Source organism: Chaetodon auriga, chromosome 17 (genome assembly GCF_051107435.1).
Source record: "Chaetodon auriga isolate fChaAug3 chromosome 17, fChaAug3.hap1, whole genome shotgun sequence".
Classification (NCBI taxonomy): domain Eukaryota; kingdom Metazoa; phylum Chordata; class Actinopteri; order Chaetodontiformes; family Chaetodontidae; genus Chaetodon; species Chaetodon auriga.
The window spans coordinates 19,453,255-19,520,102 of NC_135090.1; the positions used below are offsets into that span (position 1 = coordinate 19,453,255).

Below are 66,848 nucleotides of genomic sequence, written 5' to 3' on the forward strand. Positions count from 1 at the left end.
TCCCATGCTGGAGTATTACACAGCCCCAGGTTTTCTGTTTATCAATTGGTCACTTGAATAAACACATTATCTATACACACCCATCATGTATGCACTGTAGTGAAATATGACACAGGGCCACAAGAAAACATAACTCAGGGCTCAGCTGATCCTTTACATCACAGTCATTTGGCAGCTTTTTCCCCCCAAAGGGACTAAAATTCATTCAACCTGAAGCAGAAGTGTGCATTCAGTGCTCCTGTAGACTCTGATGCTACCAATTACTAAACAAATACACAATTAAATTACCTGGAGCTTGGTACTCCAGCATAAAGAGGACAAAAACGTTGGTCACAGTCCTTTAAAACTGTCTTCCAAATTGTGTCACATCCTCTTTAAATCATCTGACAATGTGATAAAATACCGAAACAGTGAATAAAAAGAGACACCAGTCGGCGTAAATTCAAGTTCAATTTATTGAATTTTATAACCCCTGCATGTATTTCCACATTACAACAGTAGAGGACAGTAGAGTGATTGACACAAGTTGTTCAGATACTTTGTGCCTCTTCGTGTGTTTCATAAGGAAAAAAAAAAAAAAAGCAACAAAGATGAACAATGAATGAAAAAAAACCATCCGAGCGTTACTGAACGTTTTCTAATGGCACGAAAAGGAAATCGTGGACAGCGAGGGAGGAAAATAAACAGACATCCCAAACAGGGAGTCTGCTCTGAGGTTAACACAAAATCATGTGACTCACTTGAACGTGGGGCTGAAGATTGTTTTGGGAGAGGCCGGACCACCGAGGTACCAAAGAAGAAGACTGAACAGCTCAAATAAAAAGTGACTGCAGGATGAACTGAAGTTTAAAGTACGAGGGATCGACTGAACCAACATTTGCGTGAGAATCACTGTATTAACACTCCTTCCTGTCCGCCATGTAGAGAAAACGCTGTCGCGGTTTTGACCTCCAGCTGCTTTGAAACCAATGAAAAAATGAATTCAGAGGCTCAACGCCACTGTTTTCCATCCATGTTGCAGAGGAAATACTGCTGTAACTTCACCCTCAGCTGACTACGACAAATTCTGCTGAGGTCATCATTAAGTTTGGCTGAAATCACCTGAAGCGTGGGTGAGTCTACGTTAGTGCAGCAAATTAAGAGATCCAATTCAGTTTAGCTATGCACGTAGAGATATTAGGGGCAGTGCAGCCATTAATACTAGTTTTAAGTCAAGGTGATGACATTTTTTTTTCCACTAATTTAGAATTTGCAGAATCCCCAAACTGTCGTTTTGTACCCAAATCCTCACCTATTCCAATTATTTATTTATTTATTTTTTAAGTCCCCACCCCCACCCCCCCATCAGCACTCCTGACTCCACGGGTCAGAGCGCACACACAGACGAAGACGCCTCGACAGCAACAGAAGACACAAATCAGTCGAATCGCTCAACATTCATCACGACATTCATCACGAGCTCCTTTGTGAACACTGATAGTGAGCATCCAGTCATTAGACAATTGCTGCTGGCACATTGTGATTTTAATTAAATTTTGACTGTTCAAAGTTCTTTTGTATATAAAACTATTCCTGCAAAAGTGCTGAGCTCTCAAAACACCAATTTACAGCCATTTCCAGCGACCGTTCTGAGACCTGCACAATTAATTTAGTGAGTAAAAGCGTTTTGGGAGCCAAAAATCTGGGACGACAACATTTAGTTAATTCGGCTCTGAATGTTTGCGTGATCACAAAGGACGTCGTGGAATGACCGTCAGGGAAGTGATCACAGACATGAAACAAAAAAGAACAGAAGAGTGGAAGTTTGTCATTAGAAATGAGATTAATGTCCACGAACTTGAACTTGTGGAAAAAGCAGGAGATGGAGAGAGAAAACAAAGATCACGTCCCCGACAGCTGTTAACATCCACACTGACACTCAGGACGCCGTACAACGAAAACACAAGACGAGTCTGCACGTGAAAAAAAAAAAACAAAGACGTACAATTACGCTTACATGCAGCTTCAAACTGAACGGGAGTTTTATTCTTACTCCAGATGATCCGTCGTCCACACGCAGGAACGAGTGGTGACACGAAAGACGAGCTGTTAATCCAGACGGCGTTTAGCCGAAGCTGCATGTAAACTTAAGAAAACGCAGCCTTTCACAGCTTCAAGCATACGTGTCATGCCCTTTCACACTCAAACACACACACACACACACACACACACACACACACACCTTGTTCAAACAGCCGCCTGTACGTCTCTCACACACACACACGCACGCACGCGCGCACACACATGCACACGACATTCTCCTTTTTTGGTTTTGCTTCAACGTAAATCCTGAAAAATCGATTTCAAGGAAAAACTAAATTTCGACCTCCTCTTCCTCCCATGAAGCAAAGTATTTTCTTTTTTTTTGTATAATTGTAAACGACTAGTGTAAACAATGAATCATTTACAATTTCGTTTCCTCAAAATGATTCACAACACCTCGTATTGAAGATTGCCCTCGTGGAAACTGGATGGAGTTGCTGAAAACGGGTCGCAGCACTCTGACCGAGCGTCGCGCCAACGCGGATCACTTCCAGGATCACAGTGCTTCGACGCTTCCCAGAAACTCTCTCCTGTGGAACTTAACGCTCTCTCTGGCACTTAAAACAGGAAGCAGGCAAGGTGTTCTGTGGACTTTTGAAGGGGGGAAAGAAAAAAAAACCTTTAAATCAAAGCTTTTGTCTTTGCTTTAAGTACCAGAGAGAAGGAACGATTGGAGATGCCTGCAGAGCATCTGAAAAAACACTTGGCTTCTGCAAACCCACTCAAAAGAAACCTCCAGAAGTTACCCAGTGCTAAAGCCTCACAGTCCCCCCCCCCCCTTCAGACTGCTTTAAGCAACATCAAAAATAAATCTTAAAAACAAAAATACTCTTTTTTTATGTCTTTTTTTTTTTTTTTTGCATTACTGACGCTCTGTAGGGGAGGACAAAAACAAAGAAGTCACAGCTGCCTGTTCAAAGATGCTACAATTTTGCTTTCATACACAGAGCCCGCCCCTCACAGCCCTCCCTGCTGCTGCGGAAAGAAAACGCTTCCTAATTGTAGTTCGATCAATGTGGTCCTTTAAAGACTGAGCAGGTTTCATCGCCCTGTGGTCCGTGAAACCGCTTCGGAAAAGCAAAGCCTGGAGTTTCTAACGCAGCAGCAGCAGCAGAAATAGAACCGACAACTGTCAAGTATGCTTAAGAGCTTGGCATTCAACCACTGGGCTATGGAGAGTACACATTGGCAACGAATACATTCACCAACTTCAACTTTGTCATCACGGGGCTTAAAAAGAGGGTTTTGCTTTAGGACTTGCAAAAAAAAAAAAATGCTCCTGTAATTTCTTCCACTGTGTCCTTCCACAATAAACTGAATCTGAAGCGTTGAGGGGAAACAGGAAATGACAGAAAACTCAAACTTTTGTTTTGCACCAAACGTCATCTACTCCTCGGACCCATCGATACTCAATGAGTCAGCTTTGCAAACGCGGCCGTCAGAGCTGCTCTGAACCCGTCTCTGATGCATCGGTCCTGTGCCGTAGCTGCGCGCAGGACAGGAAACCAGTTTTTCATCTGCCAGCTACAGCGGCTGATGGTTTACAGTATTCACCAGCCGATGTGGTTTTATTTACGTAAAATAACCTCCAGACAGCAGCTGTGCGCGGGAAAAGTCACCAGCGACAGCCGTAATGTAACAGCACGAGGCTGCTGTCGGTTTCCCACGCCGTTTGAGCGGCCGCAGGCTAACATCCATGAATCAGTACGGGGGCTTGTGTCTTTAGCCGTCCTCTGGTGTTAACTCTGCTCATGTATTATTCATCGTGAAAGGGAAAAAACAGTCACGCAGTTATTTAAATAAAGCTGCCCTTTTTTATTGCAACGTTCACATTAAAAATAAACGTTCACATTCAGGATGTTGTTGTTTTTTTTTTTAAGGAGTTTGAGCCGTGTTTCGACGCGCCTCTCAGCAGGAGAGGGTGTGTGTCTGTGTGTGTGTGTGTGTCGTCTTTTCCCCTTGCATAATGGATGTTTAAATAAAGTCGGGTTACCATTGGATTCATATTATTTGTGCTCGTACTCTGCTGCGCGACAGAAGACAGCAGGCTATGAATGGATGAGTGCACATGGGAGTAAGTAAGGCACTTAAGTGACAACAACAGTGTAAGTGGACAGAACGATGGCTGGTGTAAGTGCACCACTGTAACATTGAAAAGAGACCAACCTCGCTGCTGGCAGTGAAAACAGTCTCCAAGGACGACGGGTTCAGAACAGCTCTGATACTCACTTGTGCCGCTGTCTAACCGAGTTTAATTTCAGGAAAAATACACTGAGCTCATTCGCAGGATGCTCGGTCCATTCTGAGTTTGGCGCAAAACAACACAGCTGAACTTTCTCCACTAATCAAAATAAAAGAATGAGGCAGCTCTCTTTGAGGAAAAGCTAAGGAAATGCTTAAAAAAACAAAAAAAAACAAAACAGCCTTTACGTCCATTGGACAGGCTCTGAGTGAGAAATGGGAAACTGGGAATGGGAAAGAGTTGCCTGAAGCCTGTGTGCAAGCGCTGATGTCTGTGCAAAAGCCTGGTGTGTCCAACTGTCCTGGGGGGAAGATGAAGCTCAGATTAGAAGGACGGGTCTCACGTTTTAACGCAATAAAAGCCTAAATATGATTTAAAAGCGTCTCACCTGTTCTAGGTGCTGTCCTGTTGGTGTCCCGGCTTCTCCTCGACCTCCTCCACGTCACAGTCGGCGTTGGTCGAGTGGTACTCGGCCACATAGAGGCTCTTGTCGATGCTGCCGGGAATGGGCTTGATGTCGGTCACCAGCTGGTCTTCGATGGCCTTCAGGTTGAATCGGTCCTCTGATGTGATGAGGTTGATGGCCAAGCCCAGGTGACCGAACCTCCCTGAGAGCGAGAGAGTGTGTTTAATACACAGATTCACCGTGAGCCCACAGGAGGAACGAGTGTATTGGTGAATTAAAAGAAGCTGCTGGTTGCTTATGCGCTTGTCTGTTCAAATCAGTTTCAATATAGTCAATCAGTGCTCATTGATTAAGGAGGAAACACCGAACCTGATCTTCCAATACGATGGAGGTAAGTCTCAGCGTTCTTGGGGAAGTCGAAGTTGATGACGACATTGACGGCCTGGATGTCGATACCTCTGGTGAAGAGATCTATTGGAGGAAAACAGAGAATCTAATTAGAATCCGTCTTTCTGGCTAACATTAGGCGGCCAGTTCTGAAACGTGCGCGTACACGACGGAAACTCACCAGTGCAGACCAGGTTTCTGCACAGTCCGTTTCTGAAGTCATGGAAAACACGGTTTCTATACTCCTGGAAAACAAAAAAAAGACAAAGTGCTACAAAAAGACACAACCAAAACATCTGAAGCAACGAACGTTCTTCAGCCTCTAATGACAGGAAACAGGGATGTGCCTCGACTCACCTGCATCATCTTGGCGTGGATGTAGAAGCAGGAGTAGCCCAGCTGAGTGATCTTCTTGGCCAAGAGCTCCACCCTCTGAGTGGAGTTACAGAAGATAATAGACTGGTTGATCTGAAGCTGTGAGGCAGGGGGGGGGGGGGGAGAAAAGTCACGGTCATGCAAGGGTTAAAAATGTTTTACACCATTACATTATGGAAAGAAGTGCCTTTGTGTCCGCGAGGCTGGTAGTTTAAAATGCATGGGCGGTGAATGCAGAGTTAGTCAGTCACCCTGGAGAACAGTGTGTTGAGGCAGTGGACTTTCTGCCTCTCGGTGACGTAGGCGTAGTACTGAGTAATGCCCTTCAGAGTCAGCTCCTCCATCAGGTTTATCTCATAGGGTTTCTGAAGGTGCTTGGCCTGCAGCAAGGACACAGAATAAAGAGTTTAGAGTGAGCAAATAAAAACTCAGCAGGCAGGCGGACAAACACACAAGCTTGCAGGACGGCCCTTAATTAACTAATGAAGTGTTGTTTGGTCAGTTTTTGTTTTTTGACTCAATACTTCCTTTACTTAACTGAAATCAAAGGTGTTTACATGTGTGGTCTGCATGCTTCCATTCTAAAGGACACTGCAGAAAAGGTTTACAGACCATCTAAACCTTTCTAAAGCAGAACCGCGTTAGACGAACACAGGCCTGGAAGAGGATCCAACAGACGAACACAAACACAGATCTGGGTGCAGTGAGGGAACAGCTTGGTCTGCAGTGCGAGCCAACTGGTGCCAAGTGGCCTGGAGCCATCGGGCTGGCTGAGTGCTGCAGCAATTAGCCGACTGCTCACCATGAACTTCTGCACGCTGATGGGGAAGGTTGCAGAGTAGAGCAGAATCTGCCTGTTCTTGGCCAGGAAGCTGATGATATCCTCGATGAGCACCACAAAATCCTGAGACAGCAGCTTATCCGCCTGAGAGCAAACGGAGGCAGTTGAACATGAAGCGGGCAGCGTTCCAATCGGAAAAAATTTTAGCAGGTTTTTCACTGTTTTTATTGGGTTTGTTCGTGTTTACCTCATCCATCACCATCATCTGGACTCTATCCACCTTTGCCACTCCCTTCTTTATCAAGTCCAGGATCCTGCCAGGCGTGGCGATGACGACATGCACTGATGTGGAAAACAGGAGATAATTACAATTGCGCAGAATGTGAAGCACTGGAATAGGATCCTCACATTCATCTGCTCACTTGGGTTTGTGTGCAGTGGACAGCAGCCTTTTGTGGACAAAATGCCATGAAGTGGATCAGTGAGCTACACGGTGGATTCTTACCGGTCTCGTCCAGGCGCATGATGTCATCTCGCAGGTTGGTGCCCCCGGTGGTGGCCATGATTTTGACGCCTCCCAGGTGTTTGCTGATCTGGATGGAGATCTGGCTCACCTGCAGTGCCAGCTCACGGGTGGGCACCATGACAAGTGCTAGGGTGTAAAAACAACAGGTCACACATGGTGGACGGTAAATAGTGAAAGATGAGTCAAACTGAAGTGTAGAAATGACAAAACGACAGCTTACAGACAAGAGGAAAAAATATTAGAAGGGTAAGTAAGAGTACAGATGAGGTAGAGAAGGGATGAGGTGGTAAGAGAGGAAATGTGAGGGAAGACAAATGAGCCTGGCGACCAAAGGAAGAAGGGACAGAAGTGGATGTTAAAGGATGAGAGAGGACAGCTGTGTCAGCAGCATCTCACCCTGTATGTGGTCCTTTTTCAGGTCTATTCTCTCCAGCAGTGGGATGAGATAGGCTCCACTCTTTCCAGTTCCATTCTTGGCCCGAGCCAGAATATCCCGCCCAGACAGGGCGATGGGAATGCTCTCCTCCTGCAAGGACATAAAAAATATCATCTGTTGTCTCATTCTGTGACTATGCTGGAGTATCACCCATAATCACAGCGCTGCAACAATTCTCTCATCTACATCATGACTCTTGCTCCTCCACCACTGACACTACTTTGTATAATCTGACCTTATTCAACAGACAAAAGGTTTGTGTATTTAATGCTGACAAACAACTAAAAACACACTTATAATGAACCAAAAACATGTCTATCTGCTAGCCAAAACTCCTCAAGCCTGAAGCCACGGGGACATCCTGGTCACACAGTGGTTAAGGCACATAGCGGAAACTGTAACATTGATGGTTTGATTCAACAAAAAGGTTGTGATCTTTCAGTGACTCTGTAGGCAACGGACAAGACTTAGGGATCAAAAGTGCTTTGGTTTCATTACGTTTAAGGGGGCTTTGGTTGCACATGCACATAAACAGTTTGTAAAACAGGTGGAACACATAGAACAAAATGCAATTTCAGAGCCCATCGGCCATCCATATCATCTGACTACAAACACTGAAAGATCGGCCTTTGCCCCCGGAGGTTAAATCGTCATCAGACGATAGCCAATCGGTTCTGAGACTGTTTGGTGAGCAAATGAAATTTTCCAGAAATGAACCTTACCTGGATAGGGGATGGTTTCTCCCAACCCATCTCGAAGATGCCCATCAGGAGTTCTCTTTTGAGACAGTAATCTTCAAATTCATTCCCCTTAGTGGACGTCACATCCTGGAGAAGACGCAGAGAGGTTAGGATGACAGTAGAAAACTAGTTTTGAGCCAAAGAAAGAGAAGAGAAACTTATCAAGTCTGACTCACTGAGGTTTTGACCCTGTTGTCTTTGGGAGGGAGCTTTAGGCTCTTTTTCCAGTCATCTCCAAACTTGATGCCTCCTCCTCCGTCCTGAGAGGCGCCGCCTGCTATCTGCGGTGCACCCAAAGCCTTTCCTTGAGTTGCGGGTGCTGGCTGGACTGGAGCTGGTTTGGTCTGTCCTCTGAGCTGCCCATTCTGCTTGTTCAGTCCCATGACGACTGGGCCGACGTTTTCTGTTCTGGCGGTTGCCATTTTTCCTGTTTTCCTTGCTTTTGTTTTTTTTTCTTCAAAGTATTAGATTTTTGCCTCTTAGGTTTTTCTTTTTAAAAATTCTCTTCAAAAGTAAAAAAGTTTAATAAAGCATTAACAAACAATATTCTCTATTCTTTTTAAGTCCAAAGCTTTCACAACAGAAGTCAATTCGTCGTATTTACATATACACATGTACGTGCAGTTCGGTCCCCTTCAACAACAGAGTGACTGACGTACAAGAACATCAACAACAAAAGAAAAAAAAAAACAACAACACGGTTTTACACAAGAGCTCTTCAAAATGAAGAGAAATTTGCATTCATATGCATGAATATACTTGCCCACAATATAGAAAAATTATACGTGAACAAGTATCAAAGCGGTTCAAGTCCTGAAATAGAACAACTAAGGCAATCTGAACTTGGGGAACAGCTTCTTCAATATAATCTTAGTTCAACACTTAAACTTCTGTTTCTAAACTGAACAATGTTTCCCGTTTCCACTTTGAGTCCATAAGAGTTCCTCAATATCCCGGTACTTGAAAAACAAAGGATGTCCAACTTTGTACAAATCTTTCCCCAAAATCATATAGTCTATAATGCTCTCCGTTTAGTTCCACTGTGTGGATATATGTTACTCCACGAGTGAGAAAAACTGGATCCTGAAATCACAAATCATACAAGGGGTTTTCTAGTCCAAAGCCAAAAAGCTTTCCACCCCTTTCGAGTCCTCAGTGTGCGTTTCCTTACTCCTCCAGGTGTTCGACCCTCTCTCCCCGGACACCACAGGTCTTCCGGTTGGTGTGTGAAGTGTGTGAGCGTGGCTGTGATCAACCCGCTGCCTCCTCAAACTCAGCCAACAGCTCAAACTTGTCACCTAGGAAAAAAAAAAAAAAAAATCCAAACAAAAGGCTTTAAAATTAACTGAACAGTTGACTAATCATCAGGAAACTGACTCTAATTTTGGACATTGTTTAATTAATCCAAATAAAAAGTTCACTTTTCTGTTTCATATCATTAATTAAACTCTGAGATCTTGGAGTTGTTAAATCAGCCTTTAGAGGTGGAACTATGTTAATTATCAATTTATATCCCCTTTGGTCAATAAAATCACGGAAAATTGTGAAATTTACTACCTAAAAAATTTAGATTTATGCTTCAAACACAAAATCAACTCTATTTAGTTTCTAATGACAAAGAAAACAGCAAATCATAGAAGATGGGACTGGGAGAAAACCAACAATTGCCTGATTATCACAATAGTCACCAATTTCAACCTAAATATGTCAACTGCCTAATCATTTCAGCTCTATTCATGACCTTACTGTTAATTATCTCGAAAGCACCCTATTTAACCTCCCCGTTGGGGTCTTGACCACCAGGTTGGGAACCAGTAAAAAAAAAAAAACAGTTTCAATAAATCACTTTCATTTTTCTGCTAACCTGTGATGGTTGCGTGTTAAGCGATCATTATCAGACTTTACATCAAGCAACAATGAAAATACTGGTAAGTTGAAGCCTTGATAAACACTACCACGCTGGACTCCGCGGCAGTGAAAGGCTTTACCTGCTAACTAATTCGCTAAATGGTTTGGTTTAAGATTGCACAGGTGAACCTGGCAGGTGGCGATCTACTGAGGCAGATTAGCGAAGCCCAAACTGGCAAGATTTTAGAGACTGGCCCACAGAGAAGACTCTCGGTCTGACTGAATCAAAATTCATAATTACACTTTATATCGACTATTGAAGACGGATGCTCAGATAATGCGAACTTTTTACGTTGATTAATTTTTAGCTTTCTACAAACTACCGGCTTGTGCCTCGACCGTTCCATTGAGACGAACGTCAACATACTTTTTACCCCCGTTTCCCAAACATTTTCGGCAAAGCGGTTATCATGACTTAAAATAGCGGAATAATCCGTGTAGCTGTGGTAGGTTTTACTCATCTTCCTCTGTAAATCAGTAGCTTAACAATGTTGCCTTAATGCTGCGTGAGAAACAACATTAGCAGCGTCGGGCTACTGAATAAGCAGCTCAAAGCTAACTAACCGCTAAGCCGTTAAAACACTCGCGTTTCAGACTTCCAGTAAGCTTTTAATTACGATACACGATCGGATCTCTAAAGATGAGCGACGATAACATCACATATTAGCAACACTTATTTACGTTCTTCGTAATTTTATCGTTAACGCTACATGGTACAATTAGCAAGCTCGTTAGCCTCGAGGCTAATTTAGCACAAATAACTCCACTCGCTAGCGTTAGCTACGTGCTAGCGAGCTCACAACAACTCGGATGTTTTTAACGGAAGCTGGACGGTTCCGCGTCACCGCAAACTTACCTTAGTTTCTCTGTTATTTGACAGGGATACTCAGTGTGCGGTTGATCAACTATTTTCTTTAGTATTCGCTTTAATAACTGAATTTTGCTTGAAATAAATCGCCTCTATTGTGTTTCTTCTTCCTTTAAATCAACATGGTCGCCCTCTTCTTCGTCTTCTCTTCCTCGGTGTCTCTCTCCTCTTTATTACATGTGACACTGTGTGACCCCACTGCCACCTGCTGTCGAACCTGGTTACTGCTGTGGGAGAATCGTCGATTATTTTGCACTGCCTATGGTACATTTAAAAAAAATAAGTATATTCATGACAATACTCTCAATTAAGTGGTTGAAACAGTGCCTGAACATGCTACTCAAGTAAAAAGTGCAACAGTAGTAGTTTCCTATTATGGCACTAAAAAAAAGAAATCATTTTAGGCATATTAAAAGTTAAATATTCTATATAGTATCATAGAACAGAGGCGTGTGCAGTGTACCCACCTTGGCTTAAACCCCAGGATGATTTTCTTTAGCATAGCCCCATCACCAGGACACCACACCCAGAGAGCCACCAGAATCTTCTTAAACAGTCTTAAGCAACAGCAGTCATAAAATAATAACAGAAGAAAAAAGAAAGAGGATGTAAAAAGAAGAAATAGTCAAGTGTAATTTGACAACCCAAATAAAAAGCACATGAAAAACATTTATTGTGGAGATGTGAAGCACATTTAAAACAAAAGCAGATAAAAAAGGCCAATAAGAAGGCAAAATCCATCCGTAATATTGTATGAAAAGATGCATTTTGTCTCTTGAAAGTGAATTAACATGCTGAAATTTGTGAAGGCACACCATTAAAAAGGAAGATATCAATATGAGATGCTATCAGAGGAACACTGTATTATATTTTGGACATTTCTGCCCGGCTAGAGCCCCTTCCATCCTCATCCCAGACTTACAGGAGCTCTAGGTGGCTCCCCATCCAGAGGCCAGGCACTGGGTGCCTGCAGGGGCACAGCAGCTGGGGAGGGTGATGGGCCGGCTCTGAGAGTTTAATCAGCATGATGTCATTGATGATGGTGTAAAGGTTGGACTCTGGGTGGCGGATAATGACAGCAGGGGCGATGTAGCTGATGTGGTGCTGACTCAGACGCAGCTCATTATGTTCACCCCTGAGAGACAGTGGTGGAAACACAGAGAGAAATGGAAGAAAAGCACATGCCGATGGTGAAAACAAGAGTGCAGGAAGTCACCTTTGAGCAGACTTACCATTAGTACCCGCAGACACAAGAAAAGCAGCCTGGATGTCTCCAGACAGGAAGGGATCTCATTTAACTCTTCAAACTTAAAGCATGTTTTCTCAACCATATGAACATCACTGTCATCTGATTCTGAAGAAGGAACCGCAACAAGAGCAAATATTTGGTGCAGAGTTGTCATAAGGGATGGAAAATGTCAAGCTGTGTTAAATAATTCAAATTCAGACATTGTTTTTGCAGTCGGGTTGCGGGTTGTGCTGTGACTTGGTTATTCCACAGGAATAACCTGCAATAAAGCATGTGTACAGTAATAACAGCACTCATCTTCCTGTGAATGCAACATGATATTTTTCTTCTTTTTTTTTTTTTCAATGTTTCTACATAACACACGCTAAAATAACCACTATTTATGAACTGGCTGATTAAATAAATAAAAAGATTTCAAAGAGGTTTATCTTTTGGCTGCACAGAACAGATTAAGCACAAGCATTCCTTGCAGTTTTGATTTAATTCAGACTTTAAATAACAAATAATAATATTGAGAAATACTTAGAATTCATTTACAGTATTACAAGTTACTCTCATACGCACATACTGCTGGTTAATACACCGTGAAGGCCTCCTTATCAATGTGCTGTAAACATGTGACAAACTGGCAAAACCAGGTTACACATTTAATCCAGATGTAATAAGAACACAGTGCATCTGGAATGTGTTTCCTGTACAAGTAAACCTTTAATCCTGGTCCGTCTGGAAACGTAGGCAAAGCTTTTGTTCATACATGAAGCAAAGACAGCAGCACTTTAAATTCAAGGCACGACAGCTCCCATTACTGACGTGTGTCAGGTAAGAAATCGCTGTGAGAGCTGGTTACGGTGGTGTTTCTGTCAGTTATATTCTCGATGATGTGCATTTGATCTGGATCTAGAACATGTAAATCTTTGTAGAAAAATAATTCCTTCCTTTTTTGTCCTCATTCAGGGTCATTTTAGAGCTGGTTATAGAGAGTTTTTAGTGCCTCTATCAATCACTGCTGCCTACAGTAAAGGTTTGAAGTGCAGAGTCCCTAAGCTTCCTCCAGTCCACATAATTCTCGCTTGTTTCCTTTTGTTAAATTTATTGCATCCCTCTCACCACATCATGTCAGATCTGTTTTTCTCCCGAGAACAAAACAGTCCCAAGAATGGCAGCTAAATCAGCCCGACGGATCGGTGCTCTGGTTAGTCTCTGCCAGCTTTGGCCGTTTGCGAAGGGCAGGTGTCGGGTTTTCTTCCTGAAAAATCTTCCTCATTTGCTCCACACAGATTTCTGACGCGACCTCCGTCTCCTTGGCGAGCTGCGATAGGCTGAGGAAGCCATGAGGCAGGTCCTCCACCACCGTCAGACTCACAGGTTGGCCCATGTCTCGCAGCTTCTTGGCAAACATCACCGAGTCATCCAGCAAGGCGTCCAGAGCAGAGGCCTGTGAGGAGAAACAGGAAACAATTTCCACTCATATCCCAAATTTGTTCAGTGATTTAAAATCAGTTCATGAAGTAAAAGGAAATGTCTGATTATGAGGTTAAAAATCTTATTTATTGCCACTATAGTTTCATTTTTTAAGACCTGTGACTAGAGCTGCAGGAGGATGTTCTGCGGCTGTGCATCTGCTGAAGTTACACACCATGTTGAAAATGAACGAAGTTGAGTGGTTAAACTGAGTCTGGATGAGGATAAACTCCTCAGTTCCTCTTACCACTATGTGCACAGGTGGCAGGCCCTTCAGCAGGTTGTTAGGAGCCAGCAGAGGTGATACAAACGGGTTCCTGATAATGGGACAGGAAGTTGGGCGAATAAAAGCCAGGCACTCAGATCGCAGGGGCTCAAAGCCTTCTGGGTAATCCATGTGACCTCCGCAGTTTGGTGCGGCGGTCTGGGTGGGTGTCCTGCGAGGTTCGTTGCTCTGGGGCCTCTGAACTGATGACGGTGAGCGGGCTCCGCCTGAAGTCCGCATGGGGTCCAGAAAGGACTGGATCCAGTTGGAGGCCCCCTGGGTGAGATCGCTGAGCAGCACGGCGGTGTCTCTACCCAGAGAGCTCAGACCGCCGCTTTCCACTGCAGGCTGCACCGTCTGACAGTCTGCACCTGCCATGAACAAGGGATGAAATACATGAGAGGACAAAAAAAAGATACCTGAGAGACAGATGGACTGATGCAACATGAATGTGGCTCTTAAGGATCTCCTTCATTAAAACAGAGAAAAACGAACCGTTCATGTATTCATTTCGGCATTAGGATCAACTTATTTTTAAAATATTCATCATCGTGTACCGGCAAGTCGGTAATTGAATCACAATTAAGTGACAACGTGGCACAAACAAACTCATCCCTCTGAGATTCTGTTCTCTGTTCCAGTGGCGCCGGAAAGTGCTCTTGTGTTTAACGGCGCGTGAAGCAGCACACGCCCACTGCTGTGCTTTGTACACTCACATACCTGCATAGGCGTTGAGGCACTTTGCCAGAACGCCTAGAGGCAACAGCGGGTCGATGAGCGTGAGCAGGCGGGACGGCGAGGCGTCGGTGGTGAGCAAGGTGGCGGGGTAGGCGGCCATGATGCCGTCAGGGACTCGGATGCCGCTGGACATGGCCTTCATGGACACAGTGATGCAGAGGTTTCCTCCAGCGCTGTCACCTGCCAGACAAACCCGCTCTGCTGTGGAGCCTGACACACACACACACACACACACACACACACACACACACACACACACACACACCGATAAACAAACATGTCCCAACTGGTTTGCTCTCGTCCTGTGTTGTGTGGCGTCACACGCGTACCCAGCAGGTGACAGTTGTTCAGAGCCCAGCAGTAGGCGTAGAAACATTCCTCCAGAGCTCTGGGAAAAGGTGCTTCAGGTGACAGAGAGTAGTCCACGGAGAGGACGGGTACGTTCAGCTCCTTCGACCAAATCCGAAGATAATTCTGATTCATTAGGAGGTGGACAGAAACAGAATAACTGTGTATGATATACGCAAACCATTTACAGCTGCTTATTTTCCTTGAATTTATTACATAATGGTTGATTTCACAGACACTTTGCAGGACTGAAACATCTTGTGCTAAATATTATTATAACTATAATTGTAATGGGATCAAGAGTATCAGTGTTAACCAAACAATAACCTTTGTAGACATCTACTACAGATCCAGATACAGCTAACACCTGCAGTCTTACACCAGTCCTGCAGTCTGTGGTGTACCTCATGGGATTTGGAAGTCTGAGCCACGAAGCCCCCTCCATGGAAGTGGATGAGCAGCCAGGGGGAGCGGGGCTGCTTCTGTACCCAGGGGAGACGGGACACAGTGATGGGAGGGGGGTCTGTTCGAGAAAAAGACAGCAGCTCTTCACTGTCCTGTAAAGTAAGCCGAGAGGTAATTAATAATTAACAATAAAAGACACAAAGCAGCAAAACATGCTTTTACTTAACACAATTAAGTCTCAAAGAGAATGACATGAAAAACAACCTTTCCTATCAGAGTTAACACATTTTCATCACAGTGTACTTCATGTCCCTTGTACATTGTTTCTGCATCCTGTTTTGTACCTATTTTGTGCTGTGTTGTTGCACCTCATGTGCAGTGTGAATGTTTGCTTCAGTCCCTCTGAATGTGCACTATTCAAGCTTCCTGTTTTGTACCAGGGACCAGGAGAAACACAGCGTTGTTTCACCGTGCTGCATTCTATACAGTTGGATAACTCTTATCTTTATATTAAATTCCCCTTAGAAAGAACAAAATTTTAATTTCTTTGTATTTTGTATCAGAAATACAAGACTTTTTCTCTTTGGTCGTTGGCTGTTTAAGTAAGGAGACAGACCTGTCCTTCTCGAAGCTCACAAGAGATGAGACGCATGTGGACTGGCCCGGGGCCCCAGTGGGCTATTGGAGGTGACACGGTGGCTGTTAGACTGGGGTCTGAGGCCAGTGGGAGGCGGAGAGTGACAGGAGGCAAAGTCAGGGTGAAATTCACGTGCACTGGACTCGAGGCTATCCTGCTGAAGCCCTGCACAGAGGAGGAGATGGCGGGGGGTTGAGCAGTTCAAACATTAAACACGACTTCAGCTAATTTGAGAGTCAGCGGGACAATATGTGACCCTGCCTACTGTTATAAGGCCGGACTCTGTGAGGTTCCAGAAGGACTTCCAGAACTGCATGTCCAGGTTCTGGGTAATGCGTTCAAACTCAGCACCCCGCAACTCTGGATTGATGACGTACTTCCCTGATGTGAGGAGAGAGAGGGCTGCCATACCTGGAAGAGGATGGATGACTTAAAAACACACCTGAAAAGGCCACAACGCGGCCATCCAGCAACACCAAAGAGGAGACCAAAAAAAGACTCACCCAAGCCAGACTGCTGTTTGCCATATGTCTCTCCATATGAGACCATGCTTATGACAACCGTCTGGAGGAAGGGACGCAGCGTTGGCGAGAACTGTGAACAGAAACAATGGACAATCACACATGTTTTTATCATGAGGCCAACTGACTGTGAAGCTTCTCAAAAATCCTTCTTAAGAACACTAAACTGGTCATTTGTCTGTTTTGGTGGGCTGACCTGAAAGCCCAGACAGCGGCCGTAGAAACAGGCTTTGTGCATGGAGATGTACTCTTGCACGAACTTGCGGCTCAGCTCCCCGTCCTGCAGGGAGTACAGCTGGCCGTAGTCGTTGTCGTTGAGGAGCCGCTGGGCGAGGTGGAGCAGGGCGCGCAGCTGACACAGAGCGCTGCAGTACGCCTCCATCTCAGAGGCGTTGTGCTCCGCCCTGAAGAAGGCGCTGTTGTAATTTGAGGCAATGTAACGGCCCTTGTGAATGATGTGCAGAAGGCAGGATTGCAACACCTGAAAGAAAGAAATACAGGGCAGCTTTTGATGAGAGAGTCGAGAGCCTGCATCGATGAGATTTTTGACAATAAGAAGAATACAGAATAACACAAGATTGTTATCCTTTGATAGTTTCAAAATGTGCAGCATTTTCAGACATTAGTGTAAACAAACAAAGTCAGTAAGGCGGTTGCATTGACACATTTCACATTATGTGCTACCTACAGTACTTTAACATGCTGATGATTAATCTCATCTAATATCTTTAAAATTTTCTTGGATTTGGTTTGAGTTTTGGTCATTTTAAGACTTAATTTTTAAATTAATTACATTTCCTGTTTTTGATGTCTGGCTGCATGAAGACACAACAGAAACAAAAACAAACAATCTGGTGAGTCAACTTTCTGCCGTTACATAGACCAAATGATACGAATGAACAGTGAATACACTGGTTTTTGTTTTGTTCAGTCTTACAAAAGGAAAAATAACTCATTAGTACAAACACTGCTCAGCAGTGAGTGGAACAACACATCCAGTCAGCGGGGTCAGGCATACCTTGATCAGGGTGCGGTAGCCATTCCCAGGCGTTTGTGCGTCAAAGTCATAATGGTGGAAGATGGCGGTGAAGCCTCCGACCACGGGCTCCAGCGCTCGGCCGTGCTCCTGAATCTGTTTCAAACAAGTGACCAGTCGCTTGGCAACAGCGCCGTGCGGCAAATCAGAAGGCCCACTCATAATGGAAATGTTGTCCTCGCATACTGTCGCCAAGGCTGCAAACACAACTTTGTGATCCATATCTTTGGTTGGGGGAGAAATAGAGACAAGAGCAGGATCAGGGTTTTCTTCAACCTCCTTTATACACAGTATCTGCCTCTGGAGCAACCGACGCAGCAGACATGTGACGTGCACTGTACAGCTTGAAGAAGAGGGCAAACACGCAGATCTTAATGACCTCATCTCCTGCAAGAGATGAGGTATAATCACACTTCGGAGATTATACTCTTATCTGTTTGGTCAAGGGTTGATGTGACAGTGCAGCTCCAAATAAACACTATCATTCTTTTTCAGAGGCAACGTTTCGCTCTATAAGGTCTTCCTCTGGCAAGTCAATGAAAACACAAAGACAAAGATAAGATAAAATGACCGCTCGTCATACTCAAACACGCACATCCAATGTAAGGTTGATCGCAAATATTGAAAACTTGTACATCAAGAGTCTGCTCTCTTTCCAGATACCTGAGAAAGACTTTGCAAGATCGTACCAGCACGCACATTAACAACCAGACAGCTACAGGCTCTAATGTGAAGCCTACAAAACAGAAGATATGGAGGAAAGAAAAGTTGCCTGTTGGCTTTGTGACAGTTCAGCTGAAGGTGAGGCCTAGTGGACACAGTACCAGACTGCAGTGTGTCACAAAATGTCTATCTTTCAATAAATCAACTGGGGCAATACATCAACGGATATTAGATTATTCCAAACATGCCATGAGCAACAAGACACTTCAGCACAGAAAGCAAAGCAAAGCAACGACTATATGTTTGAAGTAATATAGAGAAAGTGTCACCATTGCATTATTTGTCCGCTGGGACAGTTAATCATTCAAATGTCAAAATGTCCCATTCACAAAAATGCCACAATATATATCAAAAACATCATGTAAAATAACACATAATGAGAGAGGATTTAATTCATATTGTCCCATAAGTGCTTTTTGGTGTAGATGCATGACTATACACAACAAATACCCAGGACACACACTGAGCATGCAGTGTGCAGTTCACTGACATTAAATGTTACCGAGCTCCATCAAAGTCACTACGTTAATGTACATGCAGAGATGCAGAGTGGCTTTAAATATTACAAACAGTGGAAAAGCTCTGTGTCAACAGCAGCTGTCAGTGTACACAGCCCGGAGCAGGAGGTGAAATCAGGACACTGTCACAACGTTCATAAACACTGGAGGCTTTATCACAGTTTTGACACATGCTTGATTTTCTATTTCTGCTCAGTAGTCAGTGTCTCAATGGGCAGCCCTTTAGGCTTATGACAACAACAATATGTCAGCCCTAGATGTTCTTTGAGCTATCTGCATCAGACATGTCATGCACCTTCATCCCACTAGGCCCCAGTGTGATCAACAACACCAGACACCAAAGATTCATCATATTTATTTCTTTGATTGTTCAGTTAGTCTTGTGTTGTCCTTACTGTCAACAAATCCCATGAAAATATTCAAACTAACAGTGCCCATGTTCACTGCAATGAGGGAATATTTCACCCAGTGCAACACTGCTGCTCTCTGATGTGTTTTATCATTTATGGACAACAATACTTGCAAGCAGGATTCATTTACTGATGGGTTTGTTGACAGTAAGAATCATATAGATTTCAAATTTTAATAGGCGTGTCAGCCTAAAAAAGTCAGTGTAATAGCTGTACACAATCAACTTTGAATTTAGAACATCTGACCTAATGTTAAATTCAATGAGGGCTTTAAAATAGCCTGGTACCATTTTAATTAATTCAGTCCACGAGGTACAATTTTGTTTTCAGCTTCTGTTTTGCATAACTCAGTACTTGAATCCTTTTGTTTCCCAGCTGAATGTCACCATTTACCAAAATAAAGAGCCTGGGCTGTCCTCCAGCAGCACTTTAAACCAAAACAGCTGATAAATGACGTAAAGCTGTCAACAGTCTCTCCTCTGTCACTGGCGAGCGATATCACTTTACCGCACAGATATCAGCTTCTTGTGCTTCTAAAACGCCTTCCAGAGGTTTTGGGCCGTTTTTCCAGGCGTCCTTCCGCTAGCTTATCCGCAAACCTTCACACATACTTCACTGTCAAATTGTTAGCAGAGCCGCTGTTGTAGCTATCGAGCTTTCGTTCGCTACTGGTGACAACTTCGCCCGCAACACCAACAAGTTGGAGGACTTGAACTGCCGCTCGCGCTGTCACTTTCTGTTTCGAGTCACGTAAAAACGCTGAAATACAACGACATCGCTTCTTATTCGTCACTGACATACCGCCCCGCGACAATACGCCACAAAATGTGCCGAATGTGTTTTTAGATGTGTTTTGAAATTGGTCTCACTTACCGACCCGCATCCTCTTCCTTCTTTTGTAGTTTTCTTGGCTGTTCTGCCGGTTTCGGTCCCGCAGCATTCTGGGTAACGTCATGTGAACAGAGCGCGCGGCGCCGCGCGTGCCCCTCAGCCTGTTAGCTTAATGAATCAACAGGTAGGCTAACATTACCAACAAACGCAACGGAGTTACTATGAATCAGGTGTAGATTTTGCTGATAAATTTAATGGTGAATTTTTGGAAAGAAGCCTCTTATTCCTTTGGATGAGTAGGATTAAAGTTGGAGTGATTATCTGAGATATAACTCCTGTTAAATTCAGTTATTTACTGTACATGCAAAGTTTGTCAGCCAGTCCGTTACAGGAGCTGATACAGCGTTAGCCTAACGTTATTTAAATATATTCCTTTACATCTTATATGTTGTCGGCCGGAAACCAAACATAAGGAAGCAACATTTTGGCCAGAAAATTAAATTAAATAATAAAAATTAAATAAAAATTAGGAATGGTAGAACTAATAATATTATGAGATAGTAGCCTATACCATTGTTTTTAACCTTTACAAGTCAAAATTATGGGATACAAACCAATGCTATGAGATAACTGATCAGATTTCAACATGTTAAAGCACCGTCACCTCATGGTTTAATGTATTGTTAAGCTATTTGCTTATAGAGGTAGCCTGTGAAATAGACCTTTTTTTATTGCAGACAAAGCACAGGTGTTACTAATAACATTAATTAAAGCTCTGTTCTATTCAGGTGTCCCAGTAACCATGACAGGGAGCCAGGACACACAACACCAGGACCCTGAAACTGAAGCAGCTAAATGAGGTTCAAACATCGTTCACTTTATTATTTACATCAGTGTTTTTTCCCATTGTGTCGTGTCAAATGTAGATTCACGGTTCAAATAATGTTGTCTGTGGAAAAAGGTCCACATATGTGTGTCCTGCTGCTCTGCCTGTCAGCTCACAGACATCTCTAGAAATTTCACCATAGGCATTCATATTGTGTGTGCTGTATGGTGACCTCTCTCCTCGCTGTTGTGCACAATAAAACAAACAGTAATGGCTAGAAGAAATGCCGTGCACGTTCATACTGTACTTCATCACTCTCATTTTCTTTTGTGTCTATATACAGTATGTGTGAGAGTGTGTGTGTGTGAGAGACAGAGAGGGAGAGAGAGATGAGGTTATGGGAGTCTCTAGTGGCCGTTTTCCTCTACTGCGTGCTGGGAGTTGGACCTGGACTTTCTTACTCTTAAAACCACCCAGCACATTTTTTAATAGCCTAAAAATAGTAATAATAAGTCTAATAATTCCAGACAACTATAACTGTTCCAAAGTGTTTTAAAAGGCTCATTTTTCAATAGAATAAATGCATCTAAGTAAGTGAAAAGCTGCGTGGGTACATCTTACAATGTTAAGCCTGTAAAATAAAGTTTAAAGGGTCACTTCAGGTGCATCGGTTTGCCTGATGTGAGGGTAACACTTTTTAAAATCTCCTTTATTTATCCTCCTCTCTCCTAGAACAGCATCACAGGGGAGAGCTGAGGTTTTCCTCACAGCCATCAGCAATATTAAAACAGAAGATGTCATGAATGAAGTGACGCTCAACATGCAGTTCAAACTCCGCAGGTAAGTGGCTAATCTTATAGTCTAATATATGAAAAGGGCGCCTTTGAAACATCCAGATGGAGTTGATGCAGTGTGTAACAGGTGTTAAATGATGTATTGGGTGTGGTGGTGATGCTGTGAGTGTACAGTATGGATGTCATTATGGTCCCTTTCTGTGTATGACGCAGCACTGATGTGTTGTTATGATGCTGTGTTTATGGTATTCTGGTTTTGTCGCTATTTATGTTGTGGACACTCACCTGTTCTTCAGTTCTAACTAACTGTGGGGGTTATATACGTTCAAGAATATCAGATTGGTGCACATTATCAAAGGTCACCTCAGTGATCTTTTGTTGGCTCAACATTTCTGTGTTACTTAATTGAACTGTAAACCTAAACACGTCCTTCATCTGACTGATGTCCATGCAGGTTTCACTGCTTTTATTTAACACCCTCTCCTCTGCAATTTGACACCATAAACAGACTGTGAGGCAGATGAACATGCAGTGACTTTTCCTAAACAGCTACATTCAGTAGTGGGAAAAATACAGTTGTATTTGTTGTGTCTTGCCCCGTTCTTCCACAGCTGTGCCATCTATCCTGAATTTGTCATTATTGTACCGTTTTTTTCAAGATAGAAACTCCTTTCCAGCCTCAAAAATGTGGCAGAGAACTAAGAACAACATTGATTTACTTGTGTGGAGTTTCTTAGCACAAATTTTTATGATAAAAGAAAAAAAAGCAGTCAATGGGCATTTCTTGACATTTATTAATAGATATTTGCCTAGCAAATCAAATGGGACAATCCAACAATAAACACTGAAAACTTGTAAATGATCATGATCACAAGAACGAGGAAGATTCCTGTCAGGTTTTATTTTCTTTGTGTCTGACTCTCACTGATGTTTCTTCCTCTCCGTGACTCAGCGTCCTCCTCAGCAAACTTTCCTATCACAGTTTGTTCTCACAATGATAAGTTTTCATCGTCTGTGTTTAAATCAATAGAGTGGCATACTATACATACTATATACAGTCTGGTGTCCAAGCTTTGTGTTGCACTGTGTGTTTCTACTGTGTACACAGTGTCCCATGTGTACATACAATCACTCAGCTGCAGGTATGGTCCTCAAACGCTATTGTTAAGACACGGCTATAACTGTTTTATGTATAAAATGTCAGGAAATAGTGAGACAGGTCCATGTCAAATAGCCTGTTTTGCCCAAACAGTCCAAAACTGATACACACTGTTTCAGCTCTAGTACATGAGGTCACTGAGCTGACCGTATGGCCCTTTGATTATATGTGGTTTTAGGCAAAATGTCACCTGACACCTGTCTGATGGATTTTTATGAAGTTTGGTGCAGATGTTCATGATTTTCATGAGGATCAATCCAAGTGAGTTTAGTCATGTCCTGACTTTTCAACCAGTGCCAGCAGCAGACCAGAAACATCTTCAAGGTGGACTGAAATACCTGCAAAACTAATGACATTCCCATCAGCCTCAGCTGAGTTTTGAGCTAATTAGCTAATGTTAGTACGCTAACATGCTACAGTAAGATGGTGAACATGGTCAGCGTTACGCCTGCTTAGCATCAGCGTGTTAACATTGTCATTGTGAGCCTGTTTGCATGCCCATTTAGCTCAAAGCTAACATGGCTGTAGACTCCTAGTCTTGCTGCTTGATAAATGATTTAAACAAACAATTGATTATGAGATATATTGATTTTGCGTCAGTTGTGTAATGAAATCACTGACAAATCACAGTCGCACTACGGTTAAACAAATTGTTGTTGGTTTATTGCGTGTTTGAATCAGGTTATTCTGTTGATAACACATAGATATCATTCTTTTATTTATACCGAAGGCCCCAGTGGTGGCCTGGTGTGAGTCTGATCTGATCTGGATCAAGTTTCCTGTTGATGCGTGACCTTAGTGGTGAAGTCACAACCGCAGACACGTCTTTGTCGACTGCTGCCCTCACAGAGACCCTCTGATTGCCGCTGACCTCAGATGCAGGTGTCAGATGTATCTTAAGCCAGGGTAGCATCCAATGCAGCCAGTTTACTCATAAACTGTCAACAGAGCTGCCGTGCAGACAGCTCCATGTCGGTCCATGCTGGCGTCCCGGAAGAGAACGCCTGCATGACACTGATGTGTATATTTCAGTGTGGTTTGATGTGTTAAGGCCAGTCTTTTCTGCTTTGTGCAGTTAGTAGTAACAGGGTGGGAGAAAGAGAGTTAGTGTTTCTGGTCTCTTTTGTTTGCTTTTTTTGTCCTTTTTACAGTTTGTAGAATGTGTGTCATGTTTCTTGGTTATTCATATATCTGAAAGACTTGTTTACAGACTTGAAATCTGGTGAAAACTTAGGCCATGGGATAAGGAGGACATGATATGATGTGGATGAACATTTCCTGATTTTCTTCCTCAGTTTTTTTAGAATGTCTTAACAATGCAAGATAATTTTGCTGTTTTCTTGTTATCTACTGCACGTACGAGGATATAAAAATCTACAAATTCACATCCAGATGTGTAGTTTTGATATGTTTTATTGATCCAGAAGATGTGCCAAACCAAGATTAAGAATTCCATTTCACTCTTACCCATTGAAAATACTTAAAAGGTCTAATTTCCTCATTTGATATCTCTTTGCCAATGATACAAATATCAGGAAACAAGCTACAAGGAAGACATTGATTTAAACACTCTCTTTTGTGTACATTTTTTCTTAATACTGGATTTCTGGAAAGGCCCTGATTGCACATTTCCTCAATGGCCCAAATCTGACCCCCTGTCGTATCCAGAGTGAGAATGAAACATCCCAAAGTTCCCCACAGTAAGAGCGGGAGCTGATACTGCTCTTTAATTTGTAACTAAAGGGACTGTGTCCAACAAGAGGCAAAGTCTTTGATCGGTGACTCATGGAAAAGAAACAGCACGTCCAAACTAAGGTTCATTTATAAGTGTCTGTCACCTAAACACACATGTATAGTGGCAATGAAGGCTCAACACAGTCACTGTTGTGCAGTGTGTCAAGAGGAGGGGATGTTGAGTGTGCAGGCACTCCTTTCCAATAAGGGAGACAAACGGGTCAAACTGCCTTCCTGTCCTCACATCATTGGATGCTTTGTGTACATGTTTATGTCAAACTCTGAGACACACATACACACACAGTGATAGTCACAAACAGACATGGATACAGTGAGGGATAGAAGTGTCTGTTGTACTGAAAGAAGGCACCTAGAGGAGCAAGCGGTTTATCTTATTCATTTTTTATTAAGCCAGGAAGGCGCCATGAAGGTAAAGTCTGTGTCAGAGGAGAACCAGGAAGTGACTAATGTACCTGTAGAGTGAACAGTTTGGATAATTACTTTAATATGAGCCTTTAATTTCACTTCCAGATAAGTGGCTTAGATCACCAGTTAACAATCTCTTTGGCTTTTGACCCCTTAAAATGAAGCTGTGTCTCCCTGCAGCCCCTCTGAAGAGGCTGTATATGTCCATACGTTCTGACTAGTTAACCCACAGAGTGGTGTTTCTGACTCAGATAGATTCAGTTAAGATGTCAAGAGGTAAAATTATCCAGTATCTTACAAAGAAAAAGGGAAAAATTAGGAAAAAGACTGAAAAAATATACATAATTTTGTGGCTATTGTGATTCCTTTTCCGTCTGTTATCTAACATTTGACCCATTTGGTCTTGGTCCACTGGTTTAGATAATATGGGTAAACTTGAAACATGAGTCCCAGGTCGACTCCATTACAAAGATGCGTAAAGCGGTCTTGTCATATACCCACATTTCTAACAATTCAGCCCTTACACACTCTCTGCCTGATATATCTTTCAAACTGTACAGCCCCAGTTTGTAACACAGGGTTGCCTTTAAAAATATCTAATATCCAAGCACAAGCTGAGATAACTCTCATCACCAGGGTTTGTTTTCCAACTTAAAAATAAGAGCCATGATTAACATGAAGGTTGCAGCAAACAGTTCGTCTCTGGTATTTTCTTGATTAACCGTTGAATCAATATCAAACACTTCCATCACAAATTCTTAAAGCCTTCTGTACAGTGTGGTGTTGAAATTACTTGTTTTGCAAAAAAAAACCCCAACAACTTAGATGTGAAATCTATTATCAAAATAGTTGCTCATTAATTTTCTGTCTATTAAGTAATCTGTTAATCAATTAATAGTTTAATTTCCTTAACTGTTTCTCTAATGGACACCGTGCCTCTTTTTTCGTGTATTACTACTAATGGCATGTAAACTGAGCTTGATGTGTAAAATTGGTGGATTACCCCTTAAACCTAACAACAACAATAAGTTGTGGCATGTAAAAAATATTATTTTCTTGAAATGGAGAACCAAGAACCTCAACCAAGCTCTTATTAAACTGTTATGTGACAGCAACAGAATTCCTTGAAATGTGTTTGTTAAAGTATCAAACTGGCTCTAAAATTTTGGGGTATTTAAAATTCTGTGCGAGAAATCAGTGAAAACTTGCTCACGAAGCATTCGCAGCCAATAAAGCAAAGGAAGAGAGCATCAAGTCCTCCATTGAGTAAAGTGGCCAAACTCGCTGGTCTGGGTACAAAGTGGGAGGAGACGGACAAGCATCATGATGGGCTGAGCCTCACCTGCTGTAAAACTCTGCATCCTCGGCGGAGAGGAGAGCAGAGAAAGGGCCACAATGCTCAGGTTAGATAAAGATGTGGACATACGTGAGAACAAAGTGAAACATACCTGAGGGGGGGGACACAGGACGGGAATGAGAGACTCGCACACGGTCTGAGGTTGACCTGAGCACTTGAGTCCACAGCCTCAAGAGACAGCTGCTGCAGAGTTTGTGGAGACATTTTCCCAAACATGGCAGCCACTTGGCGATTTGCACTTTTCCTCTGCGTGTTGCTGATGGTGTCCAGAGGGCCGAGCCTGGCCAGCGATGACACCGGACACGGCACTGTGGCGAGCAGTGACCACGGGACCACCACGAGCTCAGACTCAGACACCGGACATGGGACGGACACGGGCAATGACACGAGCGGGGACACGGGACACGAGGACACCGGCCATGAGGACAGTGGCCATGGGGACAGTGGCCATGGGGACAGTGGCCATGGAGGAGGGCCCATCACCACTCTACCTATTGTGAGCTGGAAGTGGCATCATGTCTCCACCCCGTACTTGGTGGCCCTCTGGATCCTGGTCAGCTGGATCTGCAAACTCAGTGAGTCCTAACAAGTCTCGTCCCCGGACGGCTGATCCAGATACACCTAATACAGCTCAGTACACAAAACAGTTCGTTTAATTAGAGGCAACGTTTGACTGTGATCGGGCCGTTTTGTTAGTGAGTGCTGAATGAACACTTCTAAGGTAAAGGTGGTTGATAGCACCTGTGGAAGAAGTACTCAAATACCACAGTGTACTCCATTACAAGTTAACATCCTGCATTTATAATCTCATTTAGTACAGATGTGTTATCAGTAATATCTACTTAAGAATCAAAGGTAAAAGTAATGGAAAGAATTTCCCCTTTCAGAGTGTTATATTATCCTATGTATCATAAATGAATCATACTTTAAAAGCTAATCACACAGCTAAAACTAATGCAGTGTAATACTGCAGTCCCAAAACAAAACCTGCATTCATGGAGGTCATAATGTTCAGTTTTTGAGGTGTTGATGAGTTTGTGATGCTGCTGATTTGAACTGCAGAGTTTTTGTCCATCTCACTGAAAAGTGGAGCAGAAGTTTGGAGTAAAATGGAAATACTTAAAGTACACAGTAACATACTTCAGGAAATGTCGTACTTTGCACCAGTGGTAATGTGTGTAAAATTTTCTTTTACAGCACTGTATGTGTAACTCTGTATGACCAATTCAATCAAGGGACGGTGACCGGAGGGGAGTGTCTGGTGAGGCACATTGAATTAGAGGTGAGGTGTGTCATTCTGGAGAAAGACTGTTGATATTTGCTGAAGAAGGAGAAATCCAGAATACTCACCCCACCTTTAAATGCAGCATTGCCATGATTTTTTGAGAAGAATCTCTCTAGTTTCATTGTATATCGTCATACTGCCCAGCCTCATTCCAAGGTTAAGGGTCGGGTTGTAACTACGTCTCTAAGATGTGGTTTAATTTGCAGTACTGTCAGGCTTCTGTGCTGATGAATTGGACCTAAACGGGGGCCTAAAGAGAGCTTGACCTCTGTTTGATATCTCACCAGATGAAGCCTCAGTGCTTATCCCTGGTGTGATCACGGAGCATGGTCGTTAGCACTTCATGTATACACAACAGATGTAAATGGGTTGCAGCACTGTGGACAATGTAAATGAATGAGCATGCATTCATGTATGTGTTTGTGTTCGTCTCCACTGACATAAATATGGGACTGTCGCTACATGATGCAGGAAATGACTGTGGATAGCCAAACAATGAAATCAGACACAACTGGCCAACTTTTTTTTTTTTTTTTTTTTTCCAGTCAATAAGTCATGTTTGGCAGTTAATCTGTGCTGCCCGTGGCTGGAAATGTTACAGCCCTGTTTGTACTGACAGTAACTTGTCTGAGAGGTTATCAATGATAACAAAGAAATATGTTATGAAAGGTTTTAGCAGATACTTCTGCAGCTTTTGAGAAAACTGCTTTGCGAGTATGTTTTTTAGACAGCATGTCTATCAAAACTGCCACACTTCCTTGACACAGTCTAGAGTTCACACTTGAAAAGATTTAAACAAAAGCATCAGAAAGAAAAAAGGCCGTGCAGCAGGCAAACATTTACACAAGGATTGGAGGACACCTCTTATACGTTATCGCTAACATTTCATACAGGGATTAAACTTGTGGATATAGAGACAAAAGGACTCAGTCAGGACCACACTGTGACAGATATGTTCCGCAGCAGGAAACCATTAACATGTACTTTAAACATGTTTAGAAACTGGGGATGCATGCGTCTCCCTAACAGATCTATGAACTCCAATAGGATTTAGGAACTGATGCTGGTTTCGCAAAGTCGTTGGCAAAGGAAGTGGAACAAATCGGCTGCATGAAGTGATCTCGCATAAATCAAAACAAAAGTAGATTCCTGAAGAGAAGACAATGGCAGAAGTTTTCTTCAGATCGAATTTCCTCTGGCAGATTTACAGTGCTTGCTTTCTTTCATCCTCCTCCTCCGCGCTGCGCTGATTGAAGGACAATGGACAAGAAATTCATGATACATTTTGTATCCTCAAGAAGGACTTCACATTTTCAGACGTTTGTGTTCATTTATTGTTGTCAGACACGGGAACATTATTCACTTTCACCGTCACTGTCAGTCTCTGACCTTTTCACACCCATCATCGGCCGTCATCGTGTTGATTTCTTAATTCAGGCTAATTTTACTCATTCTACTCTCAAAATGAAAAGCACGAGGTGAATACTTATAACACGGACACACAGTGAAATGGAATTTTATCTACATTTGCATCACAGTGGAGGTGGGTGAGGTCACTAATGACACATTTCATGGAGTGAAAATAGACTTTTCACATCAGCCTGACAAACAGTAACACAGTGATCCTGAACTGTGGCTCCTGGAGCTCCCAGTCTGAAAACAGCCTTTACGCGACCTCTGCTTTTCACCATGAAAGTGACCTCTCTTTGTGGCTGTTTAAAGTGTGCAAGGAGCTGTGGCCTTTTGCAATGATTGAAAGGTTTAAGGACCAGCCAGCGTTCAGTGAGATATATGAGGTCATTAGTTAATAAGGCTGAACAGGGGACTTCATGCTTGACTGTGCAGGAGCTGCAGTTCCCATAAGGAGGATTTACAGCATTTAGAAACCAATAAGTTGTCTTTCAGATATAAAGCTGATTTCAATACACTGACATACATTAATGCTAAATTATCTTATCTCCACTGCGATATGAATAATCACCAAATAATAGTTTGAGCAGTTTATTTCCGTATGAGCAGCCTCAGATATTTCGGTTGTTTACATAAAGCTCTTAGCAGAGACACACTGGTTCACACCTGTGCCTGTGTGAGAGCTTACGTATCAAATCATCAAACCAGTCCATCTTACCAATGAGGCCATTGTCCCTTGTCCTGCTCAAACAGGATGGGACTGTTGGCCAAAAGAAAAAAAAAACATTCAGTCATAACGGAACAATTCTGCTGAATCAGTGCTTATGGGAAACAGGACAGTATTTACAGGGGAGTCACAATGGAGGCTCATCTTCCTTCACTTTGGAGAGATTTTTTTGTTGTCGGCCATGAACAGACCAGAGTTTACTTCCTTTGAAAATGTGTAGTGGTCATTTAAAGGACAAGGCTGCTTTTATTTAAACTCATGAAATGACCAAAACCAGCAATGTGTTAGTCAATCTCTAAACACTTTCCACCTTCTCTAACCTGTCAGTGGCAGATCAAACCCATTGATTACTGCTGAAGACATAGACTTTTAATAAAAATGCATTTTGGAACTATTTTCCGCTGCGGATTGAGAGACACTTGGTGACCTACTGAGTATTTACGCAGCTGAAAAATTAAGCCAACCTGAAGTGGTAAAAAAAAACTGCAGTTCCTCGACTGGCCACTTGAGGCTGGCTCCAAAAGTGAGTGAATCCCCATAGACCTCCATACTAAAATGTTTAACTTTACAGCAGAAATAAACATGATTACAGCTTATGGTTCCAGTCTTTCCATTAGACGTGTTGACAATAACAACAGTTAACCTTTAAAATAACCTTATGAAGTGAATCATAGCTCCACTGTATCATAGTCGTAGTTTATTTAGGGACGGTTGGAGGACAGCTTTCTCATGTCTCCCATGTCAGGAGAACAGGAGTCTTTAACCAGGACTGAGTAACATCAGTGTCAATCATTAGTAAGCACGAATGTGGGAGACGCAGCCAGTTGAAATGTTCCTAAACGCACACATTTGTTCAACATGTATCAAATGACCTCTGCATATGCACATGCACACACACACACACACACACACACACACACTCACTCACTCACTCACAGAAAATGTGTCATGACAAACTTGAGTGGATTCGTTCAAGACCAGAAAGCACAAACAAAGCGATGACCGGTGAGTGTTTCAAATGTGACTGAATAACCTGAGACCCTTCTTGAACATCCGTTACTCCTCCTTTAATCCTCCACGCTAAACACACACACACATGCGCACACACACACAACCTTGGTCATAGAGGAGATACTGTACATATAAAAAGCTGAGTCCAGGGTTCTGCACACTTCTGAATTCACTGCTGACCACAGACTGTGGGCGGAATGAGGAGAGATGAGACTGGGAAAGAGGAAAAGATAGTGATAGCAAACGAGTGAGTAAGACTGAGGAAGCGCAAAATAAAGGAGGGATCAGAAGTGTGACACGTTCTTCGGCAGTCCGGTCTGGCCTTGGTACAGACAGTTCACCTCATTGACATCCAAGGTTGCACGAGCACGAGACGTTTTTTGGAGCGCGGCCTCTCTCTTCACTCTGTCTTTTAAACTGATCTGATCAAATGCAACGCTGCGGATGTGTACACCTGAGGTTGTTGGGGTCGGTGTTGCTGATCTGCCTCGTCTCAGGGGTCACAAAGGTGAACGGGGACGCGGCGCTAACACATCAAGAATCCCACCTGAAGCCGGCGGAGCCCAAATCGAACTTGAATCACACTGAACATGGCCATGGCGCCAGCATCACAGGAATACCCATCGTGACCTTCAAATGGCACCATGTGGAGACCCCGTATCTAATTGCATTATGGATATTGGTGGCTGGTTTGGCAAAATTGGGTATGTAGCAAACATTTTCGGAAATGAAGTGTGCTGGACTTTTAAATATGGACTATATGTTACCAGTTACTACCAGTTCATCATCTCATAGGACTACTGATCGTCGTAAATGAGAAGTTAAGAAAATCCCAAATAGCAAAGCATCAGCCTGTTAGAGTCACGCATGGTTCGGATGCTCCAGTCAGACATGCTCCTCTGTCAAAGGTGATGATGTTGAGGCAATTTTAAACCACCTAACATTGTCCTGTTGTCGCACACATTGGAAAACTCTTCCACATGGTAGCATACGCATGAGATTCTGTCGCGCACTGAAAACAACAAAATATGATCTTAAAATTTCTTGTTTTGTTTCAACTCAACAGTTCCTTCATGACGTTAAGTTTTCATAACTAAATAGGCAAAAAGTGTTGGAAGAAGCATTAATTTCTTCAGATTCTATCACTGAAAATTGAGCTGATCTGCTTCAGCAGGACGGTTCAGTTCAATCAGCTGTAAAAAAAAAAAAAAGACCATAAATACAGACGTTATTTAGGATCTCAGCGCTTGTAGGAAGAAGCTGATTGGTTTTAACCTCTAACCGTGCACCATTATGTGCCTCTAATACTGTAACAAATAGTGTCATTGGCTGCAGCAGTGAACAGTCTTATCAACACGACATGATGTTCCCGGGAGCAGAAGACTTCCTTTTGTTTTTCTGCATGTTTGCACTGTATTGATTATCATGTCATTGTTTCATATTTTATCTGATTGAACATTAAATGCCACAAGGCACAATTATGCGTCATATTTGTGCTTTACGCTGATCTTCCACTTGCTGTCTTTGCTTCTTTGGGTTCCACCTTCATGCACAAATATAAACACAGCGCTGAAATATAAGAGATCCGCACAAAGTTTTTAGCTCGCTGGTTTGGTTTGTTGGTCCACAAACATTTCTCTCACCCCTTGGCGGCCACAGTTTTGCCTTGAGGCTGAAATTTGCCACGGAGTTTGTGTTGTTGAGATGTGTGTGTGTGTGAATGCACAATTGTGTGGATGCATGCACGTACGTGAGTGCAGCTATTGCAGACTTGCACTGGTCTTAACTCTAATCCTCTATGTTTGAGTGGAACATATTAAGACAACAAAAGTCTACCCCCTGTGTGCTGGTCAGAGAAATCAACACTTTGAAATGGGTCTATTGCAGCGCTTCAGTAGATTTTATTATTAAATAAGCGACACTTTGTCAGGCCATTAAGTCAAGTGACCTGAAGCAAAAGTGTGTCTTTAGTTCTGCAGAGGTTTTCAAACCCTCGTACGCTCCACCATGCTGGTTAATCATACGCCCAGAACACAAAATGCCACTTTCTCAGTCGAGTGCAACAGTTGATCATTTGCAAATTTTGCAACAGTTTTAGTTTTACGGTTTAGTTATGATGCAATGTCTCTTAAACGTTATCAGACCCGGAACCCAAACTTTAACACAGGCAGTCGTGCCAAAAATCTTTAAGTCTTATTATTGGTTTTTATGAATCTGCACTTGCTGGTTCTTGCATGGGAATCCGCAAGAGAAAGTCAACTATCCTTCTCTTCTCTCAGTCATCGAGGCCAATCACCATGTGACCAATGTAATCCCAGAGAGCGCCCTCCTCATCTGCTTTGGCTTCATCCTGGGTGGGATTATCTGGGGTGCAGACAAGGTGCAGACCTTCACACTGACCCCGACGGTGTTCTTCTTCTACCTGTTGCCTCAAATCATCCTGGACGCGGGCTACTCCATGCCCAACAAGCTGTTCTTCAGCAACATGGGGGCCATCCTGGTCTATGCCGTCATCGGGACCTGCTGGAACGCCGCCAGCCTGGGCCTGTCGCTGTGGGGGTGTCACAAGGGAGGAGCCATGGGTAAGAGGGACTTACATCTGACTGAATCTGGATATTAGCGGCGGGGTGTAAAATAGGAGGAGATAATTCAGAGAGACAATGTAACCTAATTAGGAAAGGCGAAAGGAACAGGTGCATGCTGGTGTTTTACTTGTTTGGCCCCTAAAAGGCACTTTTTTACTCCAGAACCTGCCTGAGAATCATCACGTTTTCTACAGAGTTCCAGTGTTGCCTGTGCATCCATGGGTACATTACAGACAAGAGGGACTTTGGCTAATTAGCTATTAGCTAATAGCTAATTCGGCATACTTTTAGTGATGCCAGTTTGGCAAAATGTAAACAAATATGGACTGAGAACGCCCACAGTGTCAGTCTGTGACAAGCACTGCACTGGGGTGACAAATGCTTTTATCTGATGAGCTATTGGAGAGATCTGAGATCAAATTCTTTCACTTATTATGATGACTGTCTCGACCAAATGTCTCAACCCTGTGTGCTGTAGGTGACCTGGACATCGGCCTGCTGCAGTATCTTCTCTTCGGCAGTCTGATTGCTGCTGTGGACCCCGTAGCTGTCATCGCCGTGTTTGAGCAAGTCCATGTCAACGAGGTCCTCTTCATCATGGTGTTTGGAGAGTCGCTGCTCAACGACGGCGTCACAGTGGTTCGTACACTATGATGCAACTGCTGCGCTTAACCCCTCGTGTTAGCTGAGAAGCAGAACAGTTTGTGAGTTTACTGAGTCATCCATCATTGGAAAGTACACGTCCAAGACATGAAGTGTTCAGAATGCAAACATTCTGTTCTCAGACTGAGGACCTTTACCCTGACAGCCCTGTCATGTTGTCTTTCCTGAACTTAATCCCTCACTGGTCAATCAATGCGCTGTTTGAGGTGATTGAGCTCATAAAAACTATTGCCTGCATGCAGTATGAATCATGAAATTCCACTCTATTCATCGCTGAAAAGGAATAAAAAGGTATTATTTCTTAACTTTCCACGCCTTTCTAAGAACGGCATTTTAAGACTCTGACCTTTCTGAGGCTTATTGAAAAAAAGCACCACGCTGTGTTCAAGTGACAATAAGTAACAATAATCTGCACCAAAAAATGAAAAAGATATCTGCACCCTGCTGGTTCATGCCATCATGCATGCCAGCTGTTATATATAAATCAATTACACAATCTCAGATGGCATTTCAGGCTCAAAACTCAAGACAAACATTGTGACAGGCAACTCAAAGACAATACAGGAGCTGCAGATGTGCAGTAATTTGCATTGTTGCATGCTATATGTCATATCCATCTTAATTCCACCTCTCATTTTCTTCTTCTCTTAGGTGCTCTTCAATGTATTTGATGCGTTCGTGTCACTGGGAGGATCCAAAATTAATGCTGTGGAGATCATTAAAGGAATAAGTAAGGAGTGACCTTTATTTACCCGTTCAAAGAGAGCAATGGAAGAGTGCGTAGGGATATAAAGTGTTCATTAAACAGCACATGATCCAAGATGATGACATGAAAGTAACTGTGATGTTGTTTTCAGTTTCCTTCTTCGTGGTGGCGTTTGGGGGTTCCCTCGTGGGCTTTGTGTTTGGCCTGCTGATCTCTCTTCTGACCAGATGCACGAAAAACATCCAGATCATCGAGCCAGGCTTCGTCTTCGTCTTGGGATACCTCTCCTACCTGACGGCCGAGATGCTCTCCCTGTCGGCCATCCTTTCGTGAGTCCTTCACGTCTTGTCTTTCATAACAGGATTTTTGGAAGAAATTGTTAAAGCCATAATGATGTTTATTCGTGCGTGTCTTTGCCCTGTAGGATCGTCTTCTGCGGCATGTGCTGCCAGAAGTACATCAACGCAAACATGGACGAGAGGTCCGTCACCACAGTCCGATACGTCATGAAGGTGTTAGCCAACGGGTCAGAAACCATCGTCTTTGTGTTCCTCGGCATCTCGGCCATTGATAAGTCAATCTGGGTGTGGAACACGGGCTTCATCCTCCTCACGCTCCTCTTCATCATTGTGTACAGGGTAATCGGTGAGGCTTTGTCTTTTGCTGTCAGTTTTGAGTGCAAACAGTTCACTATCTGATGTCAGCGCTCACAAAACAGACTGGCTTTGCGTCCATGTATACTACAGGTGTCCTTTTCCTCACCTGGATCCTGAACAAGTTCAGACTGGTCCCCCTGGAGTTCATAGATCAGGTGATTATGAGCTACGGTGGCCTGCGAGGGGCTGTTGCATATGGCCTGGCTACGATGCTGGATGAGAACAAGATAAAGGAGAAGAATCTGATGGTCTGCACCACCCTCATCGTCGTGTACTTCACTGTCATTCTTCAGGTAAACACTTCTCTGTCTTATCAGGCTAAAATAGCGTATTGGCTTATTTGTTTTTTTCAGCTTTTGTACACAAAACACTCAACCTCTCCATCTTGCTTGAATCTCTTCCTGCTGCAGGGAATAACCATGAAACCTCTGGTCACCTGGCTTAAAGTAAAGAGAGCTGCAGTGACCGAGCTCACACTCATAGAAAAAGTGCAGAACAAGGTAAAGCTCAAGGTTAAACCGCAGGAAGAGCCATAAAGTACCAGGCTGCCGTCCAGCTCTCACAGAATCTCTGTTCTTGCTCTTTAGGTATTTGATCACATGCTGGTTGCCATAGAAGATATATCTGGACAAATAGGACATAACTACATGAGGGACAAGTATGTAAAGACATCTTAAATGATGTGACTGGTTAAATGTCTTCGCTGTGTGGGTGAAGCTACAGTTATCTCCTCTCTCGCTGCGAAGGTGGAATCATTTTGAGGAGAAGTGGATGTCGAGGATTTTGATGAAGCCGTCGGCGAGGAAGAACCGCGACTACGTCTTCAATGTCTTCCATCAGCTGAACCTCAAGGATGCTATGAGCTACGTGGCTGAGGTGAAAGTCATACGCTGTATAGGTCTCTTGTTGTTTTAATCAAATGGACGCACAGTGAACAGGCAGCGGCTGCTGGTGAAGAATGTCCTCCGGTCTCACTGTTGCAGGGTGAACGCAGAGGTTCCCTGGAGTTTGTCCGCAATGAAACCTCGTTCATCGACTTCAAGAAAAAGTTTGGTGAAGATTTCTCAGAAGTCATGCCTGACATCATGGCCGACACGTCAGACGATCAGGGCGCAATGTCCGCCATGAGGTGAGCAAAGGCTTTCACCTGATTTACACCACAGTCACAGGGGGTCTGAGAGGTAGTCTGAATACAGTGTACTCAGTCGGTGGAGATCAAGTTTACTTTAGCAGCTCTCCAGCTCCTTTCATTATTTTAATTTCTGCTATGAATTTGAAATTATTATATCTAAATATAAGACATCAACAGCTAATTTGGCATGTTCAAAACTAGGTTGATCTACTTTTTTCACTGAGCATCAGCTTGCATCAGAGCTTCTCAGACACTGCCCTCCGGTGGTTACAGACAGTTACAGCACTTGTTTTCACACTTGGAAGCAAACCAGAACAAGTAGAAATGTTCTTGCACTGGCTGTTCATTTCCTATCTGTTTTGTATGAGAAGCCTAAGTTAGCGCTGCGTCTGAGTGTGTTAAAAACATAAAGTAACTGTCATGATTTTTCGTGCGATGGAAGAGACCCTGTGCCGACGGTGAGCCTGGAAATGCACGAGCCGACCATAATTGGTATGAGGGAGACAGAGGACGTTAACTCTCACCACCTGCTGCAGCAGCATCTGTACAAGGGCAGGAAACAGGTGAGTGTTTTCAGCCACATCTCTTTAGACGCCACATGTATAACAATTAAAGGGAACTACAGCAGTTTAGTTTAGCATTTAGCATTGGGCTTCCATGAGGTCTTTGACAGTAGTTACTATCAGATAAGAACCGTCTCCAAACTCAAGGCACAAAATCGGCCCTCACATCTCCTCCACGCTTGGCTCTTGTTTCGTAGCACCGGCACAGGTACAGCCGGAGCCATTTCGACGTCAATAAGGATGAGAATGAGGTGCAGGAGATCTTCCAGAGGACCATGAGGAGTCGCTTGGAGTCCTTTAAGTCTGCAAAGATGGGCGTCGCTCCGCCAAAGCACATTACCAAGCACACAAAGAAAGACCAGCAGCAAAAGGTCTGAGCCTGACAATTCATTTTCATTTGACAGTCGACAGTATAAGTGTCTGATGTTGACATGTTGTAAACTTATTTTCTGATCATATAGAATCTGACTTGAATAATAATTTTGATAATTTTATACAAATGTAATTAGACAGCATTTGTGTGACTGGTTGTGTTTACACATCTTTTAACATTGTAGGACTTAAAGAAGGTTAAAAAAAATGGCAGTAGCACTAAAAATTCTGAATAATGCCCACATGTACTAATCTAAATATGTGCATTACAGCTTTGTTTTTCCCATTTTGTAACTTCAGATGTAATTTACTAATAAATTGACTTCTCTACTTACTGCAGATGGCAAATGGAAAATCAGCGGACAAAAGTAAAAGCTACCATTCAGGTGATGAAAGTTTGTTCCTCTCAGCCCTAAATTGTCCAAATACTTAATAAAAGCCCTTTTTTTGAAAAACATTTTGTCGTTTTTTGACAGATTTCGGGTACTCAGAGGGAGACAGGGCCTCTGGCTTTGAGGCCTCAGGCAATTCATTCCCCATGAGGGTCACCTACCGAGCAGGAGGTAAGAGAAGCGTTATAGATATAGAGAAGATGTGTTATAGTTAATGTACTTGAAAATTCTACTCGAGTGTCAGCACTGATTCACTTTCTGTCTTTCATCCAGCTGGAATTGAGAACCCAGTCTTCATGCCGGACCTGGACCCCATGGCGCAGGTGCAGATCCCTCCGTGGCTGGCGGACGACGAGCTCGACAGCAGCACGGTGGCTCCCTCGCAGCGGGCCCAGGTGCGGCTGCCGTGGACGCCCAGCAACCTGCGCCGCCTGGCTCCCCTCCGCCTCAGCGCTCGCTCCACCGACTCCTTCATGCTGGCCGACGCTCCTGCCGCGCAGCAGAGGGACGACCAGCAGCTGCCGCCTCCGCCTCCGCCTCCAAATCTGCCTCACAGAGACGACGGCCACATGTAGCGACGCCCCACCCCTCGTCCAGCTCCCGTTAACCCGGCTACCAAAGACACAGAACCTAACCTTGGACTTTGCACCCCCTGCTCTCAAAATATTGACCAGGGAATGTTTTCTTTTCTGTGCCATTATTTAATCTTAGTCCAGAGTTTCCAGACAAAACATTCGCAGTCCCACAACCTTTGCGCTCTTGACGCAGCTGCACTTGTTGCTCTGACTTCACCCTCCACTGAGCAGTGGGAAGCTGCATGCAGGGCGAGGGATCCTGCGTGCACAGCGGCGTGTTATTCACCAGCACATGCTGAACATTGTCCCGTCTTGTCCTCTGGTTCACAGCGAACCAGATCCGTCCCTGAGGAGAATCTCATCCCAGAGTGTGGTGCAGAAACCTTTTTCAAGAATGTAGATATTTCTGAATTGTGTTGTTTATGAAGATGAAATGTTTAATTAGAGTGATATGAAGATAATTCCAACCCTGTAATCTGAATAGAGCATTTCTGTGTCTTTTCTCATTTGAAGAGTTGAGAGAGAGGTTGAATTTAAACTTGAAGAATGTAAAAACATCACATGTGATACAGACGCACATTATATTTATTCACAAATGAAGTTTGGTATCACGTGGACGTTTCCAGCATCTCAAATCTGCACCAAGAACACTTTGACTTACCGGTTTTAAACTTCATGGATGAAGACATAAAAATGAAGAACAAAGTCTTTATGGGTTCAGGTACACGGGTGAGGTGCTGAGTCACGAATGCTAAATGTTGATTTTCTGAACATTAATCCACAACTACTTTGATAATTGATTAATCATTTATTAATTTGTTTATCAAGGAAAATGCCAAACACGGGCTGCTTTTCTCTTTTTCATGTTATTGCAAAATAAACATTGGCGAACACGTCTAACCGGACTGGAAATTAAAATTAGCCTTTTAGCTAAATCTGGCACATTTTCATCAAACTGATGTTACTTAATGAGAGATGTATCTAATACCTTACAGTGAGGTAAATAAAGTGGAATGTGGAATGATCCAAACAGGTGTTTTTGGAGCGTTCCACATCTTTCCCAGTCTTTGAAACATGTGGCTGCATCAGATTCAGAATAAGCACATATTTGCAAAAATCAATGAAGCTGATGAGGTCAAACATTAAACATGTCGCCTTTGTACTGTTTTTAATTGAGTATATGGAATCAGGGTTGTATTAATCAATTAAAAGTCATGAAAAGCCCCAGTATTGAAAGATATGAAGGCAGTTCCACTTGTTGCAGTGTGTTAAACTTCTTTGCATCACCATGAATTAGTAAAAAACACATTTAAGTCATTAGACACAGTCAGTGTTTGCACACACTTCATTACAAATAGTCCATTTCTGATGTTTCCAGTTGCTTTGTGACGTAGTCCAAAATAATTTTCTCATTTCCAGAATCCTTCAGGTAAAAGTGAGCCCCATCGAGCATCCTGACGGTGAACTCTCCCGATGTGAAGCTTTTCCAAGCTGTTGATAAAATACATGAATATTCTTCATTACATATTACAACTCACACGGAGTCATATCAACACAGATGTCGTCCATTGTCTCTTTTGGCATTTTGGAGCAACATTTGCTGTTTCCAGTGTTGTTTTCTCACTGCAGGCTCATACAGATGGAGTTTACGTGTCTTTTTGGGGGACTTTGTGATGTATTTGGCTAAAATAATTTTTCAGTTCCTATGAATGAATGAATTTGCAGAGACCAAATGTTCCATGATTTCTGATATTAAGCACCCAGAAGCCGACAAACTGAAGTAGAGCGAGTGATCAGAGGACTGACCTTCTAAGTCATGAGGGACGTCATCCTTTCCATCAAAACACGTGACTGGACAGCAGAGGATCGGACCCTCCGGCTTGTCACACCTGAGAGAAAGACGTCAGTCACTACAAACATTCACTCGGTCACAAATCCTTTGAAACGATCGGTTAAATCCAGATTACACTGAGTAACGAGGCTGGCAGCCCACCTGTAGTTCTCCACGACGTGCAGGTCGGCCTTCAGGGCAGGAAGGAAGAGCTTCAGGACGTCGGGGTTTGCCAGCAGCTCAGGTGGAGTTCCTCCAATCGAAATCATCCACTTGAGAAAATCCTCGTCAGATAACTCGCTTCTCTTCGGGGTGTTGATGCGCGTCTCTGACTGGACGACAAAAGGCGACATTAATAGCATCTTATCAACACCAAACCTTTGTCATCTGTTAAAGAATCTGAAGGTGTTGTTGTAGTTGCATATAGAGAAGGAGCAAGACCTCCATCAGGTAAGATAAGAATCTAAACCAGTTCCTTCTGAACGGACAACAGGGTGCAGGATTTCTACTTCCTGGTCTTTTTTTGTTTGGCTTTCAAGACTTTAGAAGATTTTCCTCCACATATCATCAAAGATATATGAACTGTGGCCCTGAGAACAGGGTAAGCTGTTGTGCAGCATGACACTGAAGGCATCACCACTGCACCGACTGACTCCCCACGACTACATGATTATGGCAGATACATTTACAGATTACAGATATTGATACTGAGTGAACAATCCTGGAGAAACGTGATGAACAAACTCACGTAAGGTGCCGAGGCTCCAGACAGGAAGATGTGAACAGGTTTGAGGTTGTGCCGTTTCTTCAGGGCGTCTGCCACGGCAAAGCTGGTGAAGGCACCAAAGCTGAAACAGATCAGGACAGAGCCCACGTCAACAGAAAGGAAGATGGAAGAGGTGGAATAAAAAGGAATCACTTGATAACTGGGCTGTGTCAGCGTGACAAAGACGATGTGACTTAAGGAACCCTGACTGTTGTCACACCTGTGGCCAAACAGAGCAAACGGCTTCTCTTTCAGCATCGGCAACAACACCTCAATAACCTCGTCCACAATCTGCTCCATGTTCTGGAAGAACGGCTCTCTGGCTCGACTCTCTCTGCCTGGCAGCTTGACGGCAAACACTGGAAGTGACAGTGAAAGTGTTAAAAGCATTTAGAGTAGAAATATAATCATACTGTGACATTTCAAGACTTAACTCTGAAGTTCACAACCCCTTTTATTACAGCAGATAAAAGACCACATTAGCTGTGATGACACACAGCAAATAAATTCTCGACACAGGGCAAACAGCTTGGATTAACAGCGTAAAGTGTGGCATTTATACACCATTTTACCTTCTATGGAGCTGTTGAGGATGTTCCCCCAGCGTGCATAGTGCATGGACCCTCCACCTGCCCAGGGGAAGCATATCAGCCGGGTCACAGCATCCGGCCTTCTCTTGAAACAGTTGATCACTTTTTCCATCTTAACTTTACGGACGGGCGAGGACTGATTCACATCTGTGGTTTATGGTCCTACTTCTGTTTAAGAAGAGCACAGGAGCAAAACTGGTGCTCCACCTCCGAGCAAAGGTGATTTAAAGCACTAATGGGGGATTATAGAAAAGTTAAGTCTCACCTGTTTGTTGCTGGCTGCTCCATCAACTTCCCCCTGGAAAGCAGGAATGATTTCTCATGCTGAGGTGTAATATTTCCTGGTTATTTTCTTCTGTGGTTTATGTAAATATGATGTCTGTGGATTCTGGAGACATCTACAGTATGGAGTGTGTATTCCAAGCACCCAGTTCACACCAGTCACACTCTGTGTCATTTCCCAGTTCGTGCCACAGCAGTGTAAAATGTTCTTGTGATACCTGGGTGGATGGACAGGACGGAAGCCTTTTCAGAACATGACGTAAATACTTCAGGAGACGTTTCTCGGAAGTGACGTTATTTTCTGCTGAAGGCATTTCCTGACGGGTTTCCCTCCGTGGTGGAGGAGGGAATAAGAGCTCAGTCAAGTTTTAATAAAATTAAACAGACGAGAACAGGAAACGGCACGAATTTCACGTCGGAAATATTCAAATCACAATTTAAGTCCAGCTGTCAGAACTGTATTTCAGTAACAGCAGGCCATCATAGGATGTATGTACTTTAAGTAAGCACTCATATTCAGAATTCAACAGTTTTTTTATTATGTATGTTATATTATTTTATTGCTGTGAGGCATTCCCTTGTAACTAACATTTTAATTGTGTATATTCAACGTGGAACCAATTTTCTCAACTTTTTATACTGATGGGTATTTCTATGCAGTTTAGCGGCTGAGAATACACAAAAATGTCACAACCTTAAACCTTACGCAGGTGAAATCTGTCTTCGTGGTGTAAATGTGGTGGGGTAAAAACTATGTACATAATATACAGACGATATATCAATATGGTGGAGTAGAAGTATGAAGTAGCCAAGCTTAAAACGGAAAAAACTCAAAATTGTACTAGAGTACAGTATTACTGTAAATGTAGTAATTATTGGTGTACAGAGCAATACTAATCTGAATAAAAGGCATAAATAATAGAAATGCAGCCCTGTAACTCTACCATAGGTGCTAAAACACGTGCCTTTCCTAAAGTTGTGCCTTATTTGTGCTTTTGTTTTGAAGGGGAATTCCGGAAGTCTGGCATTTCTATTCTCGCAGGTTTATATTAGTGAGGGAGAGGGCGGTGTAAGTGTAGGTCTCAGACCGGTTTCTAGCCGATACCGAGGTGGACGCAGGGGTAGTGAACCCCTCATATCTGTTTGATAAAGAAGAATACCGGATTGTCACGTTCACCCACCGGGACGACGAATTAAACCGCTGACCGGGTAAATATTCATAACAGTCTTGTGTGTCGAGTTGCCACTTAGTCGCTAGTTGTCGTCGGCTAAAGCTAACTGCCGCTGTTAGCTTACTCGCCGCCGCTAACGACTAACGACTATCAGTGAAATTTAACCAACTCCGCGTCTAAACTGTCACAAACATTTCCAACACGGAGAATAATGTCGTTCTTCTTTCAGATACACGAGAAAGAACTTCAAAGGACGGAGCAGGGGACATTTTGTTCAACTTTGAGCTGTCAGTTGCGGTAAGGGAGGTCGGGGGAGAAGATTTCCTGCCGAGGGGAACCCCAAGCGGCCCGGTTCCACAGCAGCGACCGAAGCCGGGGAGCGGGGAGCCGCGAAGCCGGGGAGCGGCGTGTCTGCCAGCGGATCTCTAGTCACGTATTAACCTGCGCAGGGAGAAGTAATCACTGGGTGCCGGGTCATCCGGACTGAGACCTCATGAATGGAAATCGGAACAACAGGTGGGATCCCCGACTAACGGCCATGCTCACGGTGCTAATTTGTCGTTCAGGTGCAGCACTTGAGTTATTTGCAGACAGTCTAGACACAAGTTTGAACCCCATGATTGAACATTTAGGGGCTGCAAGCGTGTAATCTAAGTCGTCGGCGCTGCGGTTTGAGTAAGTTGCCAGACTGGCATGGCCTCAAAACTCGGTTCAAATTCCCATCTCAAGCTCCAGCAAGCGTCATATACTGGGCCGATTGTTCAGCAGCGTTTTACCGGTCACTTGTGCGCCTCGGTATGCGTGTGTGTGTGTGTGTGTGTGTGTGTGTGTGTGTGTGTGTGTGTGTGTGTGTGTGTGTTTGCGTGTGTGTGTGTGCGTGCGTTTGTGTGTGTGTGTGTGCTTAAACTAGTCTCACGGGTTACTTGTTCAATCTACGTCATTCTTTGTCGGCTGTCAGAGGCAGGTGGTGATCACGTCAGGTGTGCCTGAAGTTAGAGAGGCTGGCTGGCTTTCAGAGAGGGGGTGTGTGTGTGTGTGTGTGTGTGTGTGTGTGTGTGCATGCGTGTGCGCGCGTGTCTGTTTGACAGGCAGCCTTTCACACCAGCTGCTGCCATAGTTACCCTAGCTATTGAATAATGTTCAGTTAACTGCTGCCTGTGATAATTACAAATCAATTGAGCATGGCAGGACATTAGTCAATTTACTTTGTTGCCAAGGGCCACAATTCGTGAGTCACAGCTTGTATATTATTGATGTTGTTGAGGGCAGTGGTGGACTGGGGGGGGGCAAACTGGTTCAGTAGAACCAACCCCACCCATTTTTCATCTTATGAGCTGGACAGTGCGAACATTATCAGAGAGTAACATCATTTTAGAGATTTTAAAACAGTGTCAGACTTTGATTAATGGGCTTGTGTGTATTTAAATTAAAACATAACTGACTTATCAGCAGTTGTCAGCACCGCTGTGGTACACGGCTGTTCTGGAAAGTACGACTGCAACTAACAATTATTTTCAGCATCAAGTTATTGGTCAGTTAAGTTTTCAGATTTCAGAGGTTAATAGTTCAGTATATAAAATGTCCAGCATAGAGCTGAAAACCCACGATAATACTATAAAGCTGCAAATCCTTTTGAGAAGCTGGAACCAGCCAATGTTTGCTTGGCATTTTTGGTTGATAAAAGACAAAAGATGAATCGTCACCTCCTCCTTATTTCCTCACTGATTCACCTCCTAATGTGGGCGTTTCTGACAGGCATATTGAGGGCAGCGTAATGTTTCCTGATTGGGATAACCCCAGCCAAACCTTATGTGTAACACAAAGGGTGTGAAGATGGACTACCGAACAACATGAGACTTGGTTAAATCATTTTTCTTGTTAGGGGATTTAGAAGTGATCCACCAGGAAAACTTTTTATGCTGCTTCCACGGGTCGATCTTCCCCTCGCTGGGGCTGAAATTATGGGACACTGTGTGAACATGATGATAATGAGGCGTTGGAGCAGTCTGTACTTGTTTATTGAAATGAAAAAAGGCTATGCCTCATGGAGTTGTTCCTGAAAAGTCTGCTGTCTGAACCGCACAGACCGGCCCCCGATTTGCCTTAAAATTCATCTTGCTGACATCATCCCCATGTTTCTGTGTTATTTCACCTTTTGCGAGTTATAATTTTACACATAACAGTTTCCTCGTGTAAAAAAGCCTCTTAATGTTCTGCGTGTTCCTGTTTAAGTTCCCTGTTCTTTCACAGCTTCACATGCTGTTCGTTCTGTATCTGGTTCAGGGCAGCAACACATTTCCATTATCAAGCTATCTGTCCATTAATCAACTAATCCCCACATGAATGTTGAATACCTGAAGCCTGCATGGTGAGAGGTTGAAACAGATTTTACACAGTTTTAGTCCTCTGCATTAGTGTAGTGATGTCAGGACTGTATATTACATCAGTGGAGTAGGCTGTGGGTTGAATGTCAGCTCTGTGTGGGCTGATACTGTATGGTGCATTTGTACGATGCAGCAGCCTGATAAGTGCTTATTAATCTCTCCATTGTTGCTCATTCTACAGTGAACGTTTGTGTTTTTGGGTCAGTCCTGGTTCAGGAGCTGCTGTCTGTTTTGTGGCTACTGTTTAGGGGGTTTTTTCCCATAATTCATCAAAGAAATCTACAGTTGGATGGTTGGTTTGTCGCTTTTTGATTTGAAAAAGTTAAAAAATAGAAAGAAAATGCTTAAAATACAGACCAGTTTTGACCTCACAGGGTCTTCATCACTGTAGACAGACCATAAACTAGAAATAATAATAATAATAATAAAAATAATGCATTGCATAATAAAGCTATTACAATGCCATTAAATTATTAACTAAAATAAAAAACAAATGCAGGATTCGTGCAAGGTCTTGAAAATGCATAATTTTAACTGTTAGGTTATGAATATGCTTGAATTTGAATGTACCCTTTAAAAGTTGCTCGTTTTTCATCATAATCTGGAGTTTCATCCACACAGTCACTCATGTCAACCAAAAATCTTTCAATATTTGAAATGAAACGATCCTGTCGTCATATTTATCTGTTGTCTCCTGGTGTTGAGATCAGCGAGCATGATCAAAACATGCAATCAAAGTCAATATGAGCGGCTGGTAAAATAAGGTGACAGTGTTCTTTGATTGCTGTCAGTTTGACTGAATTCTGGAAACTTTATTGTTCGCGGTTGCCTTTATAGTCACAGTTTAGATGTGATGATAAACGCTGAAAGGGTCTGAAAACTGCTTTGATTTCACTCTTAAAAAGCTGTTTGAACCCTGCAAATAAAGTAAAATGTAGTTTAAGACTTTATTTCAAAAAGTCCGTTTTAGTCACCGCGGCCTGAAGACGAATGAGGCCGAACCGTGTGCGCCTGTTTTTCCTCCTTCTGCGAGCATGCCCTTAGTTGCCATGGAGAAACTGGAGCAACTTGGGCGCCATCACCATGGGAACGGCACAGGGGAGGAAGCGACCTGGGGACGCATCAGCTGACAGCGCGGTCCCTCAGCGAGAGGTTGCTCCTCGCGGCGGGTTCAGGGTCAGCCCTTGACCCGGACAGGAGCCGCTGCTGCTGCAGGCTGGGACGGTTTAAAGGCCCTCCAGCTGCTGCGTTGACGGCCGCGTCCGTCATCGCTGCTTCTGTTCGGCAGCTCGTTTTCTCTCTCTGCACAACACGGCTCGCTATTGTAACAGCTTCAGATCTGTGCGTGTGTGCACACTTTATGTCATGCAGGCCATTGTGTGTATGCGTGTGGATCCTCTGACTCACATTTGTGGAAATTGTGTGGTTGTGTGATGTAAGTTGTTTTTTTTTTTTGTTTTTTTTTTTAACACAGAGTACTTTCCAGTTTGGCATTTCCGAAAATTGGTGTCAAACCGGTGTGGTGTGTCACCCGCCTACTCCTCTTCCCGTCTGGCAAAGGCCATGTCAGTCAGAAGAAATCTGAGCGCTGAGCTGGTCTTTATTTAAAATGTCATCAAACTCTGTAACCTTTTTTACGGGCATTATCAGATTGATGTGGGGAAAATGGCGTCAGCCCGTTTGTTTCAGCTTTGTCAGTTTGATGTGAGGCAATCTTTAACGTCCTTGACCATCTTCAGCCCCAGCACCCGTCAGCTGCTCTTTCCTCCCTATTAACCACTTCCTTCCTCCAGTTTGTCAGCCCCACAAAGCTCTCGGCTTCTTTGAAAGGGAATGTCTCATTCATTATTACCAGTTAGGGCTTTTGTTTTAGCTGTTGTGGGACTTTCAGTTTAAATAAATGTCGACGATAAATAAGTTTGTTTATAGATTGGATCTTGTAGGATTATGTGCCACCTTACCGACTGGGGGATTAGTAAGTGCACTAAAAGTGTTGCTCAGGGGAAAATACATCAAAATCCAGGGATTAACTGCAGTGAAAACATAAACTGCTGCTCTTCTCTTAAGATATAAAGACTGAAATATTGAGAGGAAGTTGTTTTATATTAAACTTACATTATTTGTTTAAATTTGGCTATAAAAAAACAAAACAGTGACTAAAAAATCCTGAAACACTCGACAGAGCAGATTCATTTTTGGCTTGTCTTCTCGTAGGAGCCGCTGGAGCCCAAGCCCTTTTTTCTTTGCCACGGCGGCCTGGCTATGGCACCATTGGGAAGCCCATCAAGCTTCTGGCCAACTGCTTCCAGGTGGAAATACCCAAGATTGATGTCTATCTGTACGAGGTGGACATCAAGCCTGACAAATGCCCTCGCCGGGTCAACAGGTAACAGGATGCCGGTTCGGGTCTTGACCTGGTCTGTACAAGCAGACGGTTCTCAGGAGACTGGACCAGTTTGCTCAGTGTAGACCAGTTGGACTGATACTGAATGTCACTTCATGCTTCTAATGTGTTCAGCTGTGAAAGCTTAAATTCAGGCTGTATGTTGATGTGGTGATGCATCTTTCAGGGAGGTGGTGGACTCCATGGTTCAGCACTTCAAGGTGACCATCTTTGGCGACTGTCTGCCAGTTTATGATGGAAAGAAAAGCCTCTACACTGCTAACCCACTTCCTGTCGCCACTGGTGGGGTAAGACTCTACACTTAAGTTGGGATGCTGGTGTTTTTGTGCAGCCCGGACCAACAGTAATCACAGTTTGGCTTTAGGAATGTCAAGGTTACAAGTGGCAGCTTTTTGATGTCGTCTTATCGAACGTTGGAAACAGGCTCGCACTCATGTTGAACCAAAGTTAAAGTCATCTTTGATAGAGGCTGGAGGAAACTGCTTTTCACCACTTATCAGTAGACCACAGTAACCCTTGTTTTCCTCTTCAGGTCGACCTGGATGTCACACTGCCAGGTGACGGCGGGAAGGACCGCCCATTTAAAGTCACCATTAAGTTTGTGTCGTTGGTCAGCTGGCACATGCTGCACGAAGTCTTGACGGGACGCGCTGTGTCCGAGCCGGTGGACCTGGAGAAGCCGATCAGCACCAACCCCGTTCACGCTGTGGACGTCGTCCTTCGCCACCTGCCCTCCATGAAGTGAGTATTCGTCCATGTGTGAGCACTTATTTTCCATGTGAACACATTTTTATCACAATGTTTTAATAGAAACTAAAAACCTTGAAATCCTATTGAAAGGTGAGTTTGGACCTGGAGCTACTGATTAGTTTCCTTAATTTATTATGAAGTATTTCAGCAGGTACGGGTGCAGTTTGGTGGAAACATGCACGTACACTACGATACTACAGATGGATAAACTTAGTGTTAGGTGGCCGATTTGACTGTGAGGTGTCAGACCTGTGACTCAGGCTGTGCTTGTTATGCTGCACCCCATGAACCACACAGGGAGTGCAGCTCCTTGCTCGGGTTGAGTTTTATTTTTGTGCTCTACTAACCTTTGTGTCACCTTTGTGAACCCCTCTGTCCTCGCCAGGTACACACCAGTCGGACGGTCCTTCTTCTCCTCCCCAGAGGGCTATGACCACCCGCTAGGTGGAGGGAGGGAGGTTTGGTTTGGCTTCCATCAGTCAGTACGGCCAGCAATGTGGAAAATGATGCTCAACATTGATGGTGAGTAAACACTGTGATCCAGGGACAAGGAAGGGAATAGTTTGACATTTTGGGAAATGCTTTTTTGCCAAGAGTTGGATAAGAGGATCAATACCACTCTCATGTCTGTGCAGTGAGCATACAGCTACAGCCAGCAGCAGCCGCTTAGCTTAGCTTAGCTTAGCATAAAGACTGGAAAGAGGGGGGAAACGGTTATCCTGGCTCATACAGCATAACCCTGCCAAAAACAAAAACGTGGACTTCTTGGCGTTTGATTTGAAGGAGATCTAACATTTTATTGGTGAGCTTTTGAGCAGCTGGCAGGTGGATTTTCGTCCCTCTGGAGTGTAGCTTCATATTTAAAGTACAGACAAGAGTTTTATATTGATCTTCTGACTCTCAGCAAGAAAGTGGAAAAGCACATTTTCAAAAAGGTAAAATTTGGATGCCATGATATTTCGCTACAAATTCAAAGTCATCTGCTCTACTTACACCTTCATCCACCTCCACCTGTGTTATTGCTGCCCTGATTTACAGTTTGACTTTGTCCTATATTGTTCCAGTGTCAGCCACAGCTTTTTATAAAGCCCAGCCAGTCATCCAGTTCATGTGTGAGGTCCTGGACATTCACAACATTGACGAGCAGCCCCGCCCGCTCGCTGACTCCCACAGGGTCAAGTTCACTAAGGAGATCAAAGGTATGTCACCACGGAAAGGCAGTGCTTGTTTTCCTGGCCTTACCCTGTGCGCCTTTGTGTGTTGTGTGCAGAGCTGCTGAGGCTTTTTAAAGGTGGACTAGTCTATTCAGTATGTTTTGACAGTTTTATTTAATGCGTGACCAAGTGAACCTTGGTGATGGAGGAATTTAAGCCTGTTCAGTCGCTCCGCTCTATAAATAAAAACTTCAATCATTTACATGTTCGTGATGCTTATTTACATCGATGCCTCCTCCATCTTCACAGGTCTTAAAGTGGAAGTGACACACTGTGGAACCATGCGTAGGAAGTACAGAGTGTGCAATGTGACACGACGCCCTGCCAGCCTCCAGACGTATGTTTCTCCAGCCCACTCCAGAAGCTGTTAACCTGCTACCAAAGCTGTCGTTGGCTCGCATAAACATGAGATTCTTGTTGCCTTCAAATCCACAGATTTCCTTTGCAGCTTGAGAATGGTCAGACAGTCGAACGCACAGTGGCGCAGTACTTCAGGGAGAAGTACAACCTGCAGCTGAAGTACCCCCACCTGCCGTGTCTGCAGGTGGGGCAGGAACAGAAACACACCTACCTGCCCCTGGAGGTAAGGACTCATGCAGTATGCAAGTTTTCTGCTCGTTTATTCTTTCAGTCATAAACCAAGATGTCAAAATGTAATCACAGAATCATGTTGAGCCTCGACATGTGTAAAGGTCTGTCACGCGCCCCACCCAAAATTCCACTACAATGATACAACTAATAAAAAAAAAAGGATCCAAGTTGAATGCTAGTGAAATAAAGGTCAGCAATAAAGAGCAGCACTCTTTATTTCTTTATTTCTTTATTTTCCCTACATAAATCAAATTCATTCAACTTCATCTTCCTGAATATGAAATTAGCTACCGAGCTACATTAATCAAACATGGCAGTTATTGTGGTTGAGATCCGAGTTGGAGTCCATGTGCAGATCTCAAAGCAGCATATTTCTCTTATTATATCGTATATAATCATCATATATCATCATATATTATCATCATATTTCCCTCAACTGTAAATGGATACATCACTTGCTCCTGGTTGGTTGGGACAAATCAAAACACCCCCACCCAACAAGAAATCAGCCACCATGAACACAACGTCAGGCTGCATGAACGAATTGAAATGATAATACAGTGTGATTACTGGGCCGGATTAAGAGCTGGATTAACCTGAGCTGCCGTTTTTAGGTCTGCAACATTGTAGCCGGACAGCGCTGCATTAAAAAACTAACAGATAACCAGACGTCGACCATGATCAAAGCAACAGCCCGCTCCGCTCCAGACAGACAGGAGGAGATCAGCAGGCTGGTGAGCATCCAGTGTACCAGACATAAAACCCCACAGAAGCTCGCCTCTTCTCCCCCCTGTTACATAAACGTATTGTCCTCTCCTCGTAGGTGAGGAGTGCAAATTACGAGGCCGACCCGTTCGTCCAGGAGTTTCAGTTCCGCGTGCGAGACGAGATGGCACAGGTGACGGGCCGCGTCCTGCCGGCCCCCATGCTGCAGTATGGCGGCAGGGTGAGCTCTGAACAATTTATGGTACCTTCCCTTTAAATCACGCTTCATATGCATGTGTGTTTGTCTGTGTGTGTGTTTGAGCTGCAGGGTTTCCATTAGTTTGTCAAGAAAGTGCACAAGTTGAGCTAATAGTCCTGACTCTTGACGTCTGATGGAGAAAACTACAAACTCTGATCCATTCAAGTAGAGATCAGTGATGCGTTTTGTGGAAAATTTAAGCTGCACTCGGTTCTGAGTTGAGCACATTTCTGTGGGGAAACCCTTTGTTCCAATTAATAGTTTTACTTTTCTCACATTTGAAGGGCTTGAACTGCTACAATTCTGCCTGATTGCTTGTCGCTCACATCTTTTCTCCTCTTTTTGTCAGCGCTTAACTTGGAGTTTGCTTTGGTTTTATACTCTGTTACACACGCATGCTGCTCTAAGAGATCGTACATAGAAGCAGTTTCAGTTAGAAAGAAACCTCTGTTTTGCATGTGTGCCATTAAAAATGTTTTCATGCCATTCATGCTTAAGTGCATGACCCAGTCAGAAGCAAGCACAGTAAAAACAATCAGTCAATGAATCTCAGCCTATTAAATAATCAGTAGTCCTTGATTTAGAGACTGGCTGCCTGGATCCTTTAAATCTTTGAATCCATACTTTGTTTGTGTCCTTGTACTGTACGTGTCTGTGTGACTGCCAGCCCCAGCAGATCAACCCTGCACTGTCGTTGCAGAACCGCACGGTGGCCACACCCAGCCACGGGGTGTGGGACATGAGGGGGAAGCAGTTTCACACCGGGGTGGAGATCAAGATGTGGGCCATCGCCTGCTTCGCCACCCAGAGGCAGTGCAGAGAGGAGATCCTCAAGTGAGTTCACCGCGGTGACTGTTGATACTCCGAGTGGTGATAATACACACGTTTCCATGTGAGGTTACAAAAAGCTTTGAGGAAAAATCTCACATTTAAAGAAACTTTTCTTCACGCCCAGGAGCTTCACCGACCAGCTGCGTAAAATCTCAAAGGATGCTGGGATGCCAATCCAAGGCCAGCCGTGTTTCTGTAAATACGCCCAGGGGGCTGACAGCGTGGAGCCCATGTTCAGACACCTGAAGAACACCTACGGAGGACTGCAGCTCATCATCGTGATCCTGCCAGGGAAAACACCCGTCTATGGTACGAAAATAATCACTTCTGAACCCGATCCGATGTTTGAAATGAGAACCCTGACCCTGAAGCTGCTGCTACATTTAGAAAGACAGACCTAGAGCAGCCTCACTTAAACAGTGAATGACGAGTTACAGGAATATCCGATCTTTGACCCACAGCTGAGGTGAAGCGGGTGGGGGACACTCTCCTTGGCATGGCCACTCAGTGTGTGCAGGTGAAGAACGTGGTGAAGACGTCCCCTCAGACCCTCTCAAACCTCTGCCTCAAGATCAACGTCAAACTGGGAGGAATCAACAACATCCTGGTTCCACACCAACGGTAAGCGGTTCTTGTTGCTGGGGCATAGTTTCAGTATTGGACAGCTGTGCGTGTGTCACTTCCTGATCCCGCTGTGATCTCTCCTCCTCTCTGTTCGCTGTCATAAATACTTTGTTGGATCTTGACAGATTCTCTGTGTCTCTCCTCTTGTCCACCCAGACCCTCGGTGTTCCAGCAGCCTGTCATCTTCCTCGGGGCTGATGTCACTCATCCTCCAGCAGGAGATGGGAAAAAGCCATCTATTGCAGCGGTGAGACTTCGCTGCAGAAAGCAGCAACATTTCCTCTTCGCTCGCACTGCTCGTGTAGATCTGTGTCTGTTGCCACGACACACACGTCCTCTCCCTGAAGCGGCCATGATGGTGCTTCTGTACAGTGGTGTAAAGAGCACAGGACTGTGCTTCCTGTGTAATTTTATGGTCTGTTTTGAATGTTTAGAACATGTAATTTAGGTTTATTTTACGTAGTACTTGCACACATTTGCAGACAGACAGTTTCTTAAATGCTCTTCACTTACATTACATATTTGCTGACTCATCTGACTGATGTGCCCGTGCAGGTGGTGGGCAGCATGGACGCCCACCCCAGCAGGTACTGTGCTACAGTGCGGGTGCAGAGGCCCAGACAGGAAGTCATCCAGGACTTGGCTTCCATGGTGCGGGAGCTCTTGATCCAATTCTACAAATCGACCCGCTACAAGCCGACCAGGATCATCTTCTACAGGGACGGAGTGTCCGAGGGGCAGTTCAGACAGGTGGCACGACTTGTTTCTTCCCTCACCTGTTAACAAAAGCAAATGTCTTGTCATGTCCAGCTTGACCAGTAAGAGTAACTTTCCTTTTATGGAGGGAGCACGCGATCTGAAATTCCGAGTTGCCTTAAAACTAGTAAAATTAGTCTACCGCATGTCTAATTCTTGTTCTTCAATCTGTCCACCAGTTTTACAGAAAGGCATGCAGGCTAACTTGTTTACTCAGCAGGTCTAACCGCGTCTCTCTGTGCAGGTGTTGTACTATGAGCTGCTTGCCATCAGGGAGGCTTGCATCAGTCTGGAGAAGGATTACCAGCCGGGGATCACTTACATCGTCGTACAGAAACGCCATCACACACGTCTCTTCTGTGCAGATCGTAACGAGCGGGTGAGTAACACAAAGCAGTTCTGTTTGTAGATAATATTAATGGCAGCGTGAGCCCTCTCTTAAGTGAGTTTGTTATATTACATTTCCCTCTCAGGTCGGACGAAGCGGGAACATTCCTGCCGGCACCACAGTGGACACGGACATCACCCACCCCTACGAGTTTGACTTTTACCTCTGCAGTCACGCTGGAATCCAGGCAAGCTTCACGCAAAGCCGCTGAAATCCTTTAACACGCTGAGTAACTCTGTGTAATAATGTGGGCGTGGGAGATTCTTACCGTTTATCCTGCATGCTAGAGTTAAAGAATACTTTATCCTCCTCAAACACACTTGAGTAGCTGCAGCTTCTTCAGTCAGTCGCCAGCCCTCCTCCCCACTTCGCCTGACTTTAGCCGCTGATTGTTTGTCCGCTCTCCACGGAGTCGCTTCCTCTGGGGTGTGATTAACTCGGCTCTCCTCCCTCCAGGGCACGAGCCGGCCCTCCCACTACCACGTTCTGTGGGACGACAACTGCTTCACTGGCGACGAGTTCCAGCTCCTCACCTACCAGCTGTGCCACACGTACGTCCGCTGCACGCGCTCCGTCTCCATCCCAGCGCCGGCCTACTACGCCCACCTGGTGGCCTTCCGCGCCCGCTACCACCTGGTTGACAAAGAGCACGACAGGTGAGGAGAAACTGCTTTAATTTGGGATTATATTAGATCAGATTTGCTACAGGACAGTCTCAAGTATTTATTGGCATCGAGCATTTAAACATAAATACAAATTACATTTGTTTGCATGTTAGGTTTTCTAAAGTTTATTTGCCTCAACCAGCTGGTGGAAATGCTCCTAATGTTTCCTCGTGTTTCCATTCGCTGCCTTTATGTGAATAATAGCACTTGAGACCCTTGAGATAAACAGCTAGACGGACAATTAAGCAGAATGATCCTGGTCAGCTCAAATTATCGAAATCAGGCATTTATTTAATGGTTCTAACATGCCTAATTATGAGTACTTTTGATATTTAAGTACATTTTGATGCTAATACACCTGTACCTGTACTTTTATATTGCTTCTGGTGTTCATTGAGGTTTACGCACGTCCTCCAGCACCGTCCTTACCGTCCTTTCCCTCTTGTCTTTCCCTCGTGACAGCGCCGAGGGCAGCCACGTCTCAGGGCAGAGTAACGGCAGGGACCCCCAGGCGCTGGCCAAGGCCGTTCAGATCCACCACGACACACTGAGGACCATGTACTTCGCCTGAACGCCCCCCGCCCCCCCCCCCCCTCCACTTCCCTCCATCTTTCCCAGCCCTCAGCCAGCCTTAGTGTCCCACCTCCACCAGCCGCCTCGTCTCATCGCGCAGAGCGGCCCGTGGACCGGCGCAGCATTGGCCCCCGGACCCCGACGACGACGGCTTCAGGCTGTGTGAGGACGTAATAAGCCAGAGAGGAGTCACAGCCACATTATGCAAATTGAAACCAGCCAATCGTTTCTGTGCTCCCGCTCTCACCCACATCTCTGCTGTGTTTGAATCCCACTGGACCGTGTCTCCTTCAGAGCTCGCAGGTCATGTCCTCGCCTTCCAGTTTCCGACAGAAGCTCAAAGTTTTAGCCCGCTGTTTTTTTTTTTTTTTTCTTGCTTTCGTGTGTTTTAAAGAATGGCGGAGCAGCTGGGAGTACAAAACAACCTGGAGATGTTTTTGGTGCATGGTGGGCACGAAGCAGAAGCAGTGAGGACCTGACCTGCTCCGTAGCTTCATGTTGAGCTGCTGGTTCATATTGTAGACGGTTTTTACGTGTTTGTTGTTTTATTTTATTTCATTCTTTTTAGCTTGTCTAGCTACAATACTGTATGTGTTCTCTCTCTGTTGAGCAAATGCGTGGTTGCAGAGAACGCTGGTAAGCTGCCCTGTCGGTTACTCTCCAGTCTCCCTTTAAGCCAGTGGTTCCTCGCAGTCATTCAGACAGTAAGAAGCGTAAAAATCTGCACTCTACCAACACAGACACTGAATGAAATCTTCATTTTTTTCGTTAAAGCCTCGCACAGCCGTCGATGAGTGAGCGCGTATCGCTTGATGCCTTGCAGGGAGGCGGGTCGCGTAGAGAGGACTGGTAGAAAACGATGCCATGGCCACTAAATGGACAATTTTAAACGTCTTTCTCTCACAGTTCAGCTTGGTACAAAGTTTAATACCAAACGTTTCTTGTGTGTTTTATTCCTCTTGCTATTTATGACTTTTGTTTTTCCTTTTTAACTTAAATTAACATTCGTTTTCAGCAATAGAGCGGACGGTTTTTATCTTCTGACGACCACAACATTTTTACATGAGGAACTGACCAATTTAGTTGTCAAGAAGTCCTTCAGTGCAATAAGGTGTTGACGCAGAGCGAGCAGGTGCAGCGGTGAATGTTTACGAGGAGTACTGGTGCGCTGAAATCGTTCGTTTGTGAGTTTTGGGAAGTGACAAAGAGCTTGGATCGAGGAATGTACAGTATTTGACATTCTGATGAAGAAGGACTGATGCTGCGGGTGTAGTGATGTCTGATGGTGTTTGGAGAGATTTAATAAGTGCCTGATTCGGTTAGAGGCTGATCTGTTGGTTGGATGGAAGGTTTTTAGTGGTATGTTGGTTCGGGTGCCTCTGTCGATGCATTTAGTGACACAGTCCCAGAGAACTGTTAAAACACTGCACTGCCCGACGCGTGGCGGGACAAACGTGACACACCGAGTGTGCGTGAATATTTCTGAGGTTTCGCTCCCTCGTGATCAGGAAGTGAGCACTTCCATATCGGCTGAACACGCTTCGTTTCCTTGCCGTCACAAAATGTTCCATGATCAGAGTCAGACGTCAAACAAAGCTGGTTATGAAATATGACAAACTGTTTTCTCCTGGTCGCACAAAGTGGATGTTCAGTGATCTTAAGAAAACGTGGAGGCTGATTCCATAATCTAAACATATGTCCGCTTTATTAGACACACCTGTAAAGCCATAAAGTCTGCGTTTATGGTGCCTATAATGTTCACCGTCTGTTGACACGCTCATATAGAGTTAATTAAATATGTTACAGCATCGTGGCCATATTTAGTGCTGCTGCACTGACCTGCTTCATATTCAGAGGAGTTTCTAATCTTCTGACCTCCTCATGGGTGTAGATAGAGGACAAAAAAAAATTAGACATCTCAATATAATCTAATCCAGTACAGCCTCACCTTTATCGACGACCTCAGCAATAAAACAGGATTAAAGTCAGACATTTCTGACAGTGTCAACACAAACTGAACATACAGACTGTGTAAAGATTGTGCAGGTGTGCCTAACAAAGTGGACAGTTAATCAGATTTCAGCTCCGGTTCAGATGTCTTTCTGCTCTGGAGAAAACAGTTTGTCATCGTGAAACGGGGAACGGATTTTCTGCTGGTGGCTTATCGATCTCCAATTAGAACCAAATAATTATCAATCCAATCACAGGAAATGACGCGTTTGTGCCTCTGAGCGCTCTGACTCCCCACGCTCAGCCTGCCTCATGGTCTCGCAGTGTGGTTTAACACAGACGAAGCTTTCAGGCTTCGTCACTTTGACCAAACCAACGTGCCTGGTCGGGGTGGGGGCGGAGGACTTGGATTTGTGGGGAGGGGGGGGGGGGGGTTCAGCTCTCGACTCTCACAGCCTTACAGCACCGAGCTGACGGGCGCTGAGCTGCCAACCGTCACCAGAACCAAACTGAAGCTGCTATAAGAGAACATTTATTTCAGACTTCATCACATACATGCAGGCTGTGTACGAACACGGAGACGAAGAGGAAACGTTGTTTTAGTGCACTTAAAGAAGACGCCGTGTTTGATGTGTCCAAGCAAAAGTTGGTTTGGTTTGGAGCGTTTTTCATTGTCAGAAGGTCAGAACAGACGGTCCCCTCTGCGTTTGTCGTCACGTCGAAGCTGTTTCTTAATGTCAGACGTTACCAGCATTTGATTTTACTTGAAGAAAATGAGTGGTGGGCATGTTTCACGTTGTCGGCTCGTGCTCTGCTTGTCTTCATGGAGCCTTATTCCGCTCGTCGCTCGACCTCTGGAGCCTGCAGGCGGTCTTACAGTGCTGGACATCAGATGCCTTTTTCCTCGAAAACAAAAGCATTTTTAAGTCTGAATCGAGATATATTTATATGTAAAGATATTAATGTAATGCACACACCACTTATTTTTTCTAACAAAGTCCTATTTGAAGCAGCAGTGTGATAGCTGTAGTGAAATGTGGCGTTTAATAACCGCAGCGGTCTGTGATCATTTTTCCAAATTTGATAATGCAATAGGTTTACTTGTGTGAAAACGTGAAGCGTTCGCTGCATGGAGCTGCTCTGCGGAGACCGTCGGGGTTGTTTTGTCATGTAAGTGATCCGATGAGCCGTCAGCCCTCCTCTGCAAAGACCCCCCCCCCCAACCCACCGCTACTGTCATCATCTCAAAAGCTCATCAAAGAAGTGAAAGACTCTGACTTTGATGGGGTTTATTTCTCAATGCATGTGCTGCAAACCACATCAAAGACTCACGAGAGGAGGAGGAGGAGGAGGAGGAGGAGGAGGAGGAGGAGGAGGGTTGAAAGCTCATCCTCGGACCGATTCGTCCGTTAACAGACTGTGCCTTTCCTGATGGTGCTGAAAAAAAAGAAAAAAAAAAAGTAAATCAAAGGAAATCTTAACTTTCAGAAAGGGCGCGAGGCCCAAGTCTACATTGATAAGTATATATTGATACATGACAATACTGTAAGGTGTGATTGTGTGTGCGTGTGCGTGCGTGTGTGTGTGTGTGTGTGTGTGTGTGTGTGCGTTTGTGTGCGCGTGGATACCTCTGACATATGCCAAGAACACAAAATATGCAGAACTGATCAGTGTGGAGCTGACCGGACCAAAAGGCCTGTGGGGGTCGGTTCAGGACGGGCACTCGCAAGCACAACCCAAAACCGTTTCTGCGGATTCGAGGACGAGGGGAACGCTCATAGGTAACGAGTAGCTCGGCGTAGACTTTATGTAGCATTATTTATTTAACTTGATTTCTGCTGGGACGTGACGCCCCCTCCCCTCACTGTGCCCCTGTGTGATTTTAGCTTCTGTCTTCTAATGTGAATTTTAGACGTTTACAGACTTCCTCCTCGGTTGAGTCGTTCCTCCACGAGTGCCCGTTCCTCCTGTCAAGGGATTCCCCACAATAATAAATCTTTAAACCTCTGTGGTTGGCTGCATATCATGCTCAAAAAGAAACATAATGTTTGGGTTTCACAGTATATTCATGTGCTTTTTTTTGTTTTTGTTTTTTTTTTTCTTTGCCTGATTTTTAAATGGTGTCACTTTTAGAAATAAAAACTGTACATCAGACCTTTATTTGTCTTAACACTCAGCTGATCCTGGTCCTACGTTGAGCCTTTTTATTTGGTTGTCATATTTAATTTTTTTTTTTCTTTTTTGAATAAATACTCTATGTATGAAACGTGTTTGTTTTTGGTGTTTGGACATCATCAGCAGGATGTTTAATCAGCTTAAATCTTTAAAGGAAATGGAAAGCTTTATAAAGCCGTTAAACGCTCGTGGTTCGTGACGTTTCCAGAGAGGCCGGCAGGTGTGAAGGAGAGCGCGTGCATGTTTACACTTTGCATATCATAAAATGAATTCCGTGACACACGAGGCCTGACTGCCTCGACGTGTTCGTACGTCAGTTTGATCGTCAACATAAACCTGCTGAAGATGGTTGATCCCGTCAGAAAGCGTTGGACTGTTTCCAGCGAAGATGCCACAGCAGATCTATGACCTTTGATCAGTTTCAGACACTTTTTAACAGGTTTTAGTTGTTTTTTTACACAAGTCATTTACTGCTTCCTGTGTGGGACCGTCTGAACAGATGATGCTTCGTCGATAAAGATGATCCTTTATTGATTCAGGTGTTCAGCAGCACAAGGGCAGAAATAAGAGCAGTATGATAAAAGATATTTTAATTTCAGAGCAGATTTTTTTACTCTTTGTTAAGGGTCCTCAGATTTCCTCAGAAATGTGATTATTGGTAAAATGAGACAGACATGTGTCACCACTCAGGCTTCATTTTCTGTGGATGGTGAGGTCAGTCCAACACTTTGGTCCAGACTCAATTAACTCTCATGTTCCCCAGAGGATGAATCCTAATTTGGTTGATGCCCAGACTTATCATTTAACGCCACCATGAGGATGTTTGTCGTTTTTAGTGAAAAGTCTCAACAAAGATTGGCTGGATTTGTCATGGAATCTGGTGCAGACAGTCATCTCTCAAAGGCTGATTTGCAATAACTTAAAATAAGTTTTCTTTTGGCAAATCAAAATGACATTCCCATCATCCTCCGCTGGACTTTGTGTTCAGGGCTAATTAGCAAATGTTAGCATGCTAACACACTGAACTATGATGCAGCACTTTAGCATGCTGATGTTAGCGCTCAGCAGCTGCTCGCATGGCTGCAGACTCTGGTTTAAAACAAGACCAAAATCTGAATGAGAGGATAAATTGATAATAATTAAAAGTATACAGATTGTTAAGACTACAGAATTAAATGGTGCAGTTTCAAAACAGCTTTCAGGAAATGATCAGGGAACTATGGGACCCTCAAACTGAGCGATACACAGAACTGTGTATCATAATATGATTCCCTGTAATTAAAAATATAAGTATAATAAATATAAGTGAATAAATGACTTTTTGTACGAACATTTGAAAAAAAAAAAAAAAAAAAAAAAAACCAACCCACAGCACCAGTGTAATTTATGTCTTATCCACATCAAAACAATGTGACCTGCTGGAGAACACCAGATCAGATTAATTCTACTTTTTATAAATTCTCGGTGCACAAAATAAACTAATAAATGATCAAAGTGCACTGTGCAGTGTGCAGCAGGACACTATAAAGGGATGTTATCTGTGTGTACATGCACTGCATCTGCATCGGAGCGCCACCTTCATTATTATAGACAGGAAATGGCCGGAGGGCAGTTATCACTCACTTCCTGTTTGAAGTCCCTTCAGCGATGACAGAGACACACACTTTATAACTTTATACCTCCGTGTTTACACTTCCGTCTGTGCTCATAACTCCATATTAGCTCGGCCGTGCGCAGTCACCACTTCCTGCTTATGTAGCCTAACATCCCCTGGCTTTTAATTGCTTTATCCCTGGCTCCAATAAAACACTCATCTATGATTAAACAGCGTCCTCCTTGTACTGAGTCACAGAAAAGGATATTTAACCTGAACGCTGCTTGTAAGTTCTCTAATGGCACAGTTTCCTGCTTCATTTCTACCTGTTTGTCACAGAGAGAGCAAACATTGGATTGTCAGTCGCATTAATATCGTCCCAGCTAAATCTGATTCTGGAGGTCATTTTGCCCATTTCAAGTTTTTCTTTTCAAGGTGTCCACAGTGTTCAGGAGCCTGCTGCGTAATGTTACGGTCCTACACGTTTGTGTTTTAGCAAACTGAACCTGCGCTAAGCACTGAGTCATTTAGGTAAATATGCTGCTTTTACTGCACTGCACAATTTGAAGTGATGGTTTGTTTTGTCTTTTTGGTCGCTCTTTATTTCTCTTGGAGGGATCCTCCCACAGACTTTTGGAAAAAGGCTGCAGACAACAAACCATTTATAACTGACTCACTAACAATCATTACTGCAGGTCTGATGGTTAAGTTAGTATTACTGCTGTATTAACAGAATTTACAGGGACAGTTATAAAACTCTTATTTTAAGGGACCAGTGTGCAGGATTTAGTGACATCTAGTGGTGAGAGTCCAGACGCGACCATCTGAGTACAGTTCGCCTCACCTTCCAAACATGTTCAAGAACGGTTATGGTGGCTGCCAAAAAACCCAAAAGGTGCTTTCTAGAATTAGTGTTTGGTAATGAAAACACAACGATTCTTATTTTCAACACACCTAGATCCCCCTAAATCCTCCACACTGGACCTTTAAGTCTTATTCTAACGTGGTGCCAAATGACATAATGTCATTTAATGAACTGTTAAACTTCAGCTTTGAGTGTTTTAGTTTGACCAAAACAGAATCAGCAGATAAATAACTGAAAAACTGAAGTGTTGAATCTGTTTAAAGCTCTGGCGTGAGCGTCGCCTGGAAAAGGTCCCGACATGACGTGAGAAGAGGACACGAGCTTGTCTGTTAGCCGCAGTTTCTGCTTCATCTCATTGGTTAGAGTGGAAAAACAACCCCAGCTGTTCAATCTGTCCGTATATTCTTGCATGAAATGATGAAACGCACTCACAAAAACACATTTACAGGAAGATTTTAAGGAGGGGGAGCTTCGTATTTTTCAGACTTGGCGGGTCTCTGGCGAGGACACTGGGGACCTCCTCTACACCTCAGGATGTTCACCTTCGCCCTGACGCTCCTGAAGCAGTGATTTAACATGCTTCTGACAGCTGCTGACGAGAAGTAGAAGATGAACGGATCCAGGCAGGCGTTGAAGGTGCTGGAGAGCAACGCCACGTTCCTCCACTCCTCGCTCTCCTGGCGAACAAAGCCCACCACATGGGAGGCGTTGTAAGGCCCAAAGCAGACGGCGAACACTATCAGCGTGCCGAGCGCCAGGCCGATGGCGCGCAGCCTCCGCCGCCTGCCGATGTTCGGGAGACGGGACAGGATGAGGATGAATTTGACGTAGCAGAAGCAGCAGATGAAGAAGGGGATGCAGAAGAGAACCAAGAAGAGCTCCAGGCGGAACGGCAGCAGGATGGCGAGCTCGTCCTCACTGAAATCCAGGTAGCAGGTGGGTGGAGGCAGGGCAGGGCCGGTGGCGTTGTTGTTGCCACTGTCTGCACCTTTGCTCCACTGGGCGTAGGGCATGATGTAGACGACGCTGAGGTTCAGACAGGTCACCAGCCAGAACATGAGGCTGGCCCACACGGCGTAGCGAGGCCTGCGAAACACGGAATACCTGAGGGGGTAGGCGACCCCCAGGTAGCGCTCCACACTTACAGCGGTGAGGAGCAGGGTGCTGTTGTAGATGGTGACGTAGAACACGAAACCAGTGATGGGACACAGGGGGAAGGGCAGCATCCAGGCCATGTCATCAGAGGCCTCCTTCATCTTAAACGGCAGGAAAGCCAGAAAGATGAGGTCGGAGATGGTGAGGTTGAGGAGGAGGATGTCGATCGGGGTCGCCTTGCGGTGCACTTTGCGGCAGAAGGTGCAGAAAGCCAGGACGTTGGCAGGGACCCCCATCAGGAAGGTGAGGATGTAGACGGTCAGCAACAGCATGGCGGCTGCTCACACAAGGGACAGACTCTCTCAGACGCTGGCTGCAAGAAAAAAGGAACCGTGACTCAAAAACACAAAGAATTCGTGCCTGAATCTATGTCTATGTCTTAAACATGTCAGCATCGTCACTGTGAGCACGTGTTACAGTTTCCTGAAGGAAATCCTGCATGTACATTATGTTCCTTCATCTGAAGCTCTTTAAAAGAGAATACTCAGGTTCTGAGGAAACCTACATCAGACCAGATTCTAAGTCCTCTGCAGAGGTGAGGAGTTCTTCTTCTTTTTGGGGGAAATTCAACTGAAAAAAGACACAAGTTTTTCCTGAAATTCATTAACAAGTCAGTGGAAATGAAAAATAACAACTCAAAGAAACTCTTTTCATTCATTGCAACTGTTGCAAGTAAAGATGTAGAACTTCGGCTCCACATATCTCACAGAACCAGACTAAATAATTTATTCTCCTCTTATAAACATCCTGTGCACTTTTAAAAGGATAGAGGCAACAGCAACAGCAACATGAAAAAGCCTTCAACTGGATAATGTAAATTAATGTCTGTGCTCTGTCTGTGGCTCTCAGACCAAACCCGTCAGAAGAAATGCATCTTTAAAAACAGGTCACAAACACGACGTATGTATTCATCTTAGAACGACTAAATTCAAATTGAATCTAATTGATAATATGCTGCCAATAACAGTTAATTTCTTTTATTTAACCAGCTATTGAGATCTCTCCTGCCGGGGAGTTTTAGTCAAGAGCAGCAGAAAAAATAAAAAGGCTTCACATGAATTACAAACAAGGAAAGAGAGTGTTGGAAGAACTTCACAACAGACAGACACAAACACGTCAAAACAGGATTCAGATTCCGAGTTGCCTCGCAGCTCTTTCTAAGCTTGCAGGACATGAAAGGAAAAGTCAGATTTAAGCAGCTCTGTTCAGGTGGTTTGACCCACGAGGGTCGAATTTGCTCCAATGATCTAGTGTTGTAGCTACTGGGGTAATAATCTGGTGGACTGTATTACATGTCCTTCAGTAATTTACCCAGTAAAGCAATAAAACATCAACATATGGGCTCTGGACACAGTGGAAGCTGGATGAGGCTTCGCATACATAGACTGGACTTGTGAGCAGGACTGAGTCATTGCTGATGGACACTTGTTTAAAATAAAGCTTTGCAACATCTGCAACTCCAGAGCAACAAGAACCACATAATCTAAAAAATGAGAAAAACACAGCCGATCCAACAGAAGTGTCTAACTCACCTCCGTCACGCTTGAAGCAGCAGGATGTCCATCACTGAGCGGTGGTCCTGTCTGATGGTGCAGCGCTCCGGCAGCATGCTTCACCTCCTGGAAGCAGACTGTTGGATCAGATCAGACGACTGCACTTAATACGCATGTCCTACTGAATATCTGCTGTCCCACCCTCAGCGGGGGAAATTTAATAAGCCTCTGGTCACTCTTTGTTCTCCTCTCTGTCCAAACACCATCTCCCAGCAACCAGGTGGAAAGGTGTCGTAATAACTTTTGCTGTGAGGGGACAAAGAGAGGGACAGATGTGTCAGTTACAGCATCTGCCCATAGAGGAGGGAGACGGGCTGTAGTGTCCAGCAGAGGGCAGTCATGCTCATGTTCGCTCGACAGGTTCCCTTTGGAAAACTGCGACTTCTATTCTGTGTTCACAGCAAAGCTTAAAGGAGCATGCAGAGGCCTTAAAGGGAAGCTACACCTCCCTTTGTTAGTTTGATTTAAAGATGCGTTTGAAGTTCAGTCCTGGAGGCTTCATCACTTATGAGGATTTATCTTTTTGTAAACTCAGCATAATGAGATTATACAGCACAAAAACATGTGTTTTATTCAGAGGAGATCTGCATTAACAATGAAATAAAGGAAATACAATTAAAATGGGAAATAATCAAGGAGGTTATAAATGAGCTTAATTAATCTGGACATGTTTAACTGTGTAGCTCGTATCAGAAGCAGTGTTACAAAACAACAAACACACGAACACAGCAATAAAATACACAGTAATGTACGAATTAACAGGCCGGCATGAAGGACAAAGAAGGAATAAAAACTTATTGTATATTTTTATCTGTCACTTGTACTGTTTTTGTCGCCTGCCTATGGACTATTGATGTAAATTAGCATGAATACATCTTGTATGTTTGATGCTCTTTAATGCGCTCTGTCTCTATCAAATAAATAGATAAATAAGAGCATTCGATCTGATTTGATTTACAAATTAAACACAATCTTACAAATCAAAGATGCTCAAAATAATCAAAGTTGTCTCTTTCTAGTACCGAACATGAGACCTTACAGCAGCACATTAAAGTCTCAAAACGCCACCAACATCTGTATCCGTAGATACGACAAGTTATTAGAGCAGAGGTCTGACTGGAGACAGGCGGACTCACCTGTTGCCTGTTGACACCACTCGGCAGCTGACTGCTGTTGGTCACTGGGCCACTGAGGATCAAACGGCTGGCCTCAGTCTGCAGCCTGTCTCAGATTGTATCACAGCCCCTCCAACCAGCCCCCTTTTATACTGTCTGACAGCACAACAAACCTGTGCTCGTGATGCCAAATGATCCCTGGCTGATCTGCACCTGCAGAGGCTGAACATTAAAGACACATAAAGACCAGATGGTGTGTTTGTAGGACTTTAAAGATCAGCTCACAGAGTCTTCGTTAAAATCAGCAGAGGGTTATCCAAAAACAAGAAGCCAACATGTATTCTTCTTAAAATGTGATGAAATGTCATGTTTGAATTCATTATCTGTATTTATGTCATTGATTCCTCATCACCTCTGTACTGCTTCCTCCAGATGAATACATGTTTGCAAATGTTCTAAATAGTTTTTGTGTTTAACACGTGACTGTACCACACGATGAAAATACTCCAGCACACGTGAAAGTCCTGCATTCAAAGTTTTACTATGTAAAAGTATGAAAATATTAGCAACAAAGCGTATTTAAAGTAATGAAAGTAAAAGTACACATTAGGCAGAACAACTCCTGTTACTTCAGGTTTGTATTCGGTCGAGGTGGAGCTGCTTGTACCTGCTTCATGTACTGTTGTGTATGTTAAACACACTGGAGATGATAAAGTAAGTCCCACATACTGAACGTCTAACCTTTCTAACTTTAGGTGTTTATTTTGTTTTTGTTTAGCTTACAATACTTGATTTGTGCGTATACTCACATAAAATCATAAATGATTTGAAAATGTTTTGCTGAGATGTTTCTGTGACAATCATGAGCTCAAACATACCATCATGACATTTATCATGTTTTTATTTCCAAAAATGACCTTTTTATTTCTGGTTTCATTGACTTCATCCTCCAGCTGAGTGTGTGTGTGTGTGTGTGTGTGTGTGTGTGTGTGTGTGTGTGTGTGTGTGTGTGCGCGCGCGCGTGTGTGTGTCGTAGCCAACAGGAAGTGACACCTGCTCATTCAAAGTATTTCAACATTCTTTATTTTGAAGGACATTTTAAAGCATTTCACAGACTTAATTGAGAAAAATGTTAAGAAACCAGTCAATTAATGCACACACATTTATTGAAATGAATGATTACTGTCAAACATGAAACTGTTGATAAACCTTTGGCCTCAGTGGAACAGATTTAACTCATCACAGCAGGAAGAGCTCAGGTGTAACTGATGACTCGTTAAATACTTTCCATTCATGTGTGAGCCAAGGCTCAGGCAAACATTTCATTAGCTGCAAGTCAAAATATCAGCAGGGAAGGCTTTGCTCACAGGTCAGGTTTTATCTTTTTGGA

At 43.9% G+C, this 66,848-nt stretch overlaps 6 protein-coding genes and 1 long non-coding RNA gene across 10 annotated transcripts; 3 read left to right on the top strand and 4 right to left on the bottom strand.

Moving 5' to 3' along the window:
* Nucleotides 1-2,904: 2,904 nt before the first annotated feature.
* LOC143335081 (putative ATP-dependent RNA helicase ddx6) lies at nucleotides 2,905-10,911 on the bottom strand. Of its 2 annotated transcripts, none has more exons than XM_076754218.1 (13): nucleotides 10,740-10,911; nucleotides 8,152-9,273; nucleotides 7,958-8,062; nucleotides 7,196-7,325; nucleotides 6,779-6,925; nucleotides 6,521-6,615; nucleotides 6,295-6,417; nucleotides 5,744-5,872; nucleotides 5,475-5,591; nucleotides 5,299-5,362; nucleotides 5,100-5,201; nucleotides 4,713-4,932; nucleotides 2,905-4,620 (listed from the first exon to the last, which is right to left on the bottom strand). In XM_076754218.1, the coding sequence occupies exons 2-12, from the start codon at nucleotides 8,395-8,397 to the stop codon at nucleotides 4,718-4,720; spliced, it is 1,473 nt and encodes a 490-aa protein (XP_076610333.1). In that variant the 5' UTR covers nucleotides 8,398-9,273; nucleotides 10,740-10,911; the 3' UTR covers nucleotides 2,905-4,620; nucleotides 4,713-4,717. The 2 variants fall into 2 exon arrangements, with proteins under 2 accessions (XP_076610333.1, XP_076610332.1); XM_076754217.1 differs by having other exon boundaries at nucleotides 2,905-4,625.
* A 1,553-nt stretch (nucleotides 10,912-12,464) lies between these two features.
* lipea (lipase, hormone-sensitive a) lies at nucleotides 12,465-20,002 on the bottom strand. Its single transcript, XM_076755280.1, has 11 exons — nucleotides 19,936-20,002; nucleotides 17,394-17,635; nucleotides 16,572-16,856; nucleotides 16,358-16,448; nucleotides 16,120-16,265; nucleotides 15,834-16,019; nucleotides 15,217-15,369; nucleotides 14,794-14,938; nucleotides 14,447-14,674; nucleotides 13,709-14,097; nucleotides 12,465-13,435 (listed from the first exon to the last, which is right to left on the bottom strand). The coding sequence occupies exons 1-11, from the start codon at nucleotides 20,000-20,002 to the stop codon at nucleotides 13,169-13,171; spliced, it is 2,199 nt and encodes a 732-aa protein (XP_076611395.1). The 3' UTR covers nucleotides 12,465-13,168.
* Nucleotides 19,963-21,559, top strand: LOC143335703 (uncharacterized). The gene is made up of 3 exons (XR_013078445.1): nucleotides 19,963-20,077; nucleotides 20,682-20,753; nucleotides 21,452-21,559. It is a non-coding gene; the product is annotated as an uncharacterized LOC143335703 (long non-coding RNA).
* Nucleotides 21,560-26,228: 4,669 nt separating this feature from the next.
* On the top strand, nucleotides 26,229-38,976 carry LOC143335562 (sodium/hydrogen exchanger 3-like). The gene is made up of 16 exons (XM_076755090.1): nucleotides 26,229-26,764; nucleotides 32,902-33,204; nucleotides 33,686-33,846; nucleotides 34,522-34,600; nucleotides 34,728-34,905; nucleotides 35,001-35,221; nucleotides 35,323-35,525; nucleotides 35,643-35,732; nucleotides 35,820-35,890; nucleotides 35,979-36,108; nucleotides 36,216-36,361; nucleotides 36,807-36,927; nucleotides 37,125-37,298; nucleotides 37,640-37,685; nucleotides 37,776-37,862; nucleotides 37,965-38,976. The coding sequence occupies exons 1-16, from the start codon at nucleotides 26,404-26,406 to the stop codon at nucleotides 38,264-38,266; spliced, it is 2,673 nt and encodes an 890-aa protein (XP_076611205.1). The 5' UTR covers nucleotides 26,229-26,403; the 3' UTR covers nucleotides 38,267-38,976.
* Nucleotides 38,977-39,054: 78 nt separating this feature from the next.
* olah (oleoyl-ACP hydrolase) lies at nucleotides 39,055-41,972 on the bottom strand. The gene is made up of 7 exons (XM_076755091.1): nucleotides 41,719-41,972; nucleotides 41,436-41,621; nucleotides 41,084-41,222; nucleotides 40,846-40,945; nucleotides 40,260-40,429; nucleotides 40,073-40,155; nucleotides 39,055-39,757 (listed from the first exon to the last, which is right to left on the bottom strand). The coding sequence occupies exons 2-7, from the start codon at nucleotides 41,563-41,565 to the stop codon at nucleotides 39,615-39,617; spliced, it is 765 nt and encodes a 254-aa protein (XP_076611206.1). The 5' UTR covers nucleotides 41,566-41,621; nucleotides 41,719-41,972; the 3' UTR covers nucleotides 39,055-39,614.
* Nucleotides 41,973-42,798: 826 nt separating this feature from the next.
* On the top strand, nucleotides 42,799-59,213 carry ago3b (argonaute RISC catalytic component 3b). Of its 3 annotated transcripts, none has more exons than XM_076754541.1 (20): nucleotides 42,799-42,944; nucleotides 43,137-43,423; nucleotides 47,506-47,677; nucleotides 47,862-47,982; nucleotides 48,228-48,436; nucleotides 48,831-48,967; nucleotides 49,510-49,644; nucleotides 49,909-49,996; nucleotides 50,095-50,242; nucleotides 50,865-50,984; nucleotides 51,074-51,217; nucleotides 51,882-52,048; nucleotides 52,170-52,354; nucleotides 52,507-52,666; nucleotides 52,826-52,916; nucleotides 53,225-53,419; nucleotides 53,670-53,804; nucleotides 53,899-54,005; nucleotides 54,275-54,469; nucleotides 54,941-59,213. In XM_076754541.1, the coding sequence occupies exons 2-20, from the start codon at nucleotides 43,405-43,407 to the stop codon at nucleotides 55,047-55,049; spliced, it is 2,637 nt and encodes an 878-aa protein (XP_076610656.1). In that variant the 5' UTR covers nucleotides 42,799-42,944; nucleotides 43,137-43,404; the 3' UTR covers nucleotides 55,050-59,213. The 3 variants fall into 3 exon arrangements, with proteins under 3 accessions (XP_076610656.1, XP_076610658.1, XP_076610659.1); XM_076754543.1 differs by having other exon boundaries at nucleotides 51,915-52,048; XM_076754544.1 differs by having other exon boundaries at nucleotides 51,074-51,196; nucleotides 51,915-52,048.
* A 2,877-nt stretch (nucleotides 59,214-62,090) lies between these two features.
* On the bottom strand, nucleotides 62,091-63,062 carry LOC143335632 (free fatty acid receptor 3-like). The gene has a single exon (XM_076755190.1). It carries the CDS (start codon nucleotides 63,060-63,062, stop codon nucleotides 62,091-62,093), a length of 972 nt encoding a protein of 323 aa, XP_076611305.1.
* Nucleotides 63,063-66,848: the final 3,786 nt, after the last annotated feature.

Excerpts from the sequence above, each read along its gene's own strand:
- lipea (XM_076755280.1), bottom strand. The coding sequence starts at position 20,002 with ATGCTGCGGGACCGAAACCGGCAGAACAGCCAAGAAAACTACAAAAGA. Across the intron at positions 16,449-16,571 it reads GCCGCTGTCTGGGCTTTCAG|TTCTCGCCAACGCTGCGTCC; the intron begins GTCAGCCCACCA and ends TTCTGTTCACAG. Across the intron at positions 13,436-13,708 it reads TGCCACCTGTGCACATAGTG|GCCTCTGCTCTGGACGCCTT; the intron begins GTAAGAGGAACT and ends TTCTCCTCACAG.
- LOC143335562 (XM_076755090.1), top strand. The coding sequence starts at position 26,404 with ATGGCAGCCACTTGGCGATTTGCACTTTTCCTCTGCGTGTTGCTGATG. Across the intron at positions 35,891-35,978 it reads CATAACTACATGAGGGACAA|GTGGAATCATTTTGAGGAGA; the intron begins GTATGTAAAGAC and ends CTCGCTGCGAAG. Across the intron at positions 37,863-37,964 it reads GGTCACCTACCGAGCAGGAG|CTGGAATTGAGAACCCAGTC; the intron begins GTAAGAGAAGCG and ends TCTTTCATCCAG.
- olah (XM_076755091.1), bottom strand. The coding sequence starts at position 41,565 with ATGGAAAAAGTGATCAACTGTTTCAAGAGAAGGCCGGATGCTGTGACC. Across the intron at positions 40,946-41,083 it reads TTTGCTCTGTTTGGCCACAG|CTTTGGTGCCTTCACCAGCT; the intron begins GTGTGACAACAG and ends GATCTGTTTCAG. Across the intron at positions 39,758-40,072 it reads CGTCCCTCATGACTTAGAAG|CTTGGAAAAGCTTCACATCG; the intron begins GTCAGTCCTCTG and ends TTTTATCAACAG.
- LOC143335081 (XM_076754218.1), bottom strand. The coding sequence starts at position 8,397 with ATGGCAACCGCCAGAACAGAAAACGTCGGCCCAGTCGTCATGGGACTG. Across the intron at positions 5,363-5,474 it reads TCCACGCCAAGATGATGCAG|GAGTATAGAAACCGTGTTTT; the intron begins GTGAGTCGAGGC and ends TTTGTTTTCCAG. Across the intron at positions 5,202-5,298 it reads CAGAAACCTGGTCTGCACTG|ATCTCTTCACCAGAGGTATC; the intron begins GTGAGTTTCCGT and ends TTCCTCCAATAG.
- ago3b (XM_076754541.1), top strand. Across the intron at positions 47,983-48,227 it reads TTCCTGTCGCCACTGGTGGG|GTCGACCTGGATGTCACACT; the intron begins GTAAGACTCTAC and ends TTTCCTCTTCAG. Across the intron at positions 52,049-52,169 it reads TGCAGAGAGGAGATCCTCAA|GAGCTTCACCGACCAGCTGC; the intron begins GTGAGTTCACCG and ends CTTCACGCCCAG.
- LOC143335632 (XM_076755190.1), bottom strand. The coding sequence starts at position 63,062 with ATGCTGTTGCTGACCGTCTACATCCTCACCTTCCTGATGGGGGTCCCT.